The sequence below is a fragment of the Peromyscus leucopus genome, chromosome 6, assembly GCF_004664715.2.
Source record: "Peromyscus leucopus breed LL Stock chromosome 6, UCI_PerLeu_2.1, whole genome shotgun sequence".
NCBI lineage: Eukaryota > Metazoa > Chordata > Mammalia > Rodentia > Cricetidae > Peromyscus > Peromyscus leucopus.
In genome coordinates, this window is record NC_051068.1 from 67,036,581 (window position 1) to 67,090,080 (window position 53,500).

Here is a 53,500-nt window from a genome sequence, read left to right on the forward strand (position 1 = left end):
TGCCGTGATAAACAGTGAGTTGGGTGAAGCATCATCCGTGTGTTGGCTGAAGAAGTTTGGCCAAGTGTCTATCAATATGGTTGATCAATGACAACCTAGACAAGTTTATTAATTAGTGCCTAGAAATGTTCATGGTGCCATCTTTGGATTCACAGACAAACAAATAGGAGAAACTGGGGTAGCCTTTAGCTTTCACAGGGTTCTCTTTAGCTGTCAAAGGGTTCTCCTTCCCTCGTTCCCACACTCGAGTCCCCAGCCTTCACGCCCTTGTGTGGAGAATATACCCAAGACTCTCTTCAGGAAAATACAAAGAGAAAGGGATTGTGTCATCGGCAATCAGTCGGTCTCTCTACTGGAGCTGAAGACCAGACAGTGTGAAGGCACTAAAAAGTGATCAGGAAAACTGGACGGCTTAGGGGAGGGGAGAGGTGGGCACAGAACCTGGGAGTCCTGGAGAAGGGACTGTGCGGGCATGGGGCTGCCTCCTGGGCGTGCCCTTTTCTATTCTCTGGCTCCCTCAGATAAGCACAGCAGTTAAGGCATTCTCTCCTCCCAGTCCTCCCAGCCGGTGCTGCCTGCAGCCCCAGCCCCAGCCCCACACTTTGGAAGCATGTCTGTCCAAGAGCACGGTCCACCCCAGCAGCTCTCACCACGGATCTCTAGGTCCCAAAAGGACTTAGCAAAGTCTGCCCTAAGTGGGGCTCCAGGAGGTAAGAAGAGAAAGGGACGCCACCACCGAACAGAGCGGGAATTAGGGTAGAGTCAGAGTTGGGGGTGGAGGCCTTGGGGGAAGGACGTCCATTACAGTATCACATGTGTGGAGTGCGGACCTGGTCTGAGCCTTTGATCCAGGCTCGGCAGACGGGCCAAAGGGGGTTCAGCAGCATGGATGCCACGGGGCACTCCCGTGGCCCCTGGACTCTGGCCCTCGGTGTACGAGGCTTCCGTTGGCAAGAGAGATGCTGCTGGTTATAGTTTAACCAGTCCTCGGGGCTGACTCGTCTGAGCCAGCCTCACACCACTGGCCGCCCACAGCATAAAGCAGCCCCACAGACCCAGCAGGTGGGACGCAGCATGGAGGGTACTTGTGGGCCGGGTGCCCTGCTGAGTTGGGCTGGGTCAAGCTGTAGGATCCCTGGGGCCTGTAGCAGCGCTGGGTAGATGGAGGGAACTTGGAGGGGAGCCGGGAAGCCAGCGAATGGCCTGGAGCTGAAAGGAAGTAAACAGGGGTCTTAGGAAAAGGAACTGGGTGATTCCGGAGCTCAATAATGAAACGTAGATTTGAAGGAGCCGTCTGGGCAGTTTGAGGCTGAGTGGTCTGAAAGGAGGCTGGGGTGGGGAAGGGTCTTTCTAGCAGGGATATTAAGAACTTGAGCTTGGGGTTAGCTAGACCCAGATTTGAATCATCTTACTTGGAAGATGCATTTTTCTTGGACAATGCATTTTATCGTTTTGAAGTCTTTTTCCTTATTTGTAAAATTGGGATAGAGTGCACCCAACAGCCTGCTCCATAGGACCCTTGAGACCAAATGAAGTAACATGTGTACGACACGGAAGGAAGGCCTCCCACACCCTGGAGAGCTGAATGGATAGAGCGTGCACGGCCAGGAGACCCGTGGAGGGCAAGCAGGTGTCCGTGCACGACCCTGAGTGCCCTTCTCCTGCAGGGCCAGCGGGATACCTCCGGCGGGCTAGCGTGGCCCAGCTGACCCAGGAGCTGGGCACCGCCTTCTTCCAGCAGCAGCAGCTGCCCGCAGCTATGGCAGACACCTTCCTGGAACACCTCTGTCTCCTGGACATCGACTCAGAGCCTGTGGCTGCTCGGAGCACCAGCATCATTGCCACCATTGGTAAGCTCGCGCCGCTCAAAGTTCCTCCTCCTTTTTGCAACCTTTGAGATGGTCATTCATTCAACAAATACTTGTGAGGGTTTTTTTGTTTTTTGTTTGTTTTTTTCAGGGAAGGGGAGTTGTTTGATGTTTTTTGAGACAAGGTCTTTCTACTCTGTAGTTCTGACTGTTGGGCAGGCTGACCTTAAACTCAGAGATGCACCTGCCTCTGCCTCCTGAGTGCTGGGCTGGGATTAAAGGCGTGCGCCACCGCCCGGCTTGAGGCTGCATTTTTGAGACAGGGTCTCGGGTAGCCCTGGGTGGTGTTAGGCTTGTTATATGGCCATATTATATAGTCTGAGCCTTGAATTTCTGGTTTTCTTGTAAGGCTGCTGCAGTAACATCACAGTTATGTGGAACCACCCAGCTTAACAAACACGTGTTGAGTACCCGGAAGACAGGGTTTGGAATTGGGAGTAGACCAGTAAATAAACGGTCTACAGGTGGGACAACAAATACCAAACAATGGCTTATTAAAATGTAACTAATTCAAAGTCACACTGGAGAAACTGAGCTCTGAGGATTGTTGTGAATTTGAGGCCAACCTGGGCTAAACAGAGACCCTATTTCAAAAATCAATAAGAAAGAAAATGGAAAGAAAGTGTCATCTGCACACAGATTGTCTCCCAAGGACACGGACAGAGGGGGTCACAGAGTCAAGGTACCCACGGTAAGAGCTGAGGTCTAGGCAGACACACACACTACACATGCACATACACACCAAATACACACAAATACCATATGCACATACAAATACACTACATATATACACACCACACACGCCACTCGAGCATCACACACACATCATACACACATATATCACACACACACTGCTCACACATCATATACTCTCACACATACACACAGCTCTCACATTGCACACACAACTCACACATCATACACACACACATCACTCACATCCTCCCTCTCTTTCTATTACACACACACACACACACACACATCACTCACATCTCCCTCTCTTTCTATTACACACACACACACACACACACACACACACACACACATGATGGAGAGCCAGGCTCCTGGTGTACTCTTTTTAACACTATCACTTGAGAAGTATTCAGGCCCTAGGGGTTGGTAAGATAAGGTAAGACTCTTGCCATGGAGCCTGGTGACCTGAGTTCGATCCCTGGAACCCACATGATGGGTTCTGACCACACACACTAAAATGAAACAAACAGAAAAGAACTCAAACCAGCCTAGGCTGTATGAGACCCTGTCTCAAGGAAAAGAGGGTGGGGTGTGTAGTTCAGCAGGTAGAGTGCGTGCCTAGTGAGCATGAAGCCCTGAGTTCTGTCCCTGGCGCTGCGTAAATGGGGCTTGGTAGAGCACATCCTTAATCCCAGCACAGGGGAGGTGAGAACAGGAGAGTCAGAAGTCCAAGGCTATCCTCGGCAGCATAGCAAATTCAAGGCTAGCCTGGGCTACAGGAGAGCCTGTCTCAGAAGGAAGGACTGTGAAGGATGGAAGAAAAGAAGGCAGACAGAAAAACAAGGGGGGGGGCAGCCCAGTGGTAGAGCACTTGCCCAGCATGGAGCAGGCCCCGGGCTCCATCTTCAGTGCCGCAAAAAAGGAGGCGGAGTGGGAATCCCAGCACTCTGTGAGTTCAAGGCCAGCCTGGTCTACAGAGTGAGTCCCAGAACAGGCTCCAAAGCTACACAGAGAAACCCTGTCTGGGGTGGAGAGGAGATGCAAAAAAACCAAACCAAACCAAATAAACAAAAAAGGTAAAAAATAAAAAAAGAAAGGAGGCGGGGGAAGGGAGGGGAAGGAGGAACATGTATCAAACCTGCTGCTGATTTAGGATGAGGAGGATGGAGAACAGGACAGAACGCAGCTCTACTTGGCCTGCCTCGCGTTCTGACCCTTCACCCCTAGAGTAACCTCCATAGTGAGGCATTTAATGTCAAGCCGCTTGCTAGCAAAGGTACCTAAGTCCTGGCTGAGGTTAAACATCCCCACAAGCTGCCTTCGTAAGGGGGTGCCTGCTGGTTGGAGTGGAACTTCCAAGAATGAAGGACTACTGGGATGGGGCAGTCTCTCAGAGGGTGCTAATGGATTCGGGGATAAAATCAGGTTTGGGAGGAACTTCATAGCGGAATCTCTGGTTCCAGGGCCAGCATCTCGCTCTGTGGAACGCCTCAAGGAGATGATCAAGGCCGGGATGAACATTGCTCGACTCAACTTCTCCCATGGCTCTCATGAGGTGTGGGGAGGTCCTGGAGGGCGGAGCTGGAGGATGCCCCAGGTCCTGCCCACTTGCCCTTGAAATTTCCGCTCTCACGGCTAGTACCATGCAGAGTCCATCGCCAACATCCGAGAGGCGGCGGAGAGCTTTGCAACCTCTCCGCTCAGCTACAGGCCTGTGGCCATCGCCCTGGACACCAAGGGACCTGAGATACGCACCGGGATCCTGCAGGGGGTGAGAAGCCTGTGGGTCGGCCTGGGCCCAGAGGAGTGTTAGAGCCCTGGGGGCGGGAGAGAGGGTCAGCGCTGGCCCTACCCTCCTGCGTTGGAAACCCATGTCTCTCTGGCCTCGCCCCCAGGGCCCAGAGTCGGAGGTGGAGATTGTGAAGGGCTCCCAGGTGCTGGTGACTGTGGACCCGGAGTTCCGGACACGGGGCGACGCACGCACAGTGTGGGTGGACTACCCCAATATCGCCCGGGTCGTGGCAGTGGGGGGCCGCATCTACATTGACGACGGCCTCATCTCGTTAGTGGTGCGGAAAATCGGTGCGGAAGTGCCTCCTGCTCAGATGGTGCCCTGAGACGGGGCACCTTCTCTTCTCTTGGGTCTGCTCTGGGTCACCCATACCGTCCCCTGGCTGTGCCTACTTCCCCATTTGTCCTGGTGGTCCCCTGCCCTTGACACGGTTTGGGGCTGGGCATTTGATATCTCTTCTTGGTGTGTGTGGAGGGGGTGAAGGGCTCAGAAGTCCCTGATTCCTCGAGGCTTCAAGCTTCGTTTCCTCTACCACGCCATAGAGCGGCGGCAGCCTTGACAGACGCTGACTCTCTCTATACCCGCAGGCCCAGAGGGGCTGGTGACCGAAGTGGAACACGGTGGTGTCCTGGGCAGCAGGAAGGGTGTGAACTTGCCAAATGCTGAGGTGGACCTGCCTGGGCTGTCTGAGCAGGATCTCTTGGACCTGCGCTTCGGGGTGGAGCATAATGTGGACATCATCTTCGCCTCCTTTGTACGGAAAGCCAGCGACGTGGCTGCGGTCCGGGCTGCCCTGGGGCCGGAAGGACGGGGCATCAAAATTATCAGCAAAATTGAGAACCATGAAGGCGTGAAGAAGTGAGGCTTGGATTTTGCTCCCATCAGCCCCTCTGTTTCCCATTCTCCCTCTCCTGCACCCCACTTCCCAGCATCTCCTGGCTCGGCCACAGTCTGGATTCCTTCAACCTCCCAGGTTTGACGAAATTCTAGAAGTGAGCGATGGCATCATGGTGGCACGTGGTGACCTGGGCATTGAGATCCCAGCTGAGAAGGTTTTCTTGGCTCAGAAGATGATGATCGGACGCTGCAACCTGGCTGGGAAGCCAGTTGTTTGTGCCACACAGGTACGGAGTGAGCCCTGGGCTGCACGTTAAAGATGCTGAGCAACCTCAGTCTACACTTTGCTCTCTAGTGTCTGGTCACAAAGGACAACGTTAGGTAGAGATGACATGAACTCTCCAGGGTCTCGCTGTGATCCTGGCATCCTAAGGGTGCAGCGTTCATAGAAATGGCACGGGCAGGGTCCCCAATCAGAAGGTGACTTCTACCGCTTTGACATCCATGGTGTCACCCAGATGCTAGAGAGCATGATCACTAAGGCTCGACCGACTCGGGCGGAGACAAGCGACGTGGCCAATGCGGTGCTGGATGGGGCTGACTGTATCATGTTGTCTGGGGAGACCGCCAAGGGCAGCTTCCCTGTGGAGGCTGTAAAGATGCAACACGCGGTAGGAACTCAGTCCTGAAAGCGGATGGGCCAGGGACTCAGACCCCTCGGGGACCCCACTGACTCCTCTGAACCCGACTTGCTGGTGCCTGCAGATTGCCCGCGAGGCAGAGGCTGCCGTGTATCACCGCCAGTTGTTTGAGGAGCTACGTCGGGCAGCGCCCCTGAGCCGTGACCCCACCGAGGTCACCGCGATTGGAGCCGTGGAGGCGGCCTTCAAGTGCTGTGCCGCGGCCATCATTGTGCTAACCACGACTGGCCGGTGAGAGGCAAACTGGAAACGGGGCTCTGGCGAGGGGGCAGCGGACACAATGGGTGATGTAAAGTGTTGCTTTAGGGCAAGAAAAGAGATAGCCACGAATGCTAGAGACCAGGAAAGACAGCTCTTGGGTACCCCGGACCTCTGCCTGTGAGCTCCAGGGATCCAGTAGGTGATAGTCGAAGCACCTTGGTTTCAGGGCATTGGGGCTCCAGGGCCTGAGAGCGGTTTGCAATGCCAAGGGTTGCAGAAGAGCCCAGGAAGCCTGCCCTCTGAGGGTTTTCTCAAACTCAGCAGTGGGCCCCTAAGTGACTCACTCGGCCCCACAAGCCGTCTGTCTCCCTGGGTCTATGTGAGTCTGTCATTTGTCCCCCATGGGGCTGTGAGGATTAACAAGCCACACTAAGTGTCATAGGGAGGGTGGATATGATATAAATATACATCTTCTAGACGGTTCTGCCCTCTTTTGTTGTTTGGTAGGATTTTCCTGAATTAGGGTCTCATTAGTCCTGGCTAGTCTGAAATCGACCTAGCTAAATAGTCTTGAACTTACCCTTCATCCCCCATCTTCCAAACGCTGGGATTATAGGCTGGTGCCACCATGAATTGCTGGCTGGTTTTACATTTCTAATTTTTTTATTATTATTTTAATTATATGTATGTATGTGGGGGGATACACATTTGTGTGCAGTACCCGAGGCCAGAGGAGGATGTCGAATCCTCTGAAGCTAGAGTTACAGGCAGTCGTAAGCTATTTAATGTGGGTGCTTGGAACCAACTCAGGTCCTCTGCAAGAGCTATAAACGCTCTTACGGACTGAGCCATCTCTCTAGACTGGGTTTCATGTTGTTTATTATTACTTTTTAATTATGGATGGACATCTTGCCTACATGTATGTCTGCATCATTTGCATGTGTGGTACCAGTGGAGGCCAGAGGAGGGTGTCAGAGCCCCTGGAGATGGTCTTACAAACAACTGTGAGCCCCCGCATGGGTGCTGAAAACTGAACACAGGTCCTCTTCAAGAGCAGCAAGTGCTCTTAATGGCTGAGCCACCTCTCCAGCCTTGGCGGGTACTTAGTACTTAGTGAGCATGCCAAAGGCTAGAGAAGAGTAACTTACCCAGGGCAACATGGTTTCTTAGTGACATCTGGAGCCCTAACTTAAACTCTAGTTTCTCAAAGTCGACACTGATGTTCTAACCGTCTTCCCTCTCGTCCAGCTCAGCTCAGCTCCTGTCTCGGTACCGACCTCGGGCGGCTGTCATTGCTGTGACTCGTTCTGCCCAGGCTGCCCGACAGGTCCACCTGTCCCGAGGAGTCTTCCCCTTGCTCTACCGTGAGCCGCCAGAGGCCATCTGGGCAGATGATGTGGACCGAAGGGTCCAATTTGGCATCGAAAGTGGTAAGCCCTTGAGACCTTACCCTTCTGCTCCCCAGCCTGGCTTCTCACCCCGACCCGAAGGCTGTGCCTGTCCTCACTGGTCCAAGAGTTTCCCTAGGAACCACTAAGATGGACAAGTGTCGTGGATGCTAAGCAGGGAGCTTAAGCTGAGAGGAGGGAGGGAGAGCAGAAGTCTCCCTAAGAAGTCTGCAGCTGTCTGCCATACCTAGTAGGTCACAGGAGCAAGGAGAGGTGGGGGCCGAAAGCCAGAGGAGCTGGGACTAAATTTTAATGTATAATCATCATGACCACCCCTGCCTTGTCCCATTAGTCAGCCACATGGGTGCAAAGGCTTAACTAAGCTTAGAAACCGCACTCTGCGTCCATCCACACACACCCCTCATTCCTTCCCTCTTACAGGGTAGCTTTGGGGTGGTGGATGGTGATGGTGACCTGGGTTTTTCGTTGACTGTCACTTTTCACCCCCCAGGAAAGCTCCGGGGCTTCCTCCGTGTCGGTGACCTGGTGATTGTGGTGACAGGCTGGCGACCTGGCTCTGGCTATACCAACATCATGCGGGTGCTGAGCATACCCTGAAGGGCCTCTCCCCCTTCTGACCTAGTTGCACCCCATTCCTTCCAACCTGCACCCCCTCCCACAGCCCCACATCTGCCGTCTAGCCCCATCCCTGTGCTTCACACAGGCCCTGAATGTCTGTCCAGTTATGCACCGGCCACCCGGCAGCATCAATCCCTACCTCAATCCGCTCAGTGGAGTCTAAGATGCCCTGAGCCTTTAATCCCAGCCCAGCTGGTTAATTCTGTTCCTCTAGGCTCCCGATCACTAGAATGGGGGGAGTGGAAACAGGGTGATCTTGTCCAATTTCCATAGAACCATTATTTTAAAAACACTTCTGTTCTCTGATGTGACCCTCTCGACCATTTCCTGAGCAAAATGTCATCTTCTGGTGGCCTTAAGTCAGGGCAGAATATTCATGGAGCCATGGAGCACAGAGCTAGAGGTTAGAGGAGGTTGGGGTAGATGGGTACTGGGAAAAACTGAGCCAGGCTGCCTCTTTTTTTTTTTTTTTTTTTTTTTTTTTTTTTGAGACAAGGTCTCAATGTATCTCAGCCTAGTCTGGCCTCAAATTCATAAAAATCCTCCTGCCTGACCCTCCCAAGGGTAGGGATTACAGGCATAAGCCTCCGCACTGGACTTCAGGCAGCCTTATTTTCTTACTGACTCCTCAACCTCCGAGCTGAATTTATAAGCCACTAATCTGGCTGTTCTCATGGCCACTGCTCAGCTGGGCCAGATGATCCAGAAATTTGTTCACAGCCACTTTTTTTTCCCCCTACACATGGTGCAATTACTAAAATAACTTCCACAGGCCAAGAATCCCAGAATCCTCCCACCCAGAAGAAAAGGAGATGTGCGGTCCTGGCCCCAGGCTTCAATGCTACAGTGTAGGAAAGGGGACCGAGTGGGTGGGCAGAGGGTTACTCTTGTCCCTGAGAAAGCAGGGTGTTGCTGGTCCGCCCTTCCTAGGCTCCGGGACTCCCGGCCTCCTCTTCTGCACCCACAGCGAGACCCGATGAGGGAGAATAATAAGCGCAGTCCTCCTATCACCCCCCCTCCACTACCTCAATTCAGAGTCTGAGTGCCGCTGCTGATGGCATTGTGCAGGGACCACAAACATGTCCCCCTGTCCCCCAGCCTCCCTACAGGAAGTGGGGAGACAGAGAAAGGAATGAGTAACAAAATGCATAAGTCAAATTAGCAAATGAATAAATAAAATTAGTAAGTGACTGAATAAATAAGACAAAGAAGGAAAGATAAAAGGTCACATGGGGATTCAGCCCCTGGCCCCCCACCTGGGGGAAGCTGGGCTGGCATAATTAGTAAGGAGGTGCCGAGTGTCCCTTAGCTTTAAGGGTCACACCACTGAGGCAGGAGCACAGTGAAGAGCAGCGTCTAGTGTACAAAGGCAGCGCTACCACACAGGAGCTGGGGGGCAGGATAGAGCGGGCAGACACGCGTCCGCCTGCCGGGCCGCCCACACCTAAGAGGGCAGGTGTTCACACTCAGGACCCTAGACATGTGTTGGCTGTGACAGATGACTGATAGTACCCAGCTATGAGGAAGGAACAGGACGATAAGACACCCTGGGCAGAGCCCTCAGGGTCACTGACAGGGAAACAGCCATCTAGTTACTTGGCAGTGATGGTGGTAGCGAGTATTTGTGCTTAGTAAAGGCAGGGTTGTGGGCCCGTGCCTGCACCTGGCAGGACAGCGGCCCGGGGACACCCTTGTCAGAGGGCTCTGAGTCACTTCTACTTGGCAGTGGAGACACACAATGCCTTGAACATGGCAGGCAGTGGGTACCTATGACAAATGGGTGGATGAATAGGATTAGCAGGCTGCAGCTGCTAGAGCTGAGGACACAGAACAGCTTCATAGTGGTAAGGGGCAGTATTGTAGATCCGGCAGCCTTCCCAAGGAGCGTCTACCGTCAGGCACACATCACTGCATGCCAATAGCTAAGGCTAGTGTAACCTAGGATTTCACATGTTGGCAGAAATTTGGGGGCCTTTGGGGGTGACTGGCTCAGGCACTGATGACCTGGGCGGCTGGACTGTCCCTGGAGGCTTGGCCAGGAGCCCCGAGGGGGGCAGGCGCTCACTTCCAGAGCCTTTGCGCCTAGGAGAGCCATCACCTGTGGCTCGCTGAGGCAGAGAAGGTTGAGAGGCAGAGAGTGGGCGGCCCCGAGGTCCCAGCCTCCGACCACCTCCTCCTGGGGGAGGGCCCAGCAGGGACACCTGGGAACGCCCTGCCCGAGATAGGCTGGCGTGGAGGGTTCGGGCAGGTGGGACGGGCAGGCGAGAGGTGGACGCCCAAGGTCCCCGGGCCAGCAGAGGACCTGCTCGGACAGGCACCAGTGGGGAGGCTGGGGAACCTGCTGAGCGTCTAGCAGATCGAGCAAGGAGGACGGCTGGAGAGTCAGGGGAGAGGGGCAGAGGGCCTCGCTGGTGAGTCAGGGCTATGGCCACGTTGGAGGTCACAGCAGCTGCCTGCAGAGGCGCGTGCACCAGCGGTTCCCACAGCACCGGCTTTCCGCTGAGCCGAGCTCCTGTGCCAGGAGCCAGGCCCCGAACGCCACGGGCCATGTCTCTGTCGTGCTGTACCAAATGCTGCTCCATGGCGCCCCCGCTGCTGCCTGGACTCGGCTCGGAGCGCTTCCGCTGCAATATCGAATTCTTTTTGCCTACAAGTTATTCCAGGACCAAGAAGTTAGGAGAGAGAAGGAATCTGAGATGGAGGTTGGGGAGTCAGAAGTATAAAGAGAATGCTTGGCAAACGGAGCTGGAAGGTGGTATCAATCAGAAATGGTGAGGTCAAGGCCTGGTACTCAGGAGGACGTGGGGAACTCAGGAAGGTTTGGGGAGACATTATCCACGGCTATGGCTTGCTAGAGGTAAGAATGGTAGCCGTGGAGGCATGGACCGCACTTGAGCCAGGCTCCTTGCTATGGAAATGCAGTGAGGCACAGCCTGGACCCGGAGCAGATAGAGCAGACAGGCCTCACCGATTCGGCGAAGCCGGTCCATGGCCACGGTCTCGAAAGCCCTGCGCATCATCGGGAACTCCTCCAGCACCGCGTTGAAGTGGTCCACGCTGAGCGAGTAGAGGCGACAGTAGGTGTCAGCCCGGACGCTGGCTGTCCGCCGGCCTCGAGTCAGCAAGCAGATCTCTGCAGAGGTTAGGAAAGGCCTCAGTCCCCATCCCCGAAGCTCCCTCCCACTAGGCCTGCAGCAGCTAACCCAGCGCGCTCAGACTCGTCCCTAGACTTGGGAGAAATTAAGGTGTAATGTCCCTAACTGCTCCAAGCACGGCCTGTCTCCCGACCTGCACATCGGGGCGGCCACTCTCTGACTTTCATTCTCTCCAAACTAAGTGAGCCAACAGGCCTGCCAGCCTCGGGTGCTCTCAGTTACTCTGTTCCACATAAACTCCAGTCCCAGGCCTACGGCTCCGTCCCAGGGTGCAGCCTGCCCTCCTGCCCTGAGTGAAGACCCAGAGGAGAAGCGGGCTGATGAGAGCCAGTGCAACTGATGGGAAGCTTGGAGGCGATGGGGGCTGGCAGGCTGTGTGAGCCCCAGGACACCCTGGGCATCAGCGGGCAGCCCCCCCTTCTGCTGCCACAGGCTGGGTTCCTGACGGCTCCACAAAGCTTAAGTCTGTGGGACAGCGCTGCTTCCTTCCTAGCCTCCCCTCAACTCACGGCATCCATTGGCCCGGCAGCTTGCAGCCTGGCCATGCACTGGACTGTCCCGAGAAAAATAAAATAAAATAAAATGAAGCAACTGCCAGGTGTGTTGGTGCACGCCATTAATCCCAGCACTTGGGTGGCAGAGGTCATTAGGTCTCTGTAAGTATGAGGCCAGCCTGGTCTACATACCGAGTTCCAGGACAGCCAGGGCTACATAAAAGAGAGACCTGTCTCAATCGATCAATCAAACACAGAGCCTCAGGCCCCAGCTCAGAGACTCCCTGAGAAGGTCTGGGGGAAGGGCTGTTCTGTGATTCTGCAGCACACACAGGCGGGGCCCTAAGGAGCAACTGCATGCTGCCCAAGGCTCATGACCCCCCACCTTCCCCGAGGCCTGCTGACCCCCAAAGTAGGATCCGTCAGTGAGGCGAGTGTCCCGGGCGCCCCGTGCCAGCACACTGAGCAGCCCATGCTGGATGAAGTACATCTTCCTGCCCACGGAGCCCTCACGCACCACCAGGTCCCCTGGCTGGAAGACCTCAAAACGGAGCTTGGTGAGTACGGCAGTGACGAAGCTGGGGTCAGCGTGAGCAAACAGCGGCATGTGGGCCACCAGGCCCCGGCAGGTGAAGTTAATAATCTCCTGGACATGGGAGGGGCTATCAGACAGGCTCTGCCCCCCTGCTGGAAGATGCCCCCACCAAGCTCATCTGTCTCCAGAGACCCCATCCATCCTGTCAAGATCTGTCGATGGATGGGGATGCCACAGTGGGGACGGGGACCTCCCTGAGAACCTGCCTTCAAAACCTTTCCACCACGGCATCCTACTGGTGCCTTTTCGTATAACCTTCACTCCCATAAGACCCTCCACAGAAACCAGCCCTCAGACACTTGTCCTCCCACGGGGCCATCCGTGGACCTCCGTCCAGACAGGAACACCCAAGCACACCCTTGTAACCCAGGCAGCACCTCCGGAAGCCCAGAGCCTTGCAGAGCCCTTCCCACGGGGTCCAGCCTGGCCCCACCTCCCGGAGCGGCTCGCTCAGCTCCCCCAGGATGCTCTCTTCATCGAACATCTTGCCCTGGTAGCGGTGCTCGTAGTACTCGTGGATCCGCTGGCGGGTGTCGGGGGGCAGCTTGTGGAAGGACATGTACTGCTCCACCTGCTTGTACTGAAGAGGCACAGCGGTTGCCAGTCGGCAGAGGATGTGGAGATGTGGGGCCAAAACAGTGGGGGGCCGGGGGCGGGAGTGTACAGAAAGTCACAGACACGAGCCGGACCCAGAGCTAATAAACACGGTACACACAGGCAGACAGACACAGAGCCACGAAGGACGGATGGATGATGGTAGACACGGGGGAGACACTGCAGTTACAGAAAACCCCAAATGTGGAGGGGGAGAGGTCCGAGGACAGAGGCAGTAGGGACAGACCCGGAAGTGTTTCCCACAGGACTAAGGGACAAATGGACACGAGGCAGGAGAGGACACACGGGCCCCTCGGAACACAACCGCCGGCTCGTCTCCATGCCCCACCCCTTCCCTCTCTTGCCCTCACTCACCTTCTCCTGGTACTGGCGCCGGGAGGAGTCCAGGGACTGGATGAGGGCCGTGGCGTGGCCGATGAACATGGCGTAGCAGGTGGCGCCCACAATCATGCTGAGCATGGTGAGCCAGACGTCGGGCATGCCCACGGGGGCCTGCTGCCCGTAGCCAATGCACAGCATGTGGCTCATGGCCTTGAACAGGGCATGGGAGTACTGGCGGCCCCAGGAGTGGTTCTGGGGACAGAGTGCGTTGCAGACAGGGCATGGGCCTCAGCCTCACTCTCCACCTGCTCCCCTCCCCCCTTCCAGTACCTGCCTGCCCCTCTCCTTCAGCCCTCCCCCCAGAGGTCACTTGTTCAGTGTGCGGAGCTCTCAAGGCAAAGGGGCCTCTGTGCCTGGGGACCCGCTCTTCTCTAGGTTCCCTTCTCCGCCTCTCCCCTCCAACATACAAGCACGACGTCCTCTCTCAAGGTTTCTTCCCCGTCCCCTCCTCCAACCCTATCTCCTCCTCATCTTTCTGGTCTCCCCCACCTCCTGCTCCCTATGGTTATCCCCGTCGTTCAGACAGAAGAGCCCTTAAGAGCCCCAGGAGTACCAGAGCTGGGGGGACTTCTCACCACCATGCGGTTCATGGAGACCCAGCAGTCGGAAGGGAAGTCCTGCAGCATGGGGACCAGGAACTGCAGGCAGCCGTCCCAGTGGCACAGCAGCAGCATCATTCCAATGAGGTTGAAGATGCGAACCACCGCACTGGCCAGGTCATAGGTCATGTGAAAGATCTGAGGGGCCCAAGGGAGCACCGCTGTGCTTAGGAACCCCTCCTGGCTGGTCCTCCTCCAGTTCCAGCCCTGCAGACTCCCCTTGAACCTCGTATCCCTTTCCCAGTCTCTCTGAATTTAAAAAAAAAAAAAAAATGTAGCCATTAACCTGGCCTGGTGTCAAGTACCTGTAATCCCAGCTACTGGAGAAACTGAGGCAGGAGGCTCAGAAGTTTAAAGCCAGCCTAGGCAAGATTTTTTTTTTTCCATTTAAATTTAAAAAAAACTTTGAGCAAGGGGCTGGAGAGATGGCTCAGTGGTTAAGAGCACTGGCTGTTCTTCCAGAGGTCCTGAGTTCAATTCCCAGCAACCACATGGTGGCTCACAACCATCTGTAATGAGATCTGGCGCCCTCTTCTGGCCTGCAAGGACGCATGCAGGCAGAACACTGTATACATAATAAATCTTAAAAAACAAAACAAAACCAAAAAAAAAACAAAAACACTTTGAGCGTGTTATAGTAGTGCACACCTTTAATCCCAGCACTCAGGAGGCACAGGTATGTGGATCTCTGAGTTCAAGCCAGCCTGGTCTACACAGCAAGCTTCAGGACAGTCAGAGCTACCTTGTCTAAAAAATTAAAACAAAATGTTTATGTATATGGGTGTTTTGTCTGCATATATGTCTGTGTATCATATGCATGTCTGGTGTCCTTGGAGACCAGAGGGTGTCTGATCCCCTTGAACCAGAATTACAGACAGTTATGAGCCAGCATGTAAGAGCAGGCGATTGAACTTGGGTCCTCTGGAAGAGCAGCCAGTGCTCTTAACTGCTGAGCCATCTCTCCAATTCCCAGCCTGGGGAACTTAGTAAGATCCTATCTCAAAATAAAAAATAAGGGCTGGAGAAATGATTCAACAGTTAAGAGTACTGGCTGCTCTTCCAGAGGACATGGGTTTGATTCCCAGCACCCACATGGTGGCTCACAACTCTAGTCTAATTCCACAGGTACCAGGCACATATGTAGTATAGAGACATATATATAAATAACAAATAATTTTCAAATAAATAAATGAAAAGTATAAAGAGGACTGGGGATATGACCCAGGGGCAAAGCACTTCCCTAGCATATGTGAGGCCCCAGGTTCAATCTCCAGGAAGGCATGGAGGAATAAGAGGCCATTATTTATTTGTATAGGACCTTATGACACATGGTTGCTTTTCTCATTTTTTATGTAGAGAGACTGAAGCCAACTCTGTGCCTAGAATTAAACAATGTTGAGGCTGAGATTCAGAGAGTTCTAGATGGCACAGGCTGCCCAGGTGCAGCCTGGGAAAGCAGGAAAGTGGCATTCACAGTGTAAAGTCTGCAGGACAAGGATCAACAGCAGGACTCCTCTTCCAAGAGCGGTAAAGATAACAGATCATTTCTGGACGTGGCGGTTCACACCTGTATTCCTAGCACCTAGGAACTGAGGCAGGAGGACTGTCGAAAGACCAAGGTCAGCCCGGGCTATCGTATGAGAGCCTGTCTCAAAAAGCTGAAATCAAACCAAAGCCAAAGCCCAGCTGACTCCTGGGAACGCGCTGCGTGGAGACGCCTTTCTCAGCCCTTCACACATTCACTCCAACCACATCACACACAGCATACCAACCAAGGGTAGCATATCGGACACTGTCACCCTAAGCAAGAGGCCATGGGACTGCACAGCGCACACGGAGCCACCAAACTCTGCTGCCCGAAGAGGCACCTCCTTTCCATACCCAGTCCTCCACTTCAAGAACCAACTAGCCCTCAAGTGTTTGAGCAGCTGGAATGCTCCACCTCTCAGAATCCCCACCCTCACCCCAGACCGCATCCCCAAACCCTCCTTCTGTCCCTGCTTCTCTCCTACCAACGTGGCAGAGGATTCACACTTGGAAGCCTCACCTATCTTCCCCACCCCAGGAAGTCACCAGGACTCCACCCACAGCACCTTCCCAAGGAGTCCGATACCCTCCCCCCCCCACCTCCCCACCTCACCTCCTCCCATTGGTGTATGTAGCGGATGAGACGGGAGAGACGGAGCAGCCGCAGCAGGCTAAGGATCTTGGTGAATCTCACGATGCGCAGGGCCCGTGCCGTTTTGTAGACCTCAGCATCTAGTCGGGGCTCCAACTCCACCACTAGGAAGATGTAATCCACAGGAATGGAGGAGATCAGGTCAACCAGGAACCAGGTGCGGAGGTAACGTGTGCGGATGGCCCTGGGGGCCAGCAGGATCTCAGCACCTTCCTCCACCACGATGCCAGTTCGGAAGTTGAGCACCAGATCCAGCAGGAAGAAAGTGTCAGAGAGGACATTGAAGACGATCCAGGGTGGCGAGTTCTCCTCCTTGAAGAAAGTGATGCCCACGGGCAGTACTATGAGGTTCCCCACCATCAGCAGCAGCATGATCAGGTCCCAGTAAAACCTAAAACAGGCATGGGATGGAGAGAGCAAGGTCGGGTCATACGCCGTCAACTGCTATATCAACAGAAAATAGTCTGGCACAGCTAAGAGTGGTCACGAACACAAACTCACAAAGCGGTCACTTAAATCCACTCAGAGTGGAAGCTGGAATGGCCATTTGGGAAAAGAGCTAGCATTACTTAGTAGGGTCAGATATTTGTAGTCCCGGCAACTCTGTTCCCTTGTGTGTAAACACCCAATGGGAACATGCTCTCTAGGAAATATAACTAGTAATGGCTATAGCAGGATTAAACTTGGGAACAACTCAAATGTCTACCAGTAGAAAATGGAGAGGGCCGGGTGGTGCTTTAATCCCAGCACTCAGGAGGCAAAGCCAAGTGGATCTCTGTGAGTTCGGGGCCCGCCTGGCCTAAAAAGGCACAAAGCTACACAGAGAAACCCTGTCTCAAAAGAAAAAAAAAGAAAAAGGAAATGGAAAGGGCTGGAGAGACAGTTCAGCTGTTAGGAGCACTGACTGCTCTTGCTGAGGACCTGAGTTTGATTCCCAGCACCCACATGGCTACTCACAACCATCTGTTAACTCCAGTTCCAGGGGCTCTGATGCCCTCTTCTGGCCCCAAGGGCACCAGGCAAACAGAGAGTACACAGGCAAAACACACACATATAGAAAACATAAATAAATGTTTTAAATGTAGGTAAATAAGGCATAATACACAGAGGAAAATATGTCCACAGCTGGAAACCCTATACAGCAGCACAGATGAATCTCACACTTGAAAAATGAGAGATTTATCTTTATTTGTGAGTGGGCATGGGCGTTTTGCTCTCACGTGTGTAAGAACACCGGGAGCGTGTTAGAAGACAGCATCGGATCCCTTGGACCTGGAATTACACAAAGTTGTGAGCCACCCTGTGGGGCTGGGAACCAAACCCAGATCCTCTACAAGAACAGACAGTGCTTTTTAAAAAAAAATAATAATTTAAATTTTTAAAGTTTTTTTTTATTGAAAATAGTTTTTTTTTCATACAATAGATTCTGATCATGGGTTCCCCTTCCTCGACTCTTTCCAGATCCCCCTCCCCTCCCCACCCACCCAAATCCATGCCTCTCTTTCTCACTCTCATTAGAAAACAAAACAAGCAACTAAAGAAATCAAAATAGGACAAAACAAATGAGCAGGAAAAAAAGGGCCAAAGAAAAAGCACAAGAAACATGCACACGTGAGATACATTTACACACCCAAATCCCATAAAAACACAAAATCGGAAACCGTAACATACAAGCAAATGAGCTGTAAGGTTAAAAAGCATGTCCAGACAAAGCATCATGAGACGAAAACCCTCCAAAACTACCACTGAGTTCATTTTGTGTTGGTTATCTACTGCTGACACGTGGCCTGCCCTTAGGGGTTGTAAGCCCGGTGAGACACCAGTGCAGAACATGCTTCCTTTTCAAGAGGTTGTTTAGAGGAGACAGCTTCCGGGTCAGGGATGGGGGCTTGCATCCACCTACCCTATGGATGCTGGCTCCCCATCTGGCTCAGACCTGTGCAGGTCCATATGCTGCCAGTCTTTGGGAGAAAGCCCTGCAGGGTCCAGAAGGCCTTGCTCCGTGGTGTCTTCCATCCCCATTGGCCCTTACGCTCTTTCTGCCTCCTCTTTTGCATAGTTCCCTGAATCCTGAGGGAAGGGTTTTGCTGGAGACATCCAATTTAGGACTGAGTGTTCTAAGGGCTCTCACGCTCTATGCTCTGTCCAGATGTGGTTCTCTGTATCTGTTCCCATCTGCTGCAGGAGGAAGCTTTTCTGATGATGGCTGACCAAGATAATGATCAATGAATGTGGTGGTTTGAATAAGAATGGCCTCCGCAGGTTCCTATATTTGAATGCTTTGTTACTGGGGATTAGAAAGATTAGGCGGTGTGGCTTTGTTGCTGTAGATGTGGCTGTGTTGGAGGAAGTGTGTCACTGGAGGTGGGCTTTGAGGTTTCAAAAGCCCACACCAGTCCCAGCTCCCCTTTCTGTCTCTCTACCTGTGAGTCAGGATGTAGCTCTCAGCTACTGCTCCGGCATTGTGCTCACCGCTGTGAGGATAATGGTCTAAGCTTCTGAAACTGTAAGCAGGCCCCCAATTAAATGTTTTCTTCTGTAAGAGTTTCCTTGGTCATGGTGCTTCTTTGTAGCAATACGACACTGACTAAGACAATAGCTGCATGTTGTTAAGAGTCATTTTATTACTGTGTTCCTTTAGCAAAAACAGTAGTATTTGGCTTTCCGTGGGTTCACAGCCCATCTAGTCTCAGGTTCTGGGCCATCTAAGCAGTGTCAGGCGATCCTGTGGAGTAGACCTTAAATCCAATCAGAGAGTGGTTGGTTAGGCACCTTTGTGGTACTACTGCACCAGTGTATCGTACAGGGGGGGTAGCCCTTGCAGATGAAAGGGTTTGTCGCTGGGCTGGTGTTTACCTTTCTTGTCTGGTAACAGGCAAGAGGACCTTTCAGTCCCGTGAACACTAGCCGGTAGGGGTGAGCAGCCAGAGCTCTTAACCACTGAGCCATCTCTCATTTTTGACATTGAGCAAAAGAAGCAAGAGACAGAGTACAAATTAGATGATTCCGTGTATACAAAGTTCTGAAACAGACAAGGCTAAAGATTAGTATATATTGGTTTGGGAGTCATAGAAAAGTGGTGAAACTATTTCTTTAAACCTTTCTGTTTCACTTATTTTTAATTGTGTGTGTGCGTGTGTGTGTGTGTGTGTGTGTGTGTGTGTGTGTGTGCGCGCGTGTGTGTGTGTGTGCATGACATGGGGTCAGAGGACGGTTTTGTGAATCCCATTCTCATCTCTGGGGGTTGACTTCAGATTACCAGGTCTGTGCAGCAAGTACCTTTACGGCTCTATCTTACTGCCTTTCTATTTTATTTTTATTTTATGGTGAAATTATTTTGACTGTTTAATACTATCTTTTTTTATTTACAAGTTAGAATCAAGAGACAAAAAAAAAAACAAAAAAAAAAACAGTGGTCTAATGCCAGGCAGTGGTGGGTGGCGCACGCCTTTAACCCCAGCACTCGGGAGGCAGAGCCAGGTGGATCTCTGTGAGTTCGAGGCCAGCCTGGGCTACAGAGTGAGTTCCAGGACAGGCGCAAAGCTACACAGAGAAACCCCATCTCGAAAAAAACAAAACAATGGTCTAAATAACCAAGTAGTCAGATTACTAAAACCCCCAAAGCTCCCAAATAGAGAAAGAAAGGAAAAAGGAGGGAAAAAAATAAAAAGAAAATTAAAGTTAATAACAATTTAAAAGAAGATTCTTCTTCTTCCTTCCCCACAGAGGATGAGTAAGTAAAACCTATTTGATGAATATATTAGAGTGCCTGTGTGTGTATGGGTGTGTGCATGCCACAGCACACATATGAAGGTCTCCCCTTCCACCATGTGGGTCCCCGGAACTGAACTTAGGTTGTCAGGCTTGTTGGTATGCACAGTGCCACAAAAATGAGAATATAGGAAGAACGATGTAATTCAGTGGTAAGTTGTGTCCTTAACATATTTGAGGATCTAGTTTCAATTCCCAGCACATTTCATCCACCTATGAAAAGTGAGAGTAGTGGATCTGAGATAAGAATGTGGGATTATATCATGGGACTGATACTGTACTGCGGATATGTACAACCGCTTAAGATGATAATTATAACATGAGCTTGCTTCATGTTACATATATGAGTATATTCATCCCTACTCTATAAGACCTCTGTAACCTGCCAGGCCTGGTTGGACAGATCTGTAATTCCTAATGCCAGCTACTTTGAAGTCCAAGGCAGGGGATCACAAGTTCAAGGTTTGTTTGGAATAGAGAGAGAATTCAAGGCCAGCTTAGGCAGCTTAACGAGACTCTGTCTCAAAATGAAAAGAAGCTATTAAGAATGCTCAGGGGCCGGGCGGTGGTGGCGCACGCCTTTAATTCCAGCACTCTTTAATCCCAGCACTCGGGAGGCAGAGCCAGGTGGATCTCTGTGAGTTCGAGACCAGCCTGGGCTACCAAGTGAGTTCCAGGAAAGGCGCAAAGCTACGCAGAGAAACCCTGTCTCGAAAAACCAAAAAAAAAAAAAAAAAAAAAGAATGCTCAGAAGACAGCCGGGCAGTGGTGGCTCACGCCTTTAATCCCAGTACTTGGGAGGCAGAAGTAGGCGGATCTCTGTGAGTTCGAGGCCAGCCTGGTCTACAGAGCGAGATCCAGGAAAGGCGCAGAGCTATACCCGTCTGGGGGGAGGGGGGAACGTGTTGCCAAGTCTGACAGCCTGAGTTCAATCCCTCACACCCACACAGGGAAAGGGAGAGCCAGTTCCCAGCAATTGTACTTTGACCACAAGCGCATGGTGTGTGAGAATGCATGCACACGCACGCGCATGCACACACACACACACACACACACACACACACACACACACACTAAAAAAATAAAAGCAAGTTGGAGCCGGACAGTGGTGTGCGCCTTTGATCCCAGCACTAGGGAGGCAGAGCCAAGCGGATCTCTGTGAGTTTGAGGCCAGCCTGGTCTACAGAGCGAGATCCAGGACAGGCACCAAAAACTACACAGAGAAACCCTGTCTCAAAAAACTGAAAATAATAATAATCATAATAAGTGAGTTGGGATGAAGGTCTTCGTTAAAAAAATTTAACTAGCATGTCCGGTGCTCTAGGTTAAATCCCATGAATGCCTAACCAAAACAACAACCGAAAACTATGCGAGGGCTGGAGAGACGGTTCAGTCAGCACACTGTCTGCTGTGCAAACAGGAGGAACTGACCCCTGGCACGCACACAAAAAGAAGGAGCAGTGGTGTTGAGGGTGGGGCAGGTGGGTCCCTGGAGCTCACGGGCTGGCCAGACAACCTAACTGAACCAATCGGTTCTAGGTTCCGTGGGAGCCATTCTCAAGGAGAAAAACAAGGTTGTGAAGAACATCGAGGGAGAAACCCAATGTCCACCTGTCCCTACACACACACATACACAAACACACACATGCGCGCAAAAAGACAGCACACAGGTTAAAGGCATTTGAGGCTCTTGCAGAAGTCCCAGGTTCGGTCCCCAACACCCACACGGTAGTTCACAACCACCTGTAATTCTAGTTCCAGGAGATCTGGCCTCCCTCTGGCCTCCTCAGTCACTGAATGCACATAATACACAGACATAGAAGCAGGCAAAACATTCAAACACATAAAGTAAATGTAAAGTGTTTTCAAAAAGTAAACATGTACACAGCTGCACCCACCCACGTAAATAAATACATACAACACACACAAGGGCACCGATATTGTTTTTAAAATTCTTAAAACTAAGCACCCTCTGCTGATCTCACTGGGCTGCTGGGCAATTTTTCAGAGATAAGGGACAGGACAATGCTGTACAAACAGTAGCTGTAGTCATGGCTCATCCACCCTTTATCTCCAGATTTCTAAAAACGGCGGCTGCTTCTCCCATCTCCCGCTCCCTGTCTATTTCTAGTCTGGGCTGTCCTGCCCTTCTCAGTCTTCCCCACCCATTCCTCTTCTCCGACACAACTCCAACAGGGATTGTCTCTCTGGGGGTGGGGGAACGGCCATCCATGGCCGGGGTGGGACTAGACTATCCTGCACTCATCTATCTTCACTGGGCTTTTCAGAGGATGCCCATCCCCCTCCACAGCACCTCAGATGGCTGTGCACGCAGAGGACTCCCTAGGAGATCCCAAGGCAGCATGGCTTGAGATCCTTCCCTCCTCTCGGCTGCCTGTGCATGCTGAGAGTCTGGCTGAGACAGGCAGAGGCAAGCTACATCGCTTCAGAGGAAGCTGTGTAGCTATGAGGTCAGGAGGGAGAGCTTCATTCAGGAAAAAAAAACAAAACACTGGCGCACACATGATGGTTCCAGGTCTAGCACACATCTAATCCCAGCATAGGTCCTTCTGATTCTGACTGCAAAAGCAATCCTTTCGGCCCCTGAAAGGAACTTGGTGGTTCCCAAGTCCAGACCCAGCCCTGGAAGCCCCTCAGACTTTGTGCTTTCACTCAGCAACAGACCCTTGATGTTTCTTCCTGTCTTTCCACGGCTGCTGAGGGCAATCCTGCACTGGGAGACACTGGGAGAGAGGAGGAAAAGGTCTGCCTCGCCATCAGAGCATCTTCACAGCCTGACTCACAGGCAGTCACAAGCCCAGCGGGTGATGTGGTGGAGGACGGAGAAGCAGCCCAACTCTGAGGGGCATATGGCTTCTGGGGCTCTGTCTGAGGGTGAACTGGGGAAGGGGAGGGATCTGGGGAGGATAGATGGCAGGTGCCAGTGAAATCATAAAGAAGAGGAAAGAGCGATGAGAACTGGCGGAATATTTTCAGGGAGTGGGTATCTGAGGATGGAAGATACTGACTGGGGTCTCCGACTGTGTTCCCAGGCTCCAGAGACACACCTCATCTCTTCATCTAAAAGCTGTCCTTCAACGTCCCCAAGGACAGGGCGGCCTTTCTCCCCTAGCGACCTTGATGTAGACGTACAGCCTGAAGGGGACTGTGAAATGGCTACACCCCACTCTCTGTCCCTTTCCTATGGGCAGCACCTGGGCGGTGGCCGAGCCCTGGCTCTCCTCCCCAACCGTTCCGAGCACCGGCCCCGCCCCGCCCCATCCCGCCTTCAGCACCACGGACAGCAGACAGAGCCGCGGACCCGGACTGACTGACCCCGGTCACTCTCCGACGTCCCCAGCGTCCCTTGTAGTTCGGTGCCCCTAGTCTGTTCGGCCGAACTGGGCAAACGCTGGGTGTGTGGGTAAAGCGTGGTAGAGATCGGAACTAGGCTTCTTCCTGGGGTATCCCAGCTTTGGGGTATGATATAATGTCACACACCCCCAGAAAACAAGTGCTGGTTTCCAAACTCCTACAGTCTCTGCGGTCCAGGGGGGTCATGGGGTTCCTGCACTGGGGAAACCAAAGTCCCTGGAGAGTCTCTGATGTCTGCTGTCCCTTATCTCTCCCTAACCTGACCAAACGCAGAGGACCTCGGGGCAACCCGCCTAGCAATTCCCAGGCTGGGTTAGAGAAGGTGACTCTGCAGCTCCACCGGGCCGGTAGCCCTCCCGGCTGCGCCCCCCGTACCGGAAGTCGCTGTAGGGGTGGATGATCCAGGCCCCGGCGGACTTCACCCTCTCCTGCTCGATTTCCACCGCTTTGTGGCTGCCGAAGACCCGGAGAGAGAACTTGTTGACGGTCGGCTGCAGCAGCGTCCCGAGCTGCCGCCTCTTGGGCTCAGGCGCCGACTCCGGGACCCCACCTGAGGCCGCGCGGGCCTGGGCGGGAGCGGCGGGAGGCGGCTCGCGCGCGGGGGTCGCCGCTTCGCCGGGCCCGCCGCCGGCCGCGCCTCCTCCTCCATGACCTCCCTCACTCCAAGGGCCTCCCCGGCGGGTCTAAGGCCATGGCGGGCGCGCTGGTCCCTGGGAGCCCGGCCAGGCACTCGCGCTTCCGAGCGGCGTGCGCCCGGGGCGCAGGGGGCGTGTGCAGGCGGCAGACGTGCGGGCGCTGCGCCCCCTGGTGAGGGCTGCGCGAGACCCGGCGGGGCGGGCCGCGGGCTCAACTGCAGCCCCCACCCCCGGAGAGGGCGTGGCCTGGGGGGTGCGGGGCGGGGGCGGGGCGGCGGGCTTCTGGAGGCGGGAAACTCAATAATGGGGCATGTGCAGTGGGTGACTCTCCCGAGGGCCGGGCACGGACGGACGGAGTGGAAATGTGAGCTGCTTCTTCCCCGTCCTTGCCCAGGGTGTTCTGTCCTGATCGTGTCCTTCTCAGCACTCTCGGGGTGTCTTCCTCCTCCTGAGAGCCTCTAACCTTCTCTCCGTAGTATGCTATTCCTGGTTCATTAAGTCAACCTTTGTCGAAGGCCGCTCGCCCAGTGTGTGCCGAGGATGCAAAAATTAGCACAGAAATCTTTGCCATGAAGCCAATGGTTCATCTGCATAAACAGATCAACAAACAGGAAAATTCCGTACTACATGCCATTAAGAGCGGAGCATCTCAGCTTCTTCCCTTTGTTTCCACCTCTTGCTGCCAAAAGTCTTCTGCAGGCCCGACAGTGGTGGCTCATGCCTTTAATCCCAGCACTTGGGAGGTAGAGGCAGGCGGATCTTTGTGAGTTCGAGGAAGGAAGAAGGAAGAAGGAAGGAAGGAAGAATTTGTTTTGTTTTTGACGTGGGTTATAGCTCAGGTCTGTCTTGAACTCCTGGTCCGCCTGCCTCTACCTTTCTTTCTTTCTTTCTTTCTTTTTTTTTTTTTTTTTTTTTTTTTTTGGTTTTTCGAGACAGGGTTTCTCTGTGTAGCTTTTGCACCTTTCCTGGAACTCGCTCTGTAGCTCAGGCTGGCCTCGAACTCACAGAGATCCGCCTGCCTCTGCCTCCCGAGTGCTGGGATTAAAGGCGTGCGCCACCACCGCCCGGCTGCCTCTACCTTTCAAGAGCTGGGATTACAAGTGTGTGCCACTACACCTAGTTTTAGAAAAATTTAATAATCTTCAAAATTTGCTAGGCATGTTGGCGCAAGCCTTTAATCCCAGCACTGGAAGGCAGAGGCAGGCAGGTCTCTGGGTTTGAGGCCAGCCTGGGCTGGGCTATATAGCACATCCCAGTACAGAGAAGAAGGAGGTGGAGGAGGAAGAGGAGGAGGAGGAGGAGGAGAAGAAGAAGAAAAAGAAGAAGAAGAAGAAGAAGAAGAAGAAGAAGAAGAAGAAGAAAAGGTCTTAAATTCTCCTAGACCAATTCATTCTCCCAGATCAATTCCTTTTTTTCAGTCTACAAGTAAACTTTATAAAATATTATTTATTTTGTTTGTATGAATGTTTATTCCTATGTATGTCTGCACCTCGTGTGAGCCTGATGCCTACAGAGTAACAAGTGGGATCAGATCCCCTGGAACTGGAGTTACAGACAGTTGTACGCCTCCATGTGGGTGCTGGGACTTGAACTGGGATCATTGGGAAGAGCAGCCAGTGTTCTTAACCACTGAACCATCTCTGTACTCCTCAGCAAGTTCTCTTCTAGCAGTCTTTCTCTTTTCTTTTTCTTTTTTCAAGACAAGCTTTCTCCATATAACCCTGGCTGTCCTGGCACTGACTCTGTAACCCAGGCTGGCCTCTAAATCACAGAGATTCCCCTGCCTCTGCCTCCTGAGTGCTGGGATTAAAGGCGTGTACTACCATGCCTGGGGAGTCGTCCTTTTCTTAAAAGCCAAAGCTTCGGTTGACAGTGCCTTCTGCTGGCTCTGGGCCTCTATAAATAGTTTCCCTGCTTGTTATTTTCTTCCAATTCTCTTTCCAACAACCTATTCACATCACACCTCCTCTGGGAAAACCAACAACACACATTCCTAATTGTTTTTACCCTCAGACAGTCTAGAACTTTCTAGAGCAGATAGGGCAGCTCCTTAATTTTTTTAAAAATAATTTATTTATTACCTTATGTAAATTGGTGTTTTGCCTGCATGTATGCCTGTGTAAGGGAGTTACTGTTGTGAGCTGTATGTAGTTGCTGGGAATTGAACCCAGGACCTCTAGAAGAACAGCCAGTGCCCTTAACCACGGAGCCATCTCTCCAGCCCCAGCAACACTCTTTATACCAGCTCTTGCCACAGGTCTACTTTTGTTGTTTACTGTGCAGCCTTGGCTGGCTTGGAACACAGTATGTAGATCAGGATGTCTGGAACTCACACAGAGCCATCTGCCTCTGCCACCCTGCTGGGACACCATTATTCTGTTACAGGACTAGGCCCTTTCCCGCTCAGTCCTCAGACTGATGTTCTGAGGGAAAAGAACTTGTGTGGGGTACATGCTGGGCACATGTACAGTGAACAGTCAGTAAATGCTTGGTGAAAATGACCTGGGAAAGCCTCCCTGAGAAAGAAATTAAATTGCTTGCCTAATTCCTTCACACACACACACACACACACACACACACACCTTTTGAGACTGGTCTTTCTATGTAGCCCTGGCTGTCTTTGAACTCATGCAGATATGCTTACCTTGAACTCATAGAGATCTGCCTGCCTGTTTCCAGAGTGCTGGATTAAATATGTGGGCAATCTGGCTTGGCTCTCTTTCTTCATAGGAGTTTCTAAACTATTTCTGGCTAATTAGTCTAATCTCCATTTGACTCTTCCACCCAGTTCCACTCTGCTTTTCTTTAACTTTAATAGATTTATTGACTGAGGGTTGTTTCCCTCCCAATCCTCCTTTCTGGCAAATTTCCCAGTTCCTTTATATAGCATTGTTTTCTCCTTCCTGTTTTTTTTAAAACTACACTTTTAAAAAAAATGTATGGCCTGCCTCTATACCTGTATAGTACATGCATGCAATGCCTGAAGAAGCTAGAAGAGTGTCGAATGCCCTGGAACTGGAGTTACAAGGCTGATATGAGCCCTCATGTGCCTGCTGAGAAATGAACCAGGTCTTTTGGTGGAGCAGCCGGTGTCCTTAACTTCTGAGCTATCTCTCCAGCTCCTCAAACAAACAAACAAACAAACAAAGTTTAATGTTAATACAAGAATCTCAAGCATCCCCAGGATAGCTTCAAACTCACTTTCTAGACAAAGATAATCTCGAACCACTCATTCTCCTGCCTCTACTTCCTGTGTCCTGGGATTGATTACATGTGTAAACTATATGTGCGACTCGGTAAACGGAGCCACACCCTGGGCTAGTTTTTGAGACAATCTCAAATGTTTCCAAATCCTCCTGCTTCAGCCTTCTGAGAGCTGAGATTATGGGCATTAGCCACCAAGCTTAGCTTCTTGTTATTTTCTTTTTTTAATATTTAGTAAACTGGGGCTGGAGAGATGGCTCGGTGGTTAGGAGTTAGAACTGCTCTTCCGGAAAACTCACACCCACATCTGACAGTTTCACAGCTGCCTATAATTCCAGGTCCAGGGGATCCGAAGCCCTCTTCTGATCTCCATGAATACATGCATATACCCTGCTACAGACAAATAATTCAAGGTAAATCTAAAAACATAGAGAAGATTCAGTAAATTTGTACTTAATACAAATTAGCTAAAACATCATAGTTCCCCATTCTGGCCCCTTCTTTCCTGACCATGCACCTGCCCCAAACATAAATGACTTTTGTGCAGGACAAAGAGGGACCTCTCCTTGCTGGCGTTGGGCAGCAGGAGGATGTATCTTCAAGCTATGCTTGAAGGATCTGACTTCACAAAGCCTCACTGGAGTCGATGCCCAATAGTGATACAATGTAAATAACAATCCTTTCCTTAAACCTCCAATATTAAATAAGCCACAAATGTCTTCGGGTGAAGAGCAAGCAGGAGGCATGGGAAAGGATAAGATGCATAGAGGCCCAACAAACACGGGACAATCTCCTAGTGCCACCCGACCCGAACCCACCGGTGCACCCAGATCTTTGCGGACTCCCGCGGGTGCCCGGGGAAGCCGAGGAGCGCACCCAAAAGGGCACGGTGAGCGAGGGCGGAGCCCATCCGAGTCTGGGAAGTGACGCAGGACGCGCGCGCGTACGTGCCTGCGTGCGTGCTCGCTCACGGCAGCGGCGGCGGAGCGGAGAGGCCAGAGCCGGAGACCGAGCTGGGATCGGGCCCCGGGCGGGGGCGGTGCGAGAGGCGCCGAGCGGATCCTGGGGGCGGGGACGGAGCCCGGGCGGGCGGGACTGGAGCAGAGCCCGGGAACGGGGCGGGAGGTCCCGGGGCCCCGGGTTGGGGGGTGGAGCCGCACTTCGTCGCCGCGGGGGTGCCGGGACTCCGGCCGCAGTGCCGCCGCCATCACGGACTTCCTGTGGGACAAGCGCACGGGCCTCGCCGCCAGAACGGTGAGCGCGCGGGCTGGCGGACCTTGGGGCCGCGGAAAGATGGCTCCCAGCAGACGGGCGGCGACGGGATGAGGCGACATTAGGAGTGTTGGGCTCTGGAAGCAGCAGAGTAGCGCGATGAGCGGGAGGAGGGAGGTCGAGCGGCCGCGGTGTAGCGGCCAGACCTATAGTAAACTTGGAGGGGGAGCCGTCGAAGTGATGAGGAAGGGACAGGAGCGGTTCCGGACGTGCAAAAGTTGGACCGAGGGTTTTAATGTGAACCGAGAAGTGTTACTTGAAGTGTACAGGAAGAGTTTGACTCCAGGGAATTGTTCTGGGTTTTCTGCGTAAGAAAGTGGAGAAGCAAGAATTCGAAGTTGGGAAAGTTAGGCTGGCTTTGCTTTTCTAGGAGAGGCCCGAGTGACTTTGTTGGTAGGGTGTCCGAAGTGAGGTGGCATTTATGTTAATCAAGTTCATCAAGATTGAGTTACCTAGGGAAGTCTCGTGCTTCCATCTTCTTGGTTTTCTGCCAGCCACTTTAGGCCGATGCACTATAGGTCACCTTCCTTAATTTAAGGAGGTGGGGAGGAAGTGGCCCAGGATGGCAACCAGATGTTAGAGTTAAACCTGCAGACCTCATGTTCTGAGTCCTGTACCAAGACTGCCCCTGAGGCTCAGCTTATTCGGCTTGTTCTGTGCATTTCCTGGATTATGACAGTGATTTCGTTCCGATCTTTCCCGTTGACGGAAAAATTACTCATAAACCTTAACTAGTCCAGTTTTATTTAATGGAAGCCCAGCTGTCAGCTAAGTGGTACTGATATTAGTTAAAAACTAGTTTTTAGGCTGAGGGTGTAGCTCACCTAGTATGCTTGAAGCCCTGGGTTGGTCTCCCGAGCTGTGTAAAGCCAGGCATAATGAGGCTGCTCTGTAATTCCTTAGACGTTCAAGGCCGTCCTGGGCTGCCATATCAAAATTGAGAACAGCATAGGATGTGTTAAGTCACACTTCTCACAAAAGAAAACGAGCCAAATGCGGTTGTGCAAGCCTTTCATCCCAGTACTCGGGAGGCAGTGACTCGCAAGATTTCTGAGTTCAAGTTCAGCCAGGTCTGTATAGCAAGTTCCAGGCCAGCCAGGGTTACATAAAAAGACCTTGTCTCAAAAATCTCAGTTCTTTTTTTTTTTCTTTTCTTTTTTCTTTTTCTTTTGTTGTTTTTTATTTTTATGAGACATGGTTTCTTAGTGTAGTTTTGGTGCCTGTCCTGGTATCTGTCCTGGATCTCACTCCGTAGACCAGGCTGGCCTTGAACTCACAGAGATCCGCCTGCCTCGGCCTCCCAAGTGCTGGGATTAAAGGTGTGCACCACCACCACCACCACCACCACCACCACCACCACCACCACCCGGCTCTCATTATTTTCTGCTTACTAGATGGTGGTGGTGGGAATATACAGATGGACAACTACTTTGTGGTACTGTTTTACACCTTTGTCAGAGATTTGGCTAGATGTGTGAGAAACATTTATAGCAACACACTCTGGTCCCTAGAGCTTGCTAGTATTTGGTACCACCTATTTGTAAGATCCTGGTAAACTGAATTCCTGCCCTTGTGGTACTCCTTATCCAGTAATGAGGGGTGGGATAAGATTTGCTGTTAATAACCTAAAAGAACTGTGTAAACTAAAGCTTTGTTTTGTTTGCTTGTGAAGAACTCAGGATGGCAGAGCTGCATATCTTAGATGCAGCAGAGATGAACTGTGGCAATATTTATCAGTCACACACTTGTCATCTGTCATGAACTGTGGCTCAGACCTGAAGGTCTTCATGGAGCCATGTTTGAGGTAGAGCAATTGAATTTGACTTTCTTGAGTTTTCAGCCAAAATTCATAGGTGGCTGTATAGTCCATAAAGGAAAAGTTGTAAACACAAGTCTGAGGAATCTGTGTGATAAAAAGCATAAGAAGGCAGCTTTGTATCTTCAGAAGTATGCTTCCGAAAACTCAGAATGTTCCCAACCATTCTGCTCTTCCTTCCCTTCCAGATGCCTCATCCCCGAAGGTACCATTCCTCAGAGCGCGGTAGCCGGGGCAGTTACCACGAACATTACCGGAGCCGAAAGCATAAGCGAAGAAGAAGTCGTTCCTGGTCAAGTAGCAGTGACCGGACAAGGCGGCGGCGGAGAGAGGACAGCTATCATGTTCGGTCCCGAAGGTGAGGCCTCAAGAAGAGAAACTGATTCCAGGTCACTGGTTTATTCATTTAGTCAGTAAATGCTTATTAGTTACATGCTGAGGCCAGTGAGCTGAGCAGCTGGCTGAAGGTGACATGGGGTTAGGTGTGTCCTTCTGTGGCAGAGCATGTACTTCGCATGCATTTGGTCCTGGGGTCACTACCTGGCATTACCAAAAAAAAAAAGTGTTGGTGATATATACCTATACTTCCAGTTTGGGCTTCATATCTGTCTTACATTGCATGCATCCCTGGTGCCCTCAGCACTCAGAAGAGGGTATGGGATCCTGTGGAACTGGAGTTACAGATGGCTGTGAGCTGCCATGTGGGTGCTGGGAATTGAACCCGGGTCCTCTGCAAGAGCAGCCAGTGCTCCTCACCATTGAGCTGTCTCTAGGCCTTTCCCCTTTGTTCTGAGACAAGGTGTCACTGTGTAGCCCTGGCTGGCCTAGAACTTCCTGTGTAGATCAGGCAGGCCTTGAAAATCACACAAATGTACGTGCTTCCTGCTGGAGCCCTGGGATTAGTGCTGTGTGCCACCATGCCTGACTCATGGAGAACTTTTTAAGAAAGGGATACCTAGGGCCGGGCGGTGCTGGCGCACTCCTTTAATTCAGCACTTAGGAGGCAAAGGAGCCAGGCGGATCTCTGTGAGTTCGAGGCCAGCCTGGGCTACAGAGTGAGTTCCAGAAAAGGTTCCAAAGCTACACAGAGAAACCCTGTGTCGAAAAGGGGGGGGGCAGGGGGGTTGATACCGAGCTTGCTGAGTGGGACAGATGAGAATCAGTAGTGGACATGAATGTCTTCAGGAGGCAGGGAAGTGAGTATCATGGACTAATAACTAAAGAGAGCTCATGAGCTAACTCAGTGGTGTGGAGAGGAGTGGTTTGGATGGGAGGGAGCAAGGCCGATTTCATTTGGAAACATTGTTCCCTTGTGTCATTGGAGAGGAGGAGCCCCCAGAAGAGGTCTGCAGGTGCCTCTGGACAGGACTTAGTGACAGCAGGTGTGGGGGGAGGCACCCTCGGCTTCCTCGGGTTACTCCTGGGTTGGTTTTCCCCCCTAAGATAGGACCTTGTTGCGGGGTGTGAGAGGGCGTGTGGCCTGGACTGACGTTCCCAGTGGGTCTTGGTTATCTGACAGCAGCTATGATGACCACTCATCTGACCGGCGGGTATATGATCGGCGGTACTGTGGCAGCTACAGGCGCAATGACTACAGCCGGGATCGAGGAGAGGCCTACTATGACGCGGACTTCCGGCATTCCTACGAGTACCATCGGGAGAACAGCAGCTACCGAAGCCAGCGCAGCAGCCGCAGGAAACACCGGCAGCGGAGGAGACGGAGCCGCACCTTCAGCCGCTCATCTTCAGTGAGTGCCAGCCCGGCCTTCACCCTCCCCGTTCTTCTTCCGTCCCTCCGGGACCCTGATAAATAAGAAGTCCCCTTGTTCTCAGTCATGCTCTGAGCGTGAACACTGAAGTGGGCACTGAGTGTGCCCGCCCTCCCGGAAGATCTCCGACTCTTGAGGGGCCCCAGATCTACTTTGGGGATCAAAGGGCATGGGACCTTTACGCCCTAAGTGATATGGTGATATGTTGGGCTTGTGTTGGGAGCAGCTGCTCGGCCCAGAGGCCTCTATTTTGATGAGGACCTTGGTTTTGAAAGGCCTGTGTCTCCCAAGCCCTGGGCTCTGTGGCCCCTCAGCAGGCGAGTTGGGGTTGCCTAGAAGGGTGCTTCATAGAGCATGGGGTTGTGGGTAACATCGGCAACATCCTCACTCTTCTGCTCTGCCCCGCCTCTCCCTGTCCCGATTGGGGTCTGGGGACTTGGGATCATGCGCCGCTCTCTCTTCTCACGCCGATCCGCCTTCCCGCCTCTGACGTGTTCCCTTCCACTGTCCCCCGTCATCGTCTGTCCCCCCTGGCTGGGCGCCTGTGACCGCTGACCCCTCCACCACCCACCCCGTCTCCCTCCGGCCCCTGATCCGACACCTGGCTTGCTCCGACCCCCCCCACCCCCGACAGCAGCACAGCAGCCGGAGAGCCAAGAGTGTAGAGGACGACGCTGAGGGCCACCTCATCTACCACGTCGGGGACTGGCTGCAAGAGCGATGTACAAGCCAAATCGTAACGATCCTATAGCTGTAATGGTCCCATAGCCATCCTAACGTCCCTGCCACCCGAGTCACAGCCTCTTGCCTCTTCTCAGTGGTCTCAGTGGTGTTGCTCATCTGGGTGGTTTGAGTTGCTGTTGAGACTTGACCTGTTGTCCACTCCCAGCTCTCATGGCCCCTGGGTTAAAGGTGGTGGGAGTCACACAGGGGCTTTCTTCCCCTGCAGCCATCTGTATCTGTCCCCCCTTCCTTCGTCTCCTCACCCCAGGTTGCTGTGCCCTGTTCTCTTCCAGTTCATCTCACTCCCCCCTTTTCTCCCTCCCTCTCCCCGACCCTGCTTTCTTTCATTGCAGATGAGATTGTAAGCACCTTAGGAGAAGGGACCTTTGGCCGCGTCGTGCAGTGTGTGGACCATCGCAGGTAACCGCTGGCCGCTGCTTCCTCCACATCTGATAGGCATGGAAGAGTGTGAGGGCGTCAGACTCGTCTGCAGCTTAGACAGACAGAATTTCTTAGTGCCTGAACCGATCCCTTCAGTGTGGGATGTTCTTGTTGAACCCGACAAAAGCCTCTCCTGTTGACCCACAGGGGCGGAGCCAGAGTCGCCCTGAAGATCATTAAGAATGTGGAGAAGTACAAGGAAGCCGCACGACTAGAGATCAACGTGCTCGAGAAAATCAACGAGAAAGATCCTGACAACAAGAAGTAAGCAGAGGAGTGTGTGAGCAGGCTAAGAGGCTCTCCCCTCCAGAAGGAAGGTTCCAGACTCGGGCTAGGCAGGCAGGAGAATATAGACGTTCTGGTCCACTTTTGCTTTCCCTTTTTTTTTTTTTTTTTTTTTTTTTAAGATAAGCTGGCCTCTAAGCTGCTTGCAGAGCAGACTGGCCTTGAATTCACAGAGATCTTCCTGCCTCTGCCTCCTGAGTTCTCTGATTAATGGCGTGCACCACTACACCCATCCCATTCAGCTTTTGATCCTATGAGAGCAGTAGACCATTAGGATAGGCCTATGACATTCTTAATCCACTCCCCTTGTTTTTATGACATGTAGATTGCTCTGCAATCTGGGAATGCACCTGGCAGTGGTGAGCATCACTGTTGATGATGCAGGCCTGTAATCCTAGCCACTTGGGAGAAGAGGAAAAGACAGATTGGAAGCACAAAGCTTGCCTAGGCTACAGAGCAAGTTCAGGTGGCCTGGGCAATTTAGTAAGACCTTTTCTCACAAAAGAAAAAAGGTGCTGGAGAGGTAACTAGGGATGGAGTGCCAACCAACAATTTTAGAGTCCTAAATTCAAACCCCAGTACAACACACAGACATATACAATTTGTACAGGAAGCTGAGGCAGGAGAATCAGAAGTTTGAGACTAGGGCTGGAGAGGTTCTCAGCAGTTAAGAGTCCATACTACCTTTGGATAGGACCTGAGTTTAGTTTCTAGCACTCATAGAGAAGTGCACAGTATTTCTGGAAGCTGGGCAGTGGTGGTAAATGCATTGAGGCAGAGGCTGGTGTACAGAGTGAGTTTCAGGACAGCTAAGGCCATGCAGAGAAACCCTGTCTCAAAAAAAAAAAAAAAAACTTCCTGGCAGTGGTGGCGCACGCCTTTAATCCCAGCACTCGGGAGGCAGAGCCAGGAGGATCTCTGAGTTCGAGGCCAGCCTGGTCTACAGAGTGAGATCCAGGACAGCCAGGGCTACACAGAGAAACCCTGTCTCGAAAAAAAACAACAACAACAAAAAAAATAGCTCTAGGGAAACCCAGCACCTCAGACCTCAGAAATCTGCAGTCACGTTCACATAACTCACACACACAATTAAAAATAAAATCTTTAAATAAAAATGTGGGGCTGGTAGTGGTAGACCCTTGGTGGGATGTGAAAGGATTTGATCCTGAGCATTAACTGAAGAGTGACAGGACTGTGTCGAGACTGGGTATTCATACGGTTCACACACAACTGAGAGGCTAAACTGGCATAAAATTGTTCTGCAGAAGTTTGATTGTTTTATTTGTTTTTCAGATTGTGGATATTTTTGGGGTTTTTTTTTTGTTTTTTTTGGTTGGTTGGTGGTTTTATTTTTAGGCAGTATCTCATTGTAACCCAGGCTAGTTTCTCCTCAGTCTTGGAGCCAAAGGCAAGAATAATCCTGAACTCTTGATCCTCTTGACTTAACCTAGGGTTATAGAGGTGTCCCGCCGCACCTAATCATATGTGGTGTACCAGGTATTAGACTGTGCATGCTAGGCAAGTATTTCACCAGCTGAGCTGTATCCCAACCCAAATAAGACTTACCAAACCGTCAGTGTAAACTTGGGCAGCTTCGTGGCTGAGAGTAAGTTTCAGCAGAGGGGCTGGAATGCGGCAGCTTAGGAGTGTGAGACCAGGGTGAGCCGCATAGGAGTTTCCAGATCAGGCTGGCCTACAGTAGGACCCAGACTTAACAACAAAGGTGGCTTTGGTAATTGAGAATTCCACATTGTTTGGGATTTGGTGCTGATAGCTTTTCAGCAAATAGTTGGGGGCGGGGTTGGGTTTTGTTGGTTTGTTTGAGACAGGGTCACGCTCCGTAGCCCAAGCTGGCCTCAAATTCACGATGATTCTCCTGCCTCTAAGTTCCTGAGTGCTCTGATGCAGGAGTGCACCACCACATCCTGCTTAACAAATAGATTTTGTTCTCCTTGTTTTGAGGGTTGGGGATTGAAGATGACCAAGTTCTGTATTTCTGAATTACAGCTGCAGTCTAGCCAGTAGGTTTTGAACTCCTTAAAATGTTTGGGAGTTTGGCAGGTAGCGCTTTTTGGTTCTTCAAAAAAAGCCATTCTCTAGCTGAACTGATTTTGTTAATTTTATTTTATTTTTTAAGTGACAGGGTATCATGTAGCCCAGGCTATCCTCAAACTCACTGTGTAGTTGAAGATGACCTTGAGCTTATGATTCTCCTGCCTCCATCTCCCAACTGCTGAGATTACAGGTTCATTGCCATCATAACTGTTACATGTAATGCTGCAGATCGAACCTTGGGCCTTGTGCATGCTAAGGAGGTGCTCTACCAAGTGAGCTACATTGCTAGCCTTTATTAGGATATTAACTGGCATGTTTGTATACAACTGTGGAATCAACAACTGCAGTCCCTCCTTGTGGTGGGTGGTGGGTGGTGGGAGCTTGTTAGCCATCCAGCTTCCCCATTTTTCCCCAGCCTCTGTGTCCAGATGTTTGACTGGTTTGACTTCCATGGCCACATGTGCATCTCCTTTGAGCTTCTGGGCCTTAGCACCTTCGATTTCCTCAAAGACAACAACTACCTGCCCTACCCCATCCACCAAGTGCGCCACATGGCCTTCCAGCTCTGCCAGGCCGTCAAGTGTGAGTGGGGTGGGCTGAGGCGGACTCTGGGACAACGCTTCCTTCCATCAGACCTCTTCTGTGTGCTTGTGTGCTGGGGAGGCCCCTAGCCTGTCAGTGTGCCAGCACACCTGGGACTGTCTTGACATCTCTTCTGACTTAACTCCTTGACTGATGTCATTACCATCACGATTGCTCTTAGTCCACACGACAGCACTTAGTGTCTTTGCCTCATCCCTTCTTTCTTGGAGAAGTGCTGGACAGCGAGCACAAAAGTCCTCTTGCTAGAGGCTTAGGTCTGTGTGATAAAGTGCTTTTTACAGATGGGAGAACACTGAACCATTCAGTTTGGTGCCAGCTTCAGAATGCAGAGGATTTGTTTTTCTGCACCTTCACAGTGATGCAGTTTTAATTAATGGAGTTTGCAGAATGTCTGATAATTACATAGATCAAAGTCAAGACCAAACAAAACCTCCCACTTGTAGCACGCTGCTGCTTTTCCATCAGATGAGCTGTGTGTGCATTTTCTAGTATTCAGGGAAGAGCCTAGGCCAGGCAGAGCAGACAGTAGTCCCGGTGGAGTCTGGGCCTGCCTCCTCACCAGCTTTCTCCTTGGTACTCAGTCAGGTCAGCTGATGCCAGTTAGCGCTAGCCACCTGGATCTAGCCTGATCTAGCCTTCTCCCCACAGTCCTCCATGATAACAAGTTGACACATACGGACCTCAAACCTGAAAATATTCTGTTTGTGAATTCAGACTACGAACTCACCTACAACCTAGAGAAGGTAAGATGGACAGGGCCCACCCTCTGTCCATAGGGGCAGCAGCTGGGCACTTGGCGTTTGGTTAGCTCTTTGTCTTCTCCCTGTCTGGCTCCAGCTGGGTAAAACCAGCGTACCACAATAAGTCAAGAACACTTCCATAGAAAGACAGTTGGTAAAGTTTCCTCACAGGGTGAAAATGTCCACACTCCCTTTTTTAGATGTGTATTTCTGTGTGGTAGGAAAACTCTGCTTGCTTGGCAGCTTGAGGTCTCAGGCTGAAGGTCCTCTTCACCCTTTGTTACATAGTACAGATTTTCAGAACAGTACAGCAGACACTTGAGTCCAGTCTTCGGACACTTGGTGACTTCCATAATGTTCCATAATCACTTCTTAGCCTTTTTCCTTTCCTACTCTTAAAATCCTGTGCTGGCACATGCCTGTAATCCCAGCACTTGGGAGGCTCTGAGGCAGGAGGATTGCTGCAGGTTCAAAGCCTGACGGGTACAAGTGAAATCCTGTTTTAAACAAACAACAACAAATACCAGGAGCCAGATTTCCCTGAGTGTATGGGAGCAGGACTCAGGCTCCCTAGCCTGCGAATCTCGGTGTGGACAGAGAGTCATTCCCACCTGCTTTGCTCCTAGAAGCGGGATGAGCGCAGCGTGAAGAGCACAGCTGTGCGCGTGGTGGACTTCGGCAGTGCCACCTTTGACCATGAACACCACAGCACCATTGTCTCCACTCGCCATTACCGAGCCCCAGAGGTCATCCTCGGTAAGGGAGCTCAGGGCCGCCCAGTGTGTGAGGTGATGTGAGGGTGGCGTATCTTACGCATCCTAATACCTCTTGCTCTCACCTGCAGAGCTGGGCTGGTCCCAGCCATGTGATGTGTGGAGCATAGGCTGTATCACCTTTGAGTACTACGTCGGCTTCACCCTCTTCCAGGTAAGTGGTGGGGGGCTACTAGGCCACCCCCCATTCTTCCGCCTGCTTTCTTGATCTGCTGAGGACATACCTGCTACTCAGTCCTCCACATCGCCATCTGGCAACCAGTCCCCAGCATTCCTGCCTGAGTGCCGGGCTGAGATCTGTCTTTGTTTCCCAGACCCATGACAACAGAGAACATCTAGCCATGATGGAAAGGATCCTGGGTCCTATCCCTTCTCGGATGATCCGAAAGACAAGGTGAACCTGAGCAGGAGGGGTGTACCCTTTCCTGAAGGTGGAATTGGTCTGTTGCACACCATTTTCTTTTTCTCATTGATAGTCCCTAGCCCCCACTTGGACATGGTCAAACAAGGGAAAGCAGCTTATAAAAAAGGAACCTTTTTTTGCAACAACCTCCCCTTCCCCTCTAGAAAACAGAAATATTTTTATCGGGGTCGCCTGGATTGGGATGAGAACACATCGGCCGGGCGCTACGTTCGTGAAAACTGCAAGCCACTACGGGTGAGCCCGGCCAGGGGTATATATTGTCCACAATCTAAAGGTTGCTTCCTTCTTAGGGTGGTTTGCCCCTGGAATGCATTTTATAAGCAGAAGGTTAGGACAGGAGGGGAGGAAAAAAGAAGATAATCTGATCAACAATGGACAGAGACGAGAGAATGGTTTCACAGAGGCAAGGAGCTTAGATAGCCTAACTTGAGACAGTCAGAGATCAAAGCAAGGTCAGGAAAGAGTAAACTACCTTTGAAGAGCTTCTGTTTTAATGTGGAGCTAAAGAAGATTCATGAAGTTGACAAGGGTATACAAGTAAAACTTGGAGACTAAAGGAGGAATTGTGCGGGTAGGAAGGTAGACAGCTGTAAAGTCAGACAGTGGTCAGAGTGTGGTGGTGGCAAGGCAGCGTTCAAATTGATTGCAAACTGAGCCAGAAAGGGAAGGTCGGGCTTTAAAGGAGGCAGAAGGCTCGGGATGATGGCACAGGTTTGTAACCCCAGCACTTGGGAGGCCGAGGTCGGAGAATGTTGAGTTCAAAGTCAACTGCAGTGCGTAGTTACAGAACAGCCTGGGCTACGTGGAGACCCTATCTTAAAAGGAGAATGGAAAGGAAAGAAAGAATAAAAGTTTGTGAGGCATCCTGCTTTACCTTATTCCTGCCCTCCACCAGCGGTATCTGACCTCAGAGGCAGAGGAACATCACCAGCTCTTCGATCTGATTGAAAGTATGCTAGAGTATGAGCCTGCTAAGCGGCTGACCTTAGGTGAAGCCCTTCAGCATCCTTTCTTCGCCTGCCTTCGGACTGAGCCACCCAACACCAAGTTGTGGGACTCCAGTCGGGATATCAGTCGGTGACAATCAGGCCTTGGACCCCCCTGCTTCTTGTGCAGCAGTGGGTGTCCAGTCCAGGACACTGGTGCTTTTTTATACACGAGAACAGAGCCAGAACTCGCCTCCTCTCCTGCCCCTGGCTCCTTTATACCTGTAAATATGTGAACTAGTGTATATATGACAGAACTTGTACCTATCACTTCAACCCCTGCCTTGTGTATACTGCTGGTTACACTCTTCCAACCTCATCTGCCCCTCACGTGGAGTTGGATGGGGAGCAGAATGAGGTAACCAGGTGGTGTCTACCCATGTTTTATAAGGGATTTTGTACAGTCTTTGTGAAATAAAATTACATGCTTCATCTGACCCCCATCCCTGGAATTTGAGGTTCAAGGGTACTGGGTAACCGGGTGAAACGAGTGGTAGCCATTCTGAATTTGGGTACAAAGGCAGAGCCTCTTTCCCTGCCAGACAAGAGCCAGGCTGATTTTAAATGCACTTTGTATTCAAAGGTAGTGAAGATTAAAACAAATACAATCAGGTAGAACTTGTGTGATCTGGAGTAGCTGGTGTTGGGAAATAGCTTTGACCCCTTAAATAAGAGGACATGTGACCGTAGCCATGAGGCTGTCTGTCCCTCGAATAGAGCCTGAAACCCATATAGAAAACTCGGTCTCCCGCCACTGGCCAGTGCAGGAATTTCCCATCAGTGCTGCTTGACGTGAGGCTCCCTGGGATAAGTAGTTCTTTCGGGCTAGAAGTCACGTGGGTGGAAGTGCGGGGCTGGGCTCCTGAGACTGGCTCAGTGTTATCACGTGAGGTCCTTCCCGCTTTAGTGTTTTTTTTTACGCAGGCGCAGTTCGCTACTACTGCGGGAATCTTGGAGACTCTTCCGGTTGGCTCAGCCAATTGGCGCACAGAGAAGCGGGTGGACCGAGCGCACCGGAGGGAGTTTTCAGGGCCTCCGCCGCTGTGCTGCCGCGGCAGGGGCGTGGAGGGCAGGGGCGGCTGGGCTCAGTTGCAAGCATGGCTCAGAGCAGAGATGGCGAGAACCCATTCCCCGACCCCGGCGAGCTTGACAATCCCTTTCAGGTGACTTGCGCCGGCCTCTTGGGGCAGTCTTTTTTCCCAGTTCTATGGGGTCGGACTGCTATTCCCACTCGTGACACTTGACCCAGGGAAGGAGTGTCGCTACGTAGAGGTGACGGGAGCTCCAGACCATTGAGCATTTGGGGGGCTAAGGGGAAGTGGGCTCTGCCGAGTGGGTAATGAGTGGGTTCTAGCAATGTAGGGTGATGATGGACTTGAAGGCAAATGCTGGGGACAACGGCGTAGCACCGAGGGCTCGGTACTCGGAGCCACGAGTAGTTTCAGGAAGTTCCTAGGAATCTCCTTGGCACCGACTGCCCGCTGAGCCCAAGTCTCTGCCCTCAGGACCCGGCTGTGATCCAGCACCGACCCAACCAGCAGTATGCCACGCTTGATGTCTACAACCCTTTTGAGAACAGAGAGGTGAGCAATTGAAGGAACACAGAATAGTAGGGGAAGGGGGTGTGCCTTAAGCTCGGGGTGTCCATACTGGGTTGGTTGGTTTGTTTATATATGCAGAGAAAAGATGAAGTGCCGTGCTTTTTAACGCACCTAGAGACGCCATACAGTCAGGGCAACGGTGCCATCTAGTTTTGATGAAAAGTCAGTCTAGGGAGGACCTTTGGTCTGTGGGAAGACTTACGTGAAGAGAATCAAGGTTGGGGCTAGACAAGGTTGAGAAACCTGCTTAGGTGTGCAGTGAGAGCGCAAACTATCGGGAGGACTTGTAGAAACTGGTTACTAGAAGGAGTTAAAGGGGGGAGCTGTGGGGATGTCGCTCAGCTGGTGGGGTGCTTGCTATCAAGTGCACTACCCCGGATTGCTCCGCAGCACTCCATAGACAGTGTGGTGACACGGGTGTGTGGTGCTAGCCGTGACAGGTACCGGCAGGAGTGTGAGAAGTTGAGGGTCATCCTTGGCTAGTAGCAGGTTGTGCGGGGGAGGGGGATGGCTCATTTGGGAAAGGCTCAGCTTGTTTCCTAGACTAACAAGCTGTGTTCAGTCCCCCAAGAACAATGTGATACAGAAGAACACAAGTTCCCACAGCTTGTCCTCTGACCTGCACATCATACCACACACAAACTCACACACAATGAGTACACAGACGTCATTTTAAAAGTTGAAAAACTTGCCGGGCGTTGGTGGCACACGCCTTTAATCCCAGCACTCGGGAGGCAGAGCCAGGTGGATCTCTGTGAGTTCGAGGCCAGCCTGGGCTACCAATTGAGCTCCAGGAAAGGCGCAAAGCTCCACAGAGAAACCCTGTCTCGAAAAACCAAAAAGAAAAAAGAAAAAAAAAAGAAAAACTTGAGGTGATACGTGGATAAATGCTTTAAGTGTGGCTGAAGCATCGGATAACAGGCTGTGGCCAGGCCTGCTACAGGTCCTGAAAGAGTTGTCCGACTTAAATTCATACGTGGCACAGGGCTGTCAATCCCAGGGCTTAGACTGAGGCAGGAGGATTGCACGTCCTAGACCAGCCCAAATGCCTGTTGTTTCCAAAAGAAGACAAAACAAGAAGGAGGTTCCTAACCTGTAGGAGAAGGGCTGCTGATGCGGGTGATGATTCTGGTTGCAGATGATGTCAAGCAGACTAGACCGTGGTGTCACAAGGGCCCCGTTGATCTCAAAGGCTCGTTTTTGTTTCCACCAGCCCCCACCAGCCTATGAGCCTCCTGCTCCAGCCCCAGCCCCGCTGCCTCCACCTCCAGCTCCCTCTGTGCAGTCCTCGAGAAAGCTCAGCCCGACAGAGCCCAAGAACTACGGCTCCTACAGCACTCAGGTAAGGGGTGAGCCGGGGCAAGGAAAGGAGCCGGGGCTGGGTGGGCCTGGACTCACATACGCCTCTGCGCATGCTCTGTAGGCTTCCGCTGCCGCAGCAGCCACCGCCGAGCTACTCAAGAAGCAGGAGGAGCTCAACCGGAAGGCAGAGGAGTTGGACCGCCGCGAGCGGGAGCTGCAGCATGTGGCCCTGGGAGGCACAGGTAGCAAGCGGTCCTGGCCAGGGGGAGAAAGAAAGGGCGCTCGGCAGTGTGGAAGGAGCTGCAGAAACATCTTTTGTTTGGTTGGTTTTTCCAGTCAGGGTTTCTCTGCGTCACTGTCTTAGCTGTCCTGGAACTCGCTCTGTAGCCCAGGCCTCAAACTCAGGAGATCCTCCTGCCTCTGCCTTCCGGGATTAAAGTGCTGGGATTAAAGGCGTGCACCACCACCGCCCTGGGTCCATCAGTCAGATTGTTAAAACTGAGTTATAATTTAAGTTGGCACTGATTCTCAGCCATGGGCCCTTAAGCAGTTACAGAATGGGTTTTTTTTTTTTTTTTTTTTTTTTTTTTCTGCTCATTGGTAGCCCTTAAAGATTGTCTTCATGTATTAGCTCCAGTATGGGTTTTTTTTTAAAGATTTACTTATAGTATTTTTATTTTATGCGTATAAGTGTTTTGCCTGCATGTATGTAAGTGCATCCATATGTGTGCAGAGTCCATGGAGGCCAGAAGAGGGCAATAGACACACACACACCCACCCCCACTCCCACCCCCCCACCCCCGCTGGAGCTGGAGTTACGTGCTGTTGTGAACCCCCATGTAGGGGCTGGGAACCAAACCCTGTGCCGGAGCAGCCAGTGCTCCTAACCACAGCGCCATCTCTCCAACCCTTGGGTGATAATGTTAGAAATCCTACCACTCAACCATTTGGTAAACACCACCCCACCCCCTACCCCCCCCACCCCCCCAAGGCCTTGTGCTTGCTAGGTAAGCGCTCTACCGCTAAGCTAAATCCCCAACCCCATTTGGTACTTTACATCGAGCGCTTTGGTTTCCTATTTTCTAGAACCTTCTTCTCGTTTTGCAAAGCAGGAAACTGAGGGTTGAATAGAATCACCTAGGCAGAGTCCATGGCGTGACCCTCAGATATTTCCAGTAACTGTTCGCTTACTAATTCCTTTTCTGTTCTTTGTTTTGTTTTGGACGAGTCTTTCTGTGTAGACCAGGCTGAGCTGGAACTTTCTGTCCTCCTGCCTCAGCCTCCTCAGTGTGGGGTGATAGGTGCGCTCTACCATGACTACTGTTTTCCACTTTGTGTTTCTTTGGACCCATAACTGAGAGGCCTTAGCAGTGGAGGGGGGTGGGTGCCCGTTACTGATTTGCACTCATTTTTGAGGTTTTCCTCCTGTCCTTCCTTACAGCGCGACAGAACAACTGGCCTCCCCTCCCGTCTTTTTGCCCAGTTCAGCCTTGCTTTTTCCAGGACATCTCCATGGAGATCCCCCAAGAATTTCAGAAGACGGTATCCACCATGTACTACCTCTGGATGTGTGAGTGTGAGACATCTTTGGGAGATGTTACAGATCCATCTGTTAAACGCCCCAGAGCACACTCTGACCTTTCTTCAAGAACCTTTCTTCTCGTTGTGTGTGTTCCTAGGCCCCTTTCCCTCTGTCACCATCACAAATGGATTCTGAATTCTTGCAAATTTGTTTTCACGGAGATCATGTCTGATCTGTGGGGTTGATTGTCCAGGGCATGGGCCCAGCCTCTCGTGCTGCCCCCCCACGGGGGAGGCATGTTTGAGAGGCCTCGTTGCACGCCAGCCAGCCCTTCACCCTGCCCCTCTGCCCCTCAGGCAGCACTCTGGCCCTTCTCCTGAACTTCCTCGCCTGCCTGGCCAGGTTCTGTGTGGACGCCAGCAGCGGCTCGGGCTTTGGACTGTCCATGCTCTGGCTCCTCCTCTTCACTCCCTGCTCCTTTGTCTGCTGGTACCGCCCCATGTATAAGGCTTTCAGGTAAGTGGGGGGGCGTGGAGGATCTGCCGTGGACCCCCAAGCCGCTCCTCCAACCCTAATCTTCTAACTCTCCCACGCTTTGCTTTTTTTTTTCTCTTTGCAGGAGTGACAGTTCATTCAATTTCTTCGTTTTTTTCTTCATTTTCTTCGTCCAGGATGTGTTCTTTGTCCTCCAGGCCATTGGCATCCCAGGGTGGGGCTTCAGGTGTGTGAGTTGCCCTCCTTCCTCCCCCCCCTCCTCCCACTCCAGGCAGTTCAGTTAGAAGGCAGAGTTGCCGTATACCCACAAGCAAAAGGGCACGTGGGCCTTCTCCAGAGAGGCTAATTGAGCAAGAAGTCAGGATACTTGCCTAGAGAACTCTAGACAGGCAGCAACTGAAAAGAGGTCTTCCTGAGGGAGGCCGTGGCATCCCAGGGGAAAGAAGGGAGCACTCTCAAGTGAGAAGATTCTCTTCTGAAGGAGGAGCCAGGAGAGTTAGGAGCTAAGGCTTCAGAAGTGAGTGAGAAAGGTGAAGAGAGTGGGCGGTAGGGACTGGTTCATCGAGTGCAGCCATGCTGACAGAGACTGATGGGCACACCGGGTGAACAGCGGGGGGAGCAGCCCCCGCCCGCCCGCCCGGAGGGCAGCCCCCTCACCAGCGCTCCCCCCCCCCCCCCCCCGCAGTGGCTGGGTCTCCGCCATCGTGGTGCTGAGGAACAACACAGTGGTGGCCGTGCTCATGCTCCTGGTCGCCCTGCTCTTCACCGGCGTCGCCGTGCTGGGAATTGTGATGCTGAAGCGGGTGAGGGACCCGGCAGGGGTGGGGGTGGGGTTGATCATGAGTCCCCAGGGGGCACAGAGTGGAACATTAGGAAGGAGCCGGGGCAGGACAGCCGAGGGGCGGGTTCTCAACTAATGGACTTGCTTGGGTGAGTGAATGTGCGCGTTTGGAGGGAGTGCCATCCCGGAAGGGAAGCCAGGGCAGCAGGCTGGTGAGTGGTGCTGTCAGCTCGGGGTGGGGTAGGAGGGACTTGCCTGCCTTGTAATGTCTCCGCCATCTTCCTGCAGATCCATTCCTTGTACCGCCGAACGGGCGCCAGCTTCCAGAAAGCCCAGCAAGAATTTGCTGCTGGGGTCTTCTCCAACCCTGCGGTCCGAACTGCCGCTGCCAATGCAGCCGCGGGGGCTGCTGAAAATGCCTTCAGGGCCCCGTGACCGCCCCCGGGGTGTCCTGACCCTGCCACCTGTGCGAACTAAGATAGTCCCTGTCCCTGAAGTCTCTGGGATTCAGGGAGGCATTGCTACTTAATGACTTCTGTGGGGCTCTTAATTCCACAGCCATGAGGCCAAGCCCGACTCAGGGTGGGTGTGGGAGCCCACTGTGACTCAGTCATCACCTGCCTTGGTCCCCCATCTGACACGCCGCCGCCGCCGCCGCCTCTCACATACCCCAAGCCCAGTTCCCCTGCTGTGCCAAGGATGTCTCTTCCGTTATTTAAATTAAAAAAGGAAAAAAAAAAAGTGTAACTGAAACTTACCCATTTCCTGCATCTTTACTGGAGATTAGGACTTTTGAAAGTGTCAGGGGGGACTGGAGAGGAAAGTGTCTACAGGAGAGGTTGCACTAAACCAACGGGGTGGGATGACGGGAGGCCTGCGACACGGGAGACCCAGGCCAGTCAGTTTGCCACCCCTCCCCATTGACGATGGGCAGTCAGCCACCTCTGCGGAGAACTCTGCATCCTGGGAACCTGAAGTGTTGGGTAGGGCGAAAAATGGGCACAGAAACGATCCTTGAGCAGCCAGGCTTCAGGACCAGGCTCGGGTTGGAGGAGGGCCTCTTCCCTATCTCCTCCCCTCGCCAGGGTTGCTTTCGGACTACGACTCCCGGGATGCATTGCAGCAGCCACCACACCCCTCCTCCGCCCCGCGCACCATCCCCCACCCTCCCACCCCGCCTCTAGAGCCTGACCTGCTGCAGCTGGAGGAGCTAAGGGAGCAGAGCGTGGTGGGGAGGGGAGCAGGCCTCGCGACCCCGGAGACAGTTCCCGCGGCCTCTCCCCACCAGGCGGCCCCGGATCACCAAAGGCACCTCTAGTCCCTGCATGCAGACCTTCCTCCTCCTCTGTAGACTTTGCATCCCTCTTTGCCCTCCCCACCCTTCCCTGGGCTCCGGAACGCTACTCTGTCTTCAGTCTGGGATCAGCCCTTCTCGGTCGGCACCCCTCTTCATTAAGGAAATGCAATGAGCCGGTGCCCTCGCGTCCTCATCGCCGCCCCGGGCACGGTACCCGTCTGGTGGTGGGGAGGGAGCCCCTCACCGTCCCCTCGTGACGCCCCTCCTTTGGGCCTTCCTCCAGCTGGCGTCCCTGGGCGATGCCCCAGAGGACCTAGCCAGGAGGTGGGCTTTAGAGCGAGGGCGCTGGCGAGGATCAAGAACGGGGCTTTGGGCGCCTCTGAGATGCTCCCAAGTATCAAGGGGGACCGAGCGAGGTATGGGCAACCGGGCGGCAGGCATGATGCCCTCGCCTAGTGACTCCAGCCGCTCGCTGACCAGCCGGCCCAGTACCCGGGGCCTTACCCATCTCCGCCTCCACCGACCCTGGCTGCAGGCCCTGCTCACGCTGGGGCTGGCCCAGGTGCTCTTGGGCATCCTGGTGGTAACCTTCAGCATGGTGGCCTCCTCTGTCACCACCACCGAGAGCATCAAGAGGTCCTGCCCGTCTTGGGCTGGGTTCTCGGTGAGTTGGGTAAAGAGTGCACAGTAGTCGGGTGGGAGACGCTGCTCAGGCCCCACCCCCCCCCTCACCTGCAAGCCGACACGCTTGTTTTTCCTTCCTCTCCGGGTCCCGTCCCTCCTTGCGGGGCTGGGTGCATCCTGTGGCGAGGGGCTCCCTCAGGTGCTTCCCCGCCAGGCTAAGCTTGTACCCACTCTGTATCCCTAGCTGGCGTTCTCCGGGTTGGTTGGCATTGTGTCCTGGAAGCGTCCATTCACTCTGGTGGTAGGTGCCAAGGCCCACTGGGAGGCAGGTGCCCAACACCAGAGGGGATACCCTTCATGCCCTCAGGAAGGGAATTGGTTTTCCAGTTGGTGCTAGGCTGGCAGAAGAAGGTGTCTCCTAGGAAAAGAGGGTGCCTCGTTCTGTGGAAGAGGAGTGCTGGGCAAGGTCCCAGCCCTGAGGTGACATCCTCTTCCCCCAGATCTCGTTCTTCTCCTTGCTTTCGGTGCTCTGTGTCATGCTCAGCATGGCTGGCTCTGTTCTCTCCTGTAAGAATGCCCAGCTGGCTCGGGACTTCCGAGAATGCTCCATGGTGAGATCTGAGGGGGGAGACCTAGAAAGGGCTGGCTAGGGGAGGTGTGGGGGACCCCTGAGTTCGCTCTGATGCAGGCTGCCTTGCCCTTTCCGCTCCCACGCAGGAAGGGAAGGTCTGTGTGTGCTGCCCCCCTGTCCCTCTACACAGACCCTGCCCACAGTGGGGCCAGGAGCTGGAAGTCGCCCTTAACTCCACCTGTGATGAAGCACGAGGGGCCCTCAAGGTGAACACGTGCACCCCCCCATCCCTGCCTCCTCTCTGGGGGTCCCCAAGGCTCCAATGTGTGGGGCTGACCCCTCCCAGGCCCTGTACTCCTCACGGCCGTTGTCTTTCCTTCTCCAGAACTTGCTCTTCAGTGTCTGTGGCCTGACCATTTGTGCCGCAATTATCTGTACCCTCTCTGCTCTTGTCTGCTGTGTCCAGATCTTCTCCCTGGATCTGGTACATATGGTGAGAAGGAGGCAAGGCCCAAGCCCACGGGGCTGGTGGCAGGCAGCAGGGGTGTGTGCTGGGACTGGGCTCGCAAAGCAGTAGCTACAGGTCTGGGTTTCGAGCTTGGGGCTCTGGGTCACCTGAGGATATTTATTACCGGAGATGTGTAGGGCCAAAGGGAGTGAGGAGGACTGGGTGGGGTGAGATCCAGAAGGTCCCAGATGGAAGGAGGGGTAAAGGATGGACAGTCCTGTGGTGACAGCGAGCAGGTGGTCATTATGGATGGATGTGAAACTAAAAGAGAGACTGGTGGGTAGAGCCAGAGCTGGAGGTACCGAGTGGGCACAGGTTGAAGAAGCAGCTGGGTGTGGTTCTGAAGGCTTGGAACTGGATCTTCCTAGTGGCGTTAGGACCATAAAAATAGCAGAAAGGGGAGAAATTTGAAACCAGGCTTTTGCTCCCCAGCAGCTGGCTCCTGAACGCTCGGTCTCAGGCCCTCTGGGGCCCCTGGCTTGCACGTCGTCGCCTCCAGCCCCTCTCCTCCACACCATGCTGGACCTGGAGGAATTTGTCCCACCTGTGCCCCCTCCACCCTACTATCCTCCAGAGTACACCTGCAGTTCAGAAACAGACGCACAGAGGTAAGGCTGGGTGAGGTCTTGCTGGGGACCCGAGGAAGAGGACTGGGGCCGGGTCTGGATTGGTGGGGAGGCATAGATGTGGAGTAGGAGCTGTTTTCCAGGCCCTGATCCTCTCCCTCATCCTGCCAGCATCACGTATAATGGCTCCATGGATAGCCCAGTGCCCTTGTACCCTACTGATTGCCCTCCTTCTTACGAGGCCGTCATGGGGCTACGGAGAGACAGCCAGGTGAGGAGAGGGCTGGGTGCAGCTGGGAGCAGTGGATGGAGCCTGGAAAGCTGCTTGATTAGGATGCCAACAGTTCCCATGATCTCTGTAGCCCACCCACTTCATCTTTGATCTGCCCTAGAGCTGCTGAGGTGGGTGGGAGATGAACTAGTGTTCCTCTGTTAAAGATGTGCTGCTGGGTAGGATGGTTCACGCCTGTAATCCCAGCACTGGAGAGGCAGAAGCAGCAAGGGCCACAAGATCGAGGGCAACCTGGTCTACTTAGAGAGTTCTAGGCCAACCAGGGCTTCAGTGACCTTGTCTCAGAAGATAAAGACAAGGAAACTAATGGCCTGGACTCATGCAAAGCCAACTGTCTGTCGTGGCATATGCCTATCAACATAGCACTTGGGAAGTGGAGGAAGGAGGATTAGGAGTTCAAAGGCTAGCCTAGGCTACTCAGTAAACCCTGTCTCAAAAAACCAACCAACCAACCAACCAACCAACCAACCAAAATCAGCTGACTCATACAGAGTGACGAAGCTGGTCTAGACTCTAGTCTCCAGAGCTCTTTCCAGTGCATGGGGATGGTCATGCCAGTGTGAAGGGCTGGACTGAAGGATCCTGTGTCTTCTGCAGGCCACTCTGTTTGATCCTCAGCTGCATGATGGCTCCTGTGTCTGTGAGCGGGTGGCCTCCATTGTAGATGGTGAGCAGAGTCGGGCTGGAGGGGACCAGGGCAGGGTGGGGCCATAAGGAGGGGAAAACGAGCTTGAGCTCAGCTGATGGTTCGGAGATGGAGACTTGTGGGCCTTGAGGATCAAGCTGGAGTCAGACGGGCTCGTGAAGAGCAGCTGCCCTCCTGCAGCCCTGCCTAGCGCTCGCGCACCCTTGCCACCCACAGTGTCCATGGACAGCGGGTCCCTGGTGTTATCGGCCATCGGCGACCTCCCGGGGGGCTCCAGCCCCTCAGAAGACTCATGCCTGCTGGAACTCCAGGGCTCTGTGCGCTCTGTCGATTACGTGCTCTTCCGCTCCATCCAGCGCAGCCGGGCAGGCTACTGCCTTAGCCTGGACTGCGGCCTGCGGGGCCCCTTCGAAGACAGCCCCCTGCCGCGGCGGCCCCCACGGGCTGCCCGCTCCTATTCCTGCTCAGCCCCTGAAGCCCCACCCCCGCTGGGCGCCCCCACGGCCGCGCGCAGTTGCCACCGGCTCGAGGGCTGGCCGCCCTGGGTGGGACCGTGCTTCCCGGAGCTGAGGCGGCGGGTCCCCAGAGGAGGCAGCCGCTCAGCTGCACCCCCTCCTGCCCGAGCCCCAACTCGACGCTTCAGCGATAGCTCAGGTTCCCTCACCCCGCCCGGGCACCGGCCTCCTCACCGGTCACCCCGCCGCCACTGCTGCTGCCCAGGTCTCACAGCGACCCAGGCATCACCACCACCTCCAGCGACACTGGTGAGCCGCGCGCCCTCCCCTGATTCAGGGAAGGGTAACCGCTAGGATGGGGACCCTGGGAGGTTCCTGAGGGCGGGGAGAAGGTGATGTACTCCTGCAGTGCCCTTCCTGAGGACTCACCTCCGAGGGACGGGGCCCTCGTGGCTAACCAGGAGGAGGACTTGGTTTGGGAAACCATTTCCACAGCGCCTAAGCCTGGGCTGCATAACCGCTCGGGTATAGAAACAGATCAACCGAGGACGTAGTTCAGGGTCACACAGGAAGTGCCCCCGATCCCATCTGGGGACCCTAGACAGAGCTGGGGGGCACAGCAGTAAAGGGCAGCCCTGGCGATCCCAGCTTCCTGCGTTACGCCGTCTAGTTGTGGGCAGAAGTGATTGCCCCTTGAACGGTGATGGAGTGCAGGACCAGGAGAATGCCCTTGCGCCTGGGCGCTCACGGGATGGTGGGGGGGTGCGTGGGAGGACGGGTGTGTTCATGTAGCACTCACGCCGTCCTTTTTTTTTTCCCCTCTCCCCAGCTGACTTCAGGGACCTTTATACCAAAGTGCTTGAGGAAGAAGCTGCCTCCGTCTCCTCTGCAGACACAGGTCGGGCGCGCGGCGGGCGGCTGGAGGGTGTGGCCCCCCGGGTGGCCTGCACACATTCCCCGCTCACTCTTCTTTCTCCTCTCTGCAGGGCTCTGCTCTGAAGCCTGCCTTTTCCGCCTGGCCCGCTGCCCTTCCCCCAAGCTGCTACGTGCCCGCTCGGCTGAGAAACGCCGCCCAGTGCCCACCTTCCAGAAGGTTCCCCTGCCTTCGGGTCCTGCGCCTGCCCACTCTCTAGGGGACCTGAAAGGAAGCTGGCCAGGCCGAGGCCTGGTCACTCGTTTCCTCCAGCTGTCCAGGAAGTCCCCGGATCCCGCCGGGACCGCAGCCCATGGCCATAAGCAGGTATGCGTGAGGGGAGCCAGGAGACAGCCCTGCGCCTTAGGTGGGCCCGGACCCATGCCCTCTTCTGTGTCCCCTTCCAGGTGCGCAGGAACCCGTGGGGACGGCCAGGTCGGGAGAGCCTCCACCTAGCGCAGCTGTGGAGATTTGAGCTCCGGCTCCTCCCTGAGGCGACTCCTCTCCGGCCGCCGGCTGGAGCAAGGCGTCCGCCCACACAGCCTCAGCCTCAATGGAGGCAGCCGAGAGACTGGGTTCTGATTCGGGCTTGCACCAACGAACAGATCCGGATGAAGGCTGGAGGAGGCACGGGCATCAGCCGGTGGGGACCGGCAGCCCTGTGTCCTGGCTGGCTCAAAAAGAACCCCGCTGTATACCCTCCCGAGGCCTTCCTTCCCTGCCTGCCTTTGGGGGCTCCGCCGCTTGCCTCTGTCCCTCTGGACGGCAGAGCTTCTGCCCTGGGCTGCATGGGTGTTGAAGCTGTGTGGGAGGAGACGCCTCCCCCTGACAGCGTTGATGGAAGAACCGTAGTAGACGCCCCCAGCATGAGTGTGCCTCTTTCTGGTAGTCCGTGGCACTGTATGGGGGCAAAGGGATATGAGTGTTTGAGATCAGGTTGATTTGTGCCTTGACATGTATGTGGTGGTAGGCGGGCAAGAAGAGACAGGAATCTAGGTGGCTTTGGGCTCTGCCACCTCCTGCTGCATGACCTCGGGCAAGTTAGTTAACCTTAATTGCCTGACCTGTGAAACATTGTGAACGTGAATGTTTGTAACCCTGAGTAAGCCTTCAATAAATTTCAGTTTCTCCCTTCTCTCTTGGACTGTTCTGTTTTTTAAGCAGACTTGGAGTTTATTAAAGACATTTTAACGTAGAGGGTTTTTTTTTTTTTCTTGGTTTGTTTTGTTTTGTTTTAGGCAAGGTTTCTTTATATAGCCCTGGCAGCCCTGAAACTCACTGTGTAGACCAGGCTGACCTTGAACTCACGGAGATTGCCCGCCTCTGCCTCCCGAGTGCTGGGATTAAAAGTATGTACCACCATGCCCACTTAGCATAGATCTTAAGCCCAGAAGTTAATACAGGGATGCTCAGGGAAGTAAGGGAGGGGCTGCATGGACTGCTGGTGGTTAAGAGCACTGGCTGATTAGTAGCAGGCCAGAATTCAACTCCTAGCAGCCACCTATCAGTTAGTAATCATCTGTAGCTCTAGTTTCCTTGGGCATCAAGCATGGTACACATACTTGTGATATTTTATTTGTATGTTAGTAAAGTTTGCCTGGAGATCAGAGGACATAGCCAGCCATAAACAAAAGTCAGGCGTGGTAGCACACACCCTTAATCCAATCACATGTCAGGCAGAGTCTCTGTGCATTCAAGGACACACAGCCTTTAACCCCAGTGCCAACCATAGAGACCTGGAGCTCTGTACAGACAGGCAGTGTGGCTGGGCTAAGAGCCAATGAGAAGGCAGAACAGCAAGGCAATAAAAGGCTCAGGTTAGACAGGAAGAAGCTGGTTCTCTTGGGAAGCTACAGCGGCGAGGTGAGCTAAGGTTAGTTGGTGGCTTTCATACCTGTATGGTGGCTCTGCATTTCTTATTTAAAAAGACTGTTTAGAAATTCATCTACACATACTTACATGAGGGCAAAATACTCATAAACATAGTTTCTTTGAAGAGCTGGGCAGCGGTGGCACACGCTTTTAATCCCAGCACTCAGGAGGTAGAGGCAGGCAGATCTCTGAGTTCGAGGCCAGCGTGGTGTACAGAGGCAAGATCCAGGATAGCTAGGGATATATGGAGAAACTCTTGCCTTCAAAAACAAAAAATAAAAAGGTTTCTTTAAAAATACAGTAAGCTATCCCTATGTGTGGTGTGAGTTTCTCAGGAGAGCTACTCTCGGGACTATTGCTTTTCATGCCCAGCAATATCTATGCTCCATTTAAGAACACTCAAGGCATACTTGCAGAAACCATTTTGTATCTCTATTCTTTTTTTTTTTTTTTTCTTCAAGGGGATTCTTTTTTTGTTGGTTGTTTTGAGAGACAGGGTCTCATGTTGCCCAGAAGGATCTCAGAGTTACTGTGTGGCTAAGGATGACTTTGAATTTTTTTTTGTAGAATCACTTTGTGTGTGTGTGTGTGTGCACACATGCGCACATGTGCACACAGGTGTGGTGGTATATGGGCATGTACACTACAGCATAAGTGTGGGTGGGTTCTGGGAACTCTAACTTGCAGGAGGCCGTGGGAGTATACAGCAAGTGACACCTAGTGTTTAACAGGTGGACCCACCAATACAGCCGTGGGGTGTACGTGTGTGTATTTAAATATATGGGTACTTTGCCTGCATGTATGTCTGGGCACCACTTGCGTGCCAAGTGTACTTGGAAGGCAGAAGAGGGCATCAGACCCTTTGGAACTGGAGTTACAGAGGATCATGAACTACCATGTGGGTGCTGGGAGGAGAACCTAGGTCTTCTAGGAGAGCAGTCAGTGCTCCTAACCACTGAGACATTTCTCCAGCCTACTGTGTTTCTTTCTTTCTTTCTTTCTCTCTCTCTTTCTTTCTTTTTCTTTCTTTTTTTTTTTTGGTTTTT

At 52.9% G+C, this 53,500-nt stretch overlaps 4 protein-coding genes across 17 annotated transcripts; 3 read left to right on the forward strand and 1 right to left on the reverse strand.

Moving 5' to 3' along the window:
• The first annotated feature begins 585 nt into the window (after positions 1 to 585).
• Pklr (pyruvate kinase L/R) lies at positions 586 to 8,430 on the forward strand. 4 transcript variants are annotated; one of them, XM_028890840.2, is made up of 11 exons: positions 586 to 710; positions 1,668 to 1,850; positions 4,025 to 4,116; positions 4,201 to 4,332; positions 4,457 to 4,643; positions 4,941 to 5,211; positions 5,327 to 5,477; positions 5,709 to 5,861; positions 5,956 to 6,122; positions 7,341 to 7,522; positions 7,992 to 8,430. In XM_028890840.2, the coding sequence occupies exons 1-11, from the start codon at positions 611 to 613 to the stop codon at positions 8,096 to 8,098; spliced, it is 1,725 nt and encodes a 574-aa protein (XP_028746673.2). In that variant the 5' UTR covers positions 586 to 610; the 3' UTR covers positions 8,099 to 8,430. The 4 variants fall into 4 exon arrangements, with proteins under 4 accessions (XP_028746673.2, XP_037062674.1, XP_037062673.1 ...); XM_037206779.1 differs by lacking the exon at positions 586 to 710 and adding an exon at positions 972 to 1,062; XM_037206778.1 differs by lacking the exon at positions 586 to 710 and adding an exon at positions 1,047 to 1,081.
• Positions 8,431 to 9,272: 842 nt separating this feature from the next.
• On the reverse strand, positions 9,273 to 23,932 carry Hcn3 (hyperpolarization activated cyclic nucleotide gated potassium channel 3). Its single transcript, XM_028890735.2, is given in 9 exon segments — positions 9,273 to 10,766; positions 11,088 to 11,252; positions 12,174 to 12,414; positions 12,797 to 12,943; positions 13,333 to 13,551; positions 13,935 to 14,096; positions 16,099 to 16,528; positions 23,659 to 23,902; positions 23,905 to 23,932. Coding segments are annotated over 9 exon segments (2,337 nt in total). The 3' UTR covers positions 9,273 to 10,065.
• Positions 23,933 to 28,074: 4,142 nt separating this feature from the next.
• Positions 28,075 to 45,463, forward strand: LOC114707868 (dual specificity protein kinase CLK2). Of its 11 annotated transcripts, XM_028890746.2 has the most exons (20): positions 29,827 to 30,198; positions 30,399 to 30,568; positions 31,730 to 31,958; positions 32,614 to 32,701; positions 33,056 to 33,122; positions 33,291 to 33,407; positions 35,899 to 36,065; positions 36,735 to 36,829; positions 37,453 to 37,582; positions 37,671 to 37,753; positions 37,914 to 37,993; positions 38,167 to 38,257; positions 40,515 to 40,592; positions 41,824 to 41,952; positions 42,034 to 42,154; positions 43,354 to 43,482; positions 43,791 to 43,950; positions 44,054 to 44,155; positions 44,615 to 44,732; positions 44,999 to 45,463. In XM_028890746.2, exons 1-20 carry the CDS (start codon positions 30,190 to 30,192, stop codon positions 45,143 to 45,145), a joined length of 2,310 nt encoding a protein of 769 aa, XP_028746579.1. In that variant the 5' UTR covers positions 29,827 to 30,189; the 3' UTR covers positions 45,146 to 45,463. The 11 variants fall into 11 exon arrangements, with proteins under 11 accessions (XP_028746578.1, XP_028746574.1, XP_028746575.1 ...); XM_028890741.1 differs by lacking the exons at positions 29,827 to 30,198; positions 40,515 to 40,592; positions 41,824 to 41,952; ... (4 more) ...; positions 44,615 to 44,732; positions 44,999 to 45,463 and adding exons at positions 28,081 to 28,376; positions 38,919 to 39,446; XM_028890742.2 differs by lacking the exons at positions 29,827 to 30,198; positions 40,515 to 40,592; positions 41,824 to 41,952; ... (4 more) ...; positions 44,615 to 44,732; positions 44,999 to 45,463 and adding exons at positions 28,081 to 28,376; positions 38,919 to 39,446 and having other exon boundaries at positions 32,617 to 32,701.
• A 203-nt stretch (positions 45,464 to 45,666) lies between these two features.
• Fam189b (family with sequence similarity 189 member B) lies at positions 45,667 to 51,263 on the forward strand. Its single transcript, XM_028890736.2, is given in 14 exon segments — positions 45,667 to 46,671; positions 46,876 to 46,932; positions 47,132 to 47,242; positions 47,349 to 47,468; positions 47,588 to 47,695; positions 48,143 to 48,318; positions 48,448 to 48,547; positions 49,166 to 49,235; positions 49,431 to 49,907; positions 49,910 to 49,978; positions 50,499 to 50,567; positions 50,656 to 50,909; positions 50,990 to 51,037; positions 51,039 to 51,263. Coding segments are annotated over 14 exon segments (2,031 nt in total). The 5' UTR covers positions 45,667 to 46,425; the 3' UTR covers positions 51,165 to 51,263.
• The last annotated feature ends 2,237 nt before the right edge of the window (positions 51,264 to 53,500 follow it).

Coding starts and splice junctions, on each gene's coding strand:
- LOC114707868 (XM_028890746.2), top strand. Junction 40,593..41,823: donor ACCCTTTTGAGAACAGAGAG/GTGAGCAATTGA, acceptor TGTTTCCACCAG/CCCCCACCAGCCTATGAGCC. Junction 43,951..44,053: donor CCCATGTATAAGGCTTTCAG/GTAAGTGGGGGG, acceptor TTCTCTTTGCAG/GAGTGACAGTTCATTCAATT.
- Pklr (XM_028890840.2), top strand. CDS start 611: ATGTCTGTCCAAGAGCACGGTCCACCCCAGCAGCTCTCACCACGGATC. Junction 4,644..4,940: donor GTTAGTGGTGCGGAAAATCG/GTGCGGAAGTGC, acceptor CTATACCCGCAG/GCCCAGAGGGGCTGGTGACC. Junction 7,523..7,991: donor CCAATTTGGCATCGAAAGTG/GTAAGCCCTTGA, acceptor TTCACCCCCCAG/GAAAGCTCCGGGGCTTCCTC.